The sequence below is a fragment of the Falco cherrug genome, chromosome 6, assembly GCF_023634085.1.
Source record: "Falco cherrug isolate bFalChe1 chromosome 6, bFalChe1.pri, whole genome shotgun sequence".
Taxonomy (NCBI): domain Eukaryota; kingdom Metazoa; phylum Chordata; class Aves; order Falconiformes; family Falconidae; genus Falco; species Falco cherrug.
In genome coordinates, this window is record NC_073702.1 from 87,622,682 (window position 1) to 87,694,770 (window position 72,089).

Sequence of the window (72,089 nt, forward strand, 5' to 3'; positions counted from 1 at the left end):
CATGTCTGTCTAACCTCCTCTTGAAAGATCTCGGGAGCAGCTGCCCTGCGGCTTCCTTGAGCCTTCTGTTCTTGCGCTTAGCTATTCTTATTACTGTGTAATAAGTGCCAGCCTGAAATTTTCTTGCTGTGGTATAAGCCCACTGGTTGTTATCCTGCTCTGAAGATATAGTGACAAATGATTCCCTCTTCTTTGCAGTAACATACCATGGACTTGAAAATGTTATGACACGTCCCCTGAATATTCTGCTCTTTTAGGCTGAATAATTTCTGCCTTCTCTTCAATTGATCTACATCTTTTTTAAGATGCAGGGCTCAAAACTTGACCCACTGTGCATCTAAGATCTAACCATGGATATAACAGGAAGATTGCTTTAGGTATCTTAGAAGCTATATTTCCATTTATTAATCTCAGTAAAAAGTATTCCTTTTTTCCAGGGGCATTAGCGTGTCCCACTCAGGATCAGCTGCAGCCCTCTCTGAAGATGTGCTACCTGACAGTTGATCACCCTTTATTTTTGCAGCTTGTTATTCCTGCCTACCTTATACTTGTCCTGTTGAATATCATCTTTTCTTTTGTGTGTGTATTTTTTTTTCCTCAGTAAGTCAAGTTGCTATAAGGGGACCTATAGTCATGAAATTCCCACTGCAGCTTTGCAGATGCAAAAAAATCTGGGTTATTCAGATACACATGCATAAATGTGTGTGCTTTCTACAGTCTTTTAAGCAGTTTAGTGTCATTCATTGCAGTTTTTACAGCTTAGTTACCATCTCCCTCAATATCTAATAAAATAGACTGTAAAACTTCACATTCTGTAGGCCAAAATAGAGGATACTTCCGTTGTTCTGTTTCATTATGAAAATAAGGTTTGTGATTGAGCTGTCCTTCTATCTGTGTTTGTGCAAGTCCCTCCCTATCACCTTTTGAACGGATCACCCCACTAATTTGACACAAGGAGTGAGGCTTCCAGGGCTTTGGTGAAAACTTGAGTGGAAATGGGGGCTGCAGGGGGGCTGTGGGCCCTGGGGGTGTGTGCCAGGGCTGTAATCCATTGGAAACAAAGCAGCAGTCCTGCTGAAGGAACCATTTGTTTTGTCAGAGGATGATTTTATGAAACAAACATGAAAGCCAGGGTTGTTTGGAACACTTTGGGTTTTGTTCAAGCTTTGAAAGGATGTGTCAAGGCATTGGCAAGGCAGTCGGGTTTTGTGCCATCTTTACAAAGCAGACGTAAGCACTTGTGTAGGTAGCCCTGTAATGGATAGAAATGGTTGACTAAAAATGACCACTTCTAACCTTAGAGTGTGGTTTGGGTTTTATTTTCTGGTTTTTTTTTTTTTCTTCTTTTTTTCCCCCCCCAATACTAAAAACTGTAATTCTGTCAGGTCTGTCTGCATACTATCAGGCCCCAAAGAACTGAGGAGCAAGTGACTCTCTTGCATGGCTTTATTTCTTGTCAATTCTGAACCACAACCCAGTGTTAATAAGTGCCCATTTGAGGAACATTGTCTGTGTGTGCTTTACAATGGACACATCCAGCAGTTGAAACATGCAATTGGAGTGTCGTGATCTTAGGATGTCATCTGATTTTTCCTTTTGCATCCTGTTACTCGCAATGGGAAATGTGCTGGAAGAAATTTAGCTCTTCGATGATTCTCTGCTGTACCTTAGTATTGTCGGTTCAGCTATGTAACATCTAAAGCTCTGCTTCAGCAGCAGACTTCCACTGTAAATAAGCTGTCCAGCTTGACTGAGATGTCCTGTGAAAATAAACACAGTGCTTAAAGGGCTGCATATGCTTCTTTACAAAGAAGCTACAGATTTGAAACCTATGCTGCAGATTCTCAAATTCATCTTTAGATAGAGATGACGTATTTCAGCCATTGGATGATTGCAGGCCCTTTGGGTGCCCTAAAAAATCTCTTGTAAAAACATTCAGGGACACCGTGACTCTCCGGAATGGAGAGGCTGGAGTTTTGGCTTTGAGTTTTGTGGACTTTCCATAAAGTAACAATTTCCATACTGCTGCCTCTTCCAAGAGAGTTAGGAGTGTAAGTTCCTGGGATAGATCAAAGGTCTGAGTCCTGCTTCTCCAAAAGACTTTGCATATAAAGCGGTAGTGTGCTCTTCTTGTGCACTTGGGCAGGTCAACTGGAATTATCAGTTCAATGAGACTTCTAATTACCTTGCATCCCCCACCCCAATAATGTAAAATGAAGTGGTTTCAATAAAGCATCTGCTTTAAAAGCCTTGAATAAAGTTTTGAAGAGCCCATATGAAAATGGAAGATGTGGCAGAACTGTGTCATTTGATAGATTAATTTCTTCCCTTTTAGTTTGGGCAGTCATCTGGCTTTAAATTATGTACAGGGGAGTTATTTCTGTGATACAGTTGGGAGCAGAGAGAACTTGCAGTCCCACTGCATCAAGCTATTAGATGATACTGGATTAAGAACCTTAACAGTCTCACTGGAACATGCTTGTGTCTAGGTGCGTACTGCCATGCCTTGGTGAATTAAGATGTAAGGACCAGTTTTTTAAAGGTACCTACAGAGGTACCAAAGCAAATCAGGTGCAGGGGGCCCAAACCACAGATGCCTAGTTCATGGCGTTATGCTGCTTTCTGTGCTATCTTACTTGAAGCAGAGAGTTATAGGTGTTGCTCATTTATTCAGGGAAAAGGTGACTGTGTCTCTTGTCACTAAAAGAGGAGGTGTGTAGTAATTACCATTACTAAAGACTCATCCTCTGTGGTGTTTTTCTTTTGTTTGTTTTGATTGCTTTTTGTTTTCCTTCTTGGTTGACAATCCATCAGCAAAAATGACTTCTCTCATTTTACTTTGGGAGCAGGGATGGGAGACGCTGATTTATAACTCTTGTACGATGTCGGTGAGGAGGAAAATGGGAAAGAAGTTGCTTCCTGTGTAGCTGGTCAGTGGTGGTGGGCTAACTGTAAGTGACGTGCCTTTCTGCAGAGTTTCCACATTAGCAGTGGCTTGCATTGAGCAGATGTTCGGGCTATCCTGGTCACTCTTCACCTTTGTCTGCAAGGTGCATCAATCACTGTAATTATAATGGGACATGGAGCCAGCAACTGAAGGAGAAAAATCAACCCAATCCTAAGAACAATCTTTCTTGATGAATTCTCCCCCCTAAATAGAAACAATTTGCTGGGTAACCCAGCTGGGGTTCATATGCTTTTGATTACTGTGGGCTATTTAGCTTTACAAAATGACATGCTGCTTAATGGACTTTTAATGGTTATAGGTTTCTCTCTCTTTTTTTTTAATGAGCTTCACCAGTTTGTTACTAATGCCCTGTAGAAATCTGGCAAAGGGCCAGATTTTATGTTACAAATTTTCTGGTTTTCATGCGGCATAAGTGCAACCCATGCAGCCAGTGGGGATGTCTGTGTTACCAATCATACTGTAATGCCATTAAATAAAAAGGAAAAAAGGAGCTAATTGAGTACCCTGCAGTCCTAATAATGGCAAACGCGAAGATGATATAATTAACACTTTGCAGCTTAAGTCTTGTAAGAAGTCCAGTCTGTTGTTCAACCTCTGAAAGATGGAGTTTCTTGTAGATCACTGCGTTCTCCTTGGCTACTGCCAGGTTGACATGACACCACTGCCAAGGCACAGACGAGGTTACGTCCTTCTCAAGAAGCAAGTGGGAACTCAACTAACACTATGCTAAATATAAGGGCCTGTGTTTTCAGCAGTGACTGTGGTTCAGCTTTCAAATGGTCCTTCTTAAAGGGCCTCGCTTATTTTCAGAGAGTGAATACGCAGCACTTCAGAAAGGCATGGCCTTTTTTTGTTTGTTTGTTTTTTTAAGTTGGAGGAGATTCCCATTCCGTAGTCACTAATTGATGCCGGAAACATGAGCTGATAGAACCGGAGGGTATTGGTGTAAAGTCTGGGCATTGCTTTTGATTTGCAGAAATGTATACTGAAAGAAGATTTAATTGTTTAATTAATTTTGTGATAACACAGATCTCTTATCACCTAATGAGGGTGATAATTCTTAATGAACTTACAGTTCTGCCTAAACTCTCTGTTGAGCCTGCACTGTCAAAATAGCTTGGGCACAAGCCCTGTCTCCAGTATGGGTTTTAGGTACTTTAGGTACTTTAGTTTTGTGCTGTGTTCTCCCATCGCATGGATGTGCTACAGTGTGGATAGGCCAAGCATGTAGCGGCTTTGCCAAATTCTCGATTGTGTCCCAGGAGGTGGTGCAGCGGCTGAGGTTCAGGAGGAGCCTTGTTCATGCACCTCGCCAGGTCTGAGTGTGATGTGGCATGAGGCACTGCGGTAGTATCTGGAAGCCAGCCCTGCTTGTATTGTCAGCTTGCTGAAAGGGTCAAGAATCATGCAAAGCTGTGACTCCTTTGCCTTCCAGCTGTAAGGGGCTGCGTTGCCTTTCTGCTCTCAGTAAGTAGCTGGAAAATACTAGGCCACACCCCTAGTCACTATACATTTGTGGCACTCCTGCAGAATTGGTGCAATTGTACAAGTTTATACCATGCCCTGGCTTCCTTCAGGGAACAGCAAGCTCAGGGAACAGCTGGAGTAGCACAAATGGGAAGAGTAATACTGTTTTGGGTTAGAATCCAACGTGCAGGGTACATGCTTAAAGCAAAAAAATACTGGGTTGTCCTGAAGGAGTGTGGCTGTTTCTGTTTTGCTGAGGATAAGAAAGTGTATTTCTCTTAATTAGGAAGTGGATGCACTTACTCAGGAAATGGATGAGAATTTGGTAAACTGCCATCCCAGGACAAATACAAAGGAAGTGTAACAAATACTCAAGTGGTTCTTTGGAAAGGAGTAGAAAGACATAAAAGGATGGGCTTCCAGCTTTATACTTTGAGCCCAAATCATATTTAAGTCAGATTCATGGCTTTTAGGACAGACAAAACTCAGCTGACTTCAGATGTGTTCCTGTTGGAGCTGGTTTTTCTCCCGGGCCTTACATTGGACTCAGGTCACATGTGAAGCGATTGTGCTACTTGTGCAGCTGGAGCCTAGGCAGGATTTTTCAGTCATAACTAACAAAAGTGGTATTGTAGTGTTTTTTTTGGAACCTCCCTTAGATCTGTGGTCTAGGATGCTCTCAGCAGCATCTTTGAATCTTTAGTTAGTTTCCTTGTATGTAAATTCAAATGTATGAAATGTAGTGAAATTCTGAAGTACCAAAGGCACTCCAGCAAGGTGTGCTCAACTTTTGGTTCGCAGGGGCAATGGGCAGGAGAGAGCTGGAAACCTACATAAAGAAAAATGGTATGCAGTGCAATATATGTGGAACTTCAGCTATCAGAACGCGCTTACAGCAATAATGTAACTGAGAAAAGGAATATCATTGAGACAGACTGCAGAGGTCCAGTATGATTGGCCTGAGCTGGTAAATCTGCATAACTTGGCTGTAGGTGAGCACAGAGAGTGCTTCCAGACTGATTTCAGGTCACAAGGAACCACCTACAGCATCTCTACTCTCCTGGCCCCCTGTCTAAAGACTTCATCTATGGATAACCAAAAGCTGATTGTACATATGTTTCTTCTTTACACAGTTTATTTTCAGTTTATTTTCAATTGGCATTGTGAGAAATGAAAGAAAAATAAAAAGTCCCAACAAAAAGCAAGTTGATAAAATACCAATTCAGTGTGCTAGTTTACTGAATGACTGTAGTTGATGCAAATATTTCACTTTCTTGTTTCCTTTTGCTTGAAGGTCACAGAACTTCTTTATGATCAAACCAGAACAAATAATATCATTCTTAGGAATAATTTAAACTCAGATAAATAATCTACAAATACTTACCTGAATTTCCAAATTACATTAGTTTTTGTCCCTTTTATATTCACTTCAGAAGAATGTTCAGACCAGAAGATGAGTTTGGCCAAATATTCCCAGAAACAGCAAATTTAAAAGAATATCAGAAGTTACTCAAAGGGAGGAAATTTCAAATCCTTAATCTGAGTATCCACATTCAGTCAAAATTGGTCAGACTTCCAACATCAAACATTTGCAAAGATCTGCTACTAACCAGCTGCAGTCAGGGATCTTGATGGGAACTGTTTGAATCGCCAGGATATAAATAATAGTAATGTTGAGTGATGTCTGTGTAACCCATCTGTGGACAAATAAAACAGAGGCATAATTCATGGAGCAGAACTGTTAATTACAGGTCGAATTCTATTTAAGGACAAATAGCGACCCTAAGATGTACGGGTCTAGGAGCTGGGTCTCAGTGAATTTAGCAGCAATGCTTTAAAACCTTACTGCCAAGGGTATCACCTGCACAGGATGTCCCCATCGTTTCCAGAGTGCTAAACCAGGATGCTTAGTGCTACTTCCGTTGCCCTAGCTTGCAGCCTTGTGCCGTGGCACAAACCTCTCATCCTTGAGGCTTTGAGATGGTGTGCCCAGGTGTGGCTGGCAGCAGCTGAGACCCTGAGACAAGTCTGGGGCCACTGTCTTGGTAGCACAGGAGCTTGGCCCTGACCTGGGGCTGGGGTAGAAATGCCTGAAGCTGCTCCCTCTAGGTCTGGCAGAGTCTGTCTGCCAGAGACCTGAGTCACAAGTGGTCTGACCTGACAAGACCTGAGTGGCACAAGCATGTCCTGCATGGTGAACAGCAGAAACAGTGATGATCATGCGTGGTTACTGATGTGACATGCTGAATGCTGATATGGAGGTCAGATACAGAAGAAAAAGCCCACTGAGTCCAGAAGTTTCAAACACACCACAAGTGTTCGTACTGTGCTGTTTGGAGCCGCTACTGTCTGCTTTTTGTCATCCATGTGCAGCTCCAGCAGCCCCAGTACTGAAGCATGTGCAAATGGGTGTTCTTTCCTCCTTTCTTCCCTCTAGACTATCCTTCAATGTTTTACATAATTTACATAGAAATAATTTGTTCCACATTTTAATAATTTCCTGTGTAAGGAGGAAGAGCATGGGGCTTTTCTGTTGTACTCTGAATATATCTGCAAATGTATCTCCATTGTGTATGCTGTTTGGGCTGAATCTGACCTGTTAAGGCAGAGATTTCTTAAAAGGATCCACGCTTCTTAGCACAAGGGGTTTATCAACTTGACAGTATTTGATTTCAAATTTTTTTAAATAACTTTGAAACCCACCATTGTATTCTCTGGGCATTCTAGTGTAGGAGCAGTCAGTCAGGTATCTTGGATCTTCGTACAAATATGTATTTCTCAAGTAGATGGTAAAATCTTGTGATTAAACTCATCTGCATTTCATTTATTAATTAATACTTTCCTTTAGCTGATACCATGGCCACTGAAACTAATAGAAATATTTCTATTAAATGGCAGCAGATTTTGGATCCAGCTCTTACTGGAAGTTTCTCAGCTCTTGCAAAAAGTCTACCCAATCTTAGTGTCATGGCATTTCCGAATAGTCATTCACATATCATTTATAGCTCTGCATCTTCAGTTAATGAGGCCCACCACATTCATGGCAAGATCTGAATTTCTCCTGCTTACCTTATTGCTGCTTCTGCACCAGCTGGAAGACACACAGAGACATGGCTTTCCCTTACAGGGCAGTTTTGGGTAGGGGACCCCCTACAAAACCCAGTTTGGGCTTCTTGCATGACAGGATGTAGCAGTGGCCATAGGCACAGCATTATTTCACATTTTACACATAATATGGTCATTTTCTGTCTTTTTCAATTATTTGTTGTCCTCCTCTCCCTTTGAAATGTTTATTATGTTCTTAGATGTTGACATATGTATTGCTGTGAGCAGAAAAACCTGCTAGTATTTTGCCATGCCTTAGCTGTTGTTTGAAAAAGGACTACTCAGTTTTCATGTTGTAGGCATCTTGGCTTCTTCTGGGAGGTGACTCCAAGCTTCTGAATGGTGAGTTGGATGGTGCTGGCTGGCAGGATGGCCTCGGGCAGGCTTCTGCCCAGAGGTCCAGTGCGTTAGCTAGGAGATGTTTCGAGGACTAGCTTCAGCCTGTGGCACAATTAGGTGGAAACCTTCCAGGAGCCTGGCTAGGAGAGCTGGTATTTTGTATTAGGCAGCTTTTTTTAAGATCTGCTGAAAAAAATGGAAGCTAAAGCTTTTAATGAAAACAGTGACTTTTTGAAGATAATTTTTACTTCTTGGGTTTTTTTTTCCCCTTTAAAGCCCTGCACATGACTTTATCTGTCAAGAAAAGAAATAATTTGTCACTAAATTGTTGCTGTGACTAATACTCTGTGACTAAACATTGTGAGTCCTTCAGCTCAGGGAAAGTGCTCTAAAAGCCCTGAGCTGGGGATCCTCTTTAGCAGACAAAAAGAGGGGCAGCGAAGATCCTTCCTACTTGCCTGACCATAAGCAATGTTGGTACCAGTGAGGATTTCCGGTGCCCAATATTGCTGATTGAGTGACGTCCACCTGGGAAAGGTGTGGGGAAGTAATACTGTATTTTATCACCAGTGCTGTCATTGAAAAGGCTCCCTATTCCTATTGAGTGCTTTATCAAATATGAAATGAGATTAAGTTCTTGTGGCTTTGAGGTCTGCAGTGAGCACTGCAGTGTGTAGGCTAGTGTCATTCTCCCACAGGAGCCAAGGGGTTGTAGAGTTCTGTTATCAATATTTTACAGAAATCTCAATGCAGGCAGTGGCCCTTGGTCCTAGATTTTTTATTTCCCCCCCTAATAGAAACTTACTGATGTCCCTTCCTGCAACTGGTGTTTATGGGAGATGGACGAAAACACCCCTGAGACCAGAGCTAGGATGGCAAGCACCAAGACATTGTCCTTTTTCTGTGCCCATTTGGGGTTTATAGCCCATGAGATGGCTGAGGAGGGATATATGTTGGGCAGACACGGAAATCTTGGAGACCTATTTCCACAGTTTTGACGTGAGAGGCTCGTGTTATGTTCTCCCTGCAGTGGCTTCATCTTTGTTGGTTAAAACTGGGCTCTTTGGGATCTCAAACAAAAATCACTTGGTACTGAACTCTGCCTCAGGAGTGTGAGAGGAAGAAAGGTGTATGCAGCACTGCATCAATACTGCTGGGCTCCTAACTCGGAAATGTTACGTTTCCCCTGGGGTTGAAATGAAAATCGAATCTTTTGGGTGCTGAGCTGAACCTTCAAAGCTCTAAACCTCTGAGCTGTGCTTGTAACATTAGCACCACTATCCTTTGACTTTGAAAACAGGCTTTATTTCGGTGGTTTGCTCCAGCAGTATTTTCTAAATCTTCCCTCATTATGCAGCTCTAAAGACAGGACACCAGCCATGTTGCTGCTTGCTTATTGCAACTCCCATGCAGTCCGGCAAATGATAAACAAAAGTCTTTTGTATAGTATTAATAAGCTTTCAGCACTTCTCAGCGTGGCCTGTTGTCATCAGAGTAAATCATGTGTATCAAAAGCCCTTATATGTGAAAGTTTGTTTTCATATCTGGCCAGCTTTTCTATTCAAGCCCTTTTATTATCTTGTAATAAAAATATTTGTTTATTTTTTCAATAGCACTTCAGTCATGATACAGGAACTGCTTCCATGAATAGAACAGCACTTTTCTAAGGAGCTTTCTTTGAAATCATTTTGCCTGGCCCCTCCTAGCTGCCAGTGGACTTTGAATCCTGTTTACATTAAAACAATAGTAGCAGCTTCATAAATAAACACGGGCACACATGCCTCAAAGCCATCTTGTAATTGAAAAGTTAAAGTTTTCTCCTGCTCAGGCTCTTCTATTTTATCTAGCTTACTGTGGTTTTGAGCTAAATTTCAAATTACAATTTTGTGTTTCTACTTAATGCATAGATGATACTCTGTTGATGTGTCCTACAGTGAAAGTTCTGAACTAAAACACTGAGGTTCTGCTATGTCAATATTTTAGAACCGACAGATGTTTGCTAACACAAACAAACACTTTTCCCTCTCTCAAGCTATGGGTATAATGCCCTGTCAATATCTGTGAGTAAACAAAACCCTAAGACCAAGCAGCTTTTTACATGTTCTTGATCTACTGCTACCTTTCTGTTTGCTTTCTAGTTTTTCCTGTGGCTAGCTGCAAATGCCAGGTGATGGAATTAAGGAGATGATAGATTTAATGTGTTGCGTTGCCTAAGAATTACTTGTCAAGGGTCTTTTAAATATCTCATATGTCAGGTTCCATGTTTGATCCTGGGCACTACAGGAAAACTTCTTGCATTTAATTTTTAACCCTTTTGCTCACATTTATGATTTCCAGCAGCTTACTTGTAATTTCATGCTCAGAAATAGGATGCAAAAGTGACTCCAGAGTTTAAAAAGGCCTGGGTGGTACTGAAATCAGAGTCCAGCTAGCCCCAAGTGCATTCAGACTCTTGAGTGGACGCTGAGTTAACTGGACAGGTAAAAAGCTGTGTCTCTGCACCTGGGATGTGGCCATCCATGTGATAAATTACTTGTCCCAAGTTAGGCATCGGTCTTAGGAGTAAACCTGTACTGTCACATCTGTGTGACCTGCTATCAGCAGAGCTTTGCACAGACATATATGCTTACCCAGAAAAATCTGCTTTCTGGACCAGTTGTCAATTTGCTGGCCATGGGTTTACCACCATCCTTGCCTGTTAGTGCCACATAGAGCTGTGAGTGTAACGAATACCTCTGGATGAAATGCTACGCTTTCCATTTCCTTGTGGAAAAATATGCCCATAATTTGTAGGAAATTTCTGTAATCAAAGGAAATGGAGTTCTTTAAGTTGCACTGCTTGTAATCAAGCTCCAACCTCAGAAACTTGATAAAATACTTTTAGCCTGGACTATTTATATGTTTCTCCCCTGCAAGTGAAACAATGGCATCTGTAGCTGGCCTGACATCCTTCCTGGCATGTCCAAAGGAGCAGAGGGCTGGGAAAATGGCTCAGCAGTTGGTTCAAACACCCCATGCTTCTCTCGTTAGGAGAGAGGTTTGGAAACATTTCCACAGCTCTAATTTGATCTCTGGGAAACCGAAAGGTTAATTGCACAATGTACAGGGGCAAAATAGATTTCCAAGAACATCTGGCACTATATTATTGAGTATGAAATGAGATTAAAGCCATTCTTCTGGGACACAAGCTCTTGCCAGCCACCATGGGGAAGGTGTACAAACTTTATCTGGGTTTAATGAAGACATGGTGTGTATATTTATACACACACATGTTGGGATTTTTTTCTTCTTTTGCCTATGGGCTGTGATACATGGGCTTGGTTTTACAGGCTTTTCTTCTCGCTTAATCTCCACGAGTCCCCGTTATGGGACATTTTGTTTCCTGCAATGTCTGTGTTGCAGGGTATGTGGTCATTTCCCTTCTGTTTAAAAATGAAAAATCAACAGGCATCTTTCCTCTCTTATCTGCCACCATCCCTCTTTGCCACCTAGCAATAACCTCGTGCTACAGAAAGAAATCATGGGGGAGGGAATATCAGGGGACACGGTAATAGCTTCTGAAAGTCACCAGCATTAAAGGTCAGGGAAAACATTTGCCATCTCTTAAAAAACAACTTTATCCTGAAGATACTTTGGAGTGTAATTTGGGATGGTAGAAATACTTGCTTGAAAATGTGAGCTGTGCTTGTGTCCAAGGCAGGTGCAGAAAAAGACATGTCAAAAGGGTGCAGGTGTGGGAGTGGGTGGTGAGGAGGTGACTCATTTCTTCTCAGGGAGTTTTCCTTTGCTGAGCTTGGCTGTAATCTACACTGTTCCCCAGCCTTTCTAAGGATGACGGAGGAATCAGTCAGCAGAAGAAACAGTAATGCATAATGATTGCAGGATCATCTCTTGTACTAGAGAAGTCCAAGTGGAGAGACCCTCTCTGAGCCATCCGTTTCCCCGAGCGGATGGCTCACTATTACTGGCTTATCTGCTTGGTATGTGACACTCTGGTATCTTTAATATGTCACAAGTTCTGACAGATTTGGCAGGTCTTTAGCTTGGAGATCAGCTGCAGAGCTGCTCGGTTGAGTAGACTGTAGAGGGCAGTCTGAGACCGCCGGTGATGGACCGCTGCATCTGCCGGAGGTGTGCGGGGTCTAATATCTGCCACCTGTGGGGAGGGATTCTAGGGAGGGGCGCAAGGAAAAAAAAAAAAAAAAAGAGGGGGCAAACCGGTCTATTTGATTTACAGTAAATGTCTATTTGGCTTCACCTAAAAGAAATTCTTTATAGAACTTTTTTTTTTTTTTTCTGTTCTTTAAACTCCCCCCTTCCTCCAGCTTACTCTGTTTGAAAACAGCTAATGCTGCTACTGGCTGAACAGCATGTTTTCACACTGCAGTCACTCTTCGAGGAAAAGAAGCAAGTTGTGTAAATCCCTCTGCTGACAGTTGAGATGATTTTTAGTCCGTTCACAATGGGTTTGACTTCACCACACAGTGAATGAACGTGACAGCGAGCGGGGTGGCGTTCTCCAAACACCGCTTTACTGCTTGCCAGTGCCACAAGGTAGACAGAGAAATCCCAGTACCTGAGGAGGGGTGCTGCCAAACCAAGCAGTGATGATGGATGTGGTCCCCCTGCAAGGGGAGACAGGGCACAGTATGCAAAACAGAGCAATGCTGGACCTGGGCAAACATTTTTTCGCTTACGTGGCAGGGTGCAAAGCAAACTTGTAGCTGGGCAAAACTCTTCATTTTCATACTTTCAGCTGTCTGTGAAGTTTGAAAATTGGGGCCTGACCTCATCTCCTTACCATCGTGCCACTCTTACCAGGGAAATGTGGTATAGCTGGAGCGCTGATGTTACACGTGTTTCCAGGCACAGGCACGGGTCATTGGCAGCTCTGTTAAAGGTGGCCACAGGGCTGTCTAGCAGTGGGGTCATCAGGAGAGGAGTTGCGCAGCACGGTTGCTTCTCTCTTGATGGCTTCTTCATGGTGAGGGGGACGTATCTGAGGAGTCTCATATTAGTGAAAAAGGAGCAGGCTCTGGTATAACTGCAGTGTCGAAACAGTCCTACTTTTTTACGTGAAATCCTTTATAAGAGAACATCATCTGAATTGATAAGCTGGGGGAAAGGATCAGTCCTGTCTGGTTCTGAAATTCCTGGTGGCAAAGTTTTTAGCTGCTCTTTGCTTTTTGCAATAATGACAGGAACAAAAAGCTACTAGTAAACACACTGCTTCCCAGTTTTGTTCTTGGGATATGATCCTACCAACTTGATTTCTGTAATTACTCTTCTGTGTAGTCAGAATCAGTCATGCAGAGCCTGCTCCTGTAAACACCTTCATGCATATTTTTATTCATGTTAATATTCTCTTAGATTTCACTGGAACAGTTTGTGTTTGTAAAGTCAAAGTCTGCAGAATTTGGACCAGAACTTAATTTGATTTTAAATACTCATCCTTTCTAATAAGTCTCTGTGAGGCAGAGGTTTTTTTATGTAGGTGCCCTGGTTTTGATACTGACCCCTTGCTTACAGTCTGCATGGTATTTCTTGCCTGTCTTCTGATGGACTTAGTAGTTGCCATTATTAATTAAGCTTCACAGAGCTCCTTTGGAGGGGATGAGTAGCTCAGAGCCTGTGTAAACTGAGGCAGAACAAAGCCAAGAGATTGTTTTCCCTTAGGTCTCACGGCAAGCCTCTGGCAGAGCTGGGAATGCAACTCAGCTTTCCTCGTCCCCAGCCCTCTTCTGTAACCATAGGCAAGCTGGAGCAAATTAAACCCAGGCAAAGGCGGGTACAACTCGTATAGCTAGCAGGGAGAATTGTGCCCATTGCACGAGCTCTGTGTTTGGCCCATTGCCTGCATGCTCCTAGAATAACAGACATATGGAACATGTTGCCAAGTTAGGCCCTTAAATCAAGCTTTTATAAATGAGTTCAGGAGGAAAGGAGACATATTTTATTTCTGCAGAGAGAGGAGGGGGGATTGAAGGAGGTGGTGTTCAGCTAACCCCAAAGGGGGAAAGTTTATTAGGCCAAGTGGCCTTTTCCTTCCCTGTAGTGCCTTCAGTTCATAACTAAGAATTCACTATGCAAAAAGATAACAAAATACCAGCCTGTCTTCCAAGTACATGTTAACACTTTCATTTCAGGTGATCAAATTCTGGTAGGGACCTATGCTGTATCCCAGCTGTTAGACCAGCTAAGCAAGAGTCTGTGGTACTGCCTGTGCTGGAGGAGGGAGGAGAACTCCATTTTTAGGCTGGAGAGCACATATTCCACGCGGACCTCTTTTGCAACAGAGTAGGGGTCCAAGAATCCACTTAAGGCAAAAGAATGCTGCCATGTTAAACCCTTGGCTGGAAGCCTCAGTCAATTGCCAGCATCAACAATTGCTTTTCCCATGAAAAAGGACATTTTCTGCTCTGGCAATGTGAACATTGCCTGCTTTTAAATCGAGGCAGACTGTGCTGATATGGGGCATGGCTTTGCAGTGCCATCCTACGCTGCATTAAAGTATCTGCAAACCCTCTCCTCCATTCCGTTTGCTTCTGAGCTCTGACAAGGTCCTCTCTGTTTCCTTTTTCCCTGGTTTTTTTTTTTTGGTTTTTTTTTTTTTTTTTCCCTTCCTTCCCTGGATGTAGACTTCTGAAATATCTGCATGTAACCCTGAGTTGCTCAGATGTGGTCCTTTTACTTCTGCTTGATTTCATCTTACTAAAAACGTGCTTTGGTGGAAGGGAGAATTTTAAACCAGGCTGCCAGTTTACCAGGCTTCGCAGCCCACAGCCATACCTGTGTACCCTGTGTGCTTTGTAAAGTGACAGTGAATGAGAGAAAGGGAGACAAAAAGGCTTACAGGAGGAGTGAGGTAGATGGGTTGATTATTTTTGTAAAGCTAAAAGGAGGGGAAAATTAATCTTGTAGACCCCTCAGAAACACAAAATACAGAATATGTATTTAATGTCGGTGTTTCCAAGTAGAACTAGTGAAATCCTACATGCTTAGTCAATCTCTAAAGGACTGTTTGAGGCAGTTGCAGTGTTGTACCTTTCCTCTTCACTGTTTTCGGACATTTTCTGTCACACTTAGTAGGTAGAGGTTCACTGTTCTCACAAAAATAGCTGTATTCTGAGGTAAATGAGAGGTTTACTGCCTGGATTTCTTTGCTCTTCTGTCAGAAATTAAAATTAAACACAAACTCGAGATTTAAAGTTCATTCATTCAGGATCTACATATAGTCTACTTATATGACTGTAGTATATAAGTCATACTTCACAGGTCTTGAATGGAGGATGCGCAAAATGAATGGTTCATAAGCATCATGTTGGCTGAGGTATATTCACATCTGTTCTTTGGGGAACAAACCATATGTTAACCCTATGTGGTTTTGAGAATAGACAAAAGTGTATTTTTCAGGCAGTCTATTCATGACCAAGAATGCAGTCAACTCTGCTCCTAATAGCTTCTGCAGACTCCTCCCTTTCTTCTTTTACCAAAGGAGATCCTGCGTGATGAAGACAGGTTGATGATAAGAATCAAGCCTCACCGAGTTGTTGGCAGAGACATCTAAAGCCACATTGAACTATTTACCCCATTCAGTAGTTAAGCAACTCAAAGGTATTTTTTTGAATACAGTAAACAGCAGCAGTTTTCATTTATGCTAACATCTTTATCAAGTTGTCCCCGTAGCAATCTCCATACACTAACGAGATAAATCTCACCCCTGTCCCTATGCCAGGTGGATAATCATTACTGTATCTGCTGTGTAGGTGGCTATGTGTGCGCAGGTCTAGTAAATTCCTAGAGATAAAGAGCAAGTCTGAAGCAATTAATGAATATTGGTTTCCAGACTTTGTGCTCCTCTTTTCTAGCTGCTAGAACTGAAGCAGTCTTTATTTAGGGTTTAGAATTCAAATCCACCTGAGAACTGGCAAAGGTCATCTTTGTCATTATTAGAACTGCTGAATCAATTTTTTTTTTTTTCAGTAAATGATTTGATTTAGTGGTCTCTTCCTATTTCTTAGCAGGTTCTGACAATTGCAAGTGTGTTCCTTATTTACAAATACTTGCCCAGTGATTTAAGGAAATGAATCCTGAGCTGTACGCTCTGATGAGTAGCTTTTTGTGACTTGGGTTTGGATTTGATTGTCTAGCTCATGCAATACTTACCCTGCACCCTGACTGGATGACAGGACTAGCTGAAACAGAGAAAAACTGATATCAAGTTTACAGCAAACAAAAAAGAGTATTGACTGTCCTTATTTGCATGTGAATGTGTATATTCATATGAACAGCTAGTCTTTGTAGTGAGGTTTCTTCTTCATAGCACTCTTCTCAGCCTACTGTACTTTTTCTCCTAAATATAAAAAATCGGGAGGGAAAAACTCGGGCTGTTGGTAATAAAAGGCATGACCCTAGTGAATAAAACATCCCAGCTTACTGCAGTTATCTGATGTTAGACAGTCCTTTGAATGAACGCTCCCCAGTTACTGCTCAACAGAGGTTGTGTATTTCAATTACCCTGCATCTGAGAATAAAAATACCCTTAGCAGTGCATTTTTGTGCTGTTGTTTAGGGAGGTTATCAAACGTATCAAACATGCTTGACCACTTTCTTCTCTGGCCACAGAGCAGTTTGTTTTGGCTATTTGAAGGTCCTTGGTTAGTATTGACTTTGGTGCTGATTGAGGCTAGCTGAGACTCCAGTCTACTGTCTCCCTCAGCATTTTATCCTTCATTAAAGTTTTGAGTGAATGTTGAAACAACAAAAAAAAAGAAGTTCTGGCTTAAAATTGAGCGTGTTTTCTGTTACTGCAGAAGTCTCCTGTTGGTTGATAGCTGGGTTTTCTGTATTCTGAGGAGGAATAGGCTAACATCAGCACCTGAGGAAACCTGTATATCTCTCCAGAATGTTCCAGTGAGACTATCCATCAGTCAAAAATCTGTCTGGAAGAATTTCATGGGACTGATTCTTACTGTATATGTATTTATGTATGTTATGGCCCTTTATATCAGTGGTGACATAAAAAAGGTCTGAAACAATGTGTAAATTACATATAATCCTACTGCTAAAGCTTTTCTCTACTCCTGAAATTTTGCATGCAGGGGTCAGTCCTTGCATTTGTACAATTAACAATCAGCTAACTTAACCCCAGCCGGTAGATATAGATTTTTAAATAACAAGGGTTAGAAATATTTCACGCTAATTAAATAGGAAAAAGTAGTGTGTGGAATCTAGTATAAGAGCGCACTAATAGAAGGGAAAAGCCATCCTGCACTAAGTGGTGTGTGTACTTACATCGCTTATAACGCAAACTCTGACTGGCAGTCTGTACACATACTCAGCTGGTGATTGATAATGCAACTGAGAACATTTTAAATGAACAAAAGTGCATATAGTTGCTTTTGGCCTCCTTTTGAAGTGCTTTTAGAGCAACCCAGAGCTGAAAAGCCACTCCCTGCAGCTGCAGTGGGGACACGAAGGAAGCAGCTGCAAGGGTTTGTTTTCATATTTCATACTCATGTGCCTTGCAGTCAGGAATGCTGGAAGGGAGCTGGTGTGGGATCACTCACCTATGGGGCATGGACCAAGCCTGCAGTCCTGGCCCAGGCAGAAGTCCTCTTGATGGACGTCAGGCAGCATTTCAGGTTTTTTGGGAAGCTGCAGCCTTTGCAGTCAAAGGGAAGGCTGGCTTTGAGCACAACGAGAGAGCAATAGCTTACCAGCTGTGAGCTGGGCTGTGAACCTGTTTGTATGCACACTCCGAATCATAGGATCGTTTAGGTTGGAAAAGACCTTTAGGATCGAGTTCAACCATAAACCTAACACGGCTTGCTGCAGTCTTTGTGGTGGGAGCAAGATATTTGAGTCAGCCTAGGACTTGGCAAACACGTTTTACTCTGGATGGCTGTTGCATGGGATTCATGCTTTCCCCAGGACCTGTCAAAGTGTTAGCTGAGTGCAGTGGATGCAGCCATGGTCTCTCCTATCTGCCCTATTCAGAGACCAGTTTCTCTTGCTCAGTTTACCTTCAGGAAAGCTGTTCTGAAAAGTGCCAGTTCAAGCAGTTTTCTTCTGAGCACAGCTTGGTGCAGACTTGAAGGACTGAGACCAAGCAACATAGCTGTCTCAGTACGGCTATCTTTCTCTGTCCTCAACCCAGTGGACAATTTCAGTTAAATGTGACAGAAAGAGGTCTCAAAGTTATATTGTTCCAACGTGCCTTGTCAAAAAAAAGCAGCAAGGTGTAGGAGAGAGACCCTGTTAGTGTCCCCACTGGGGAAAAGGCTGGGGTTTGAGTTCATACTGTATTAAATCTGAAGTGTCCATGTGAAAGAGCCTTTAATAATGCCCCAGACTGGAAGGAATTTTTATCAGACCATGTATCTTTCTAAACAGAAGGGAACCCGACCACAAGAAACAAACCCTTAGAAATGCAGATTTCACGCGTTCTGTTGCTCACAAGTGGTTTTTTTTTTTTTTTTTAATTATTTTGTTTGGGGACGTAAGTAACTGATGCCAATAGCAGCACTGGTCCAAGATTGAAATCCATGTATGGATACCTGTGAACTTAAGGATTTAAAACTGTATTTGATCTAGGCTTCCTGGAGTTGACCCATCTGTAAATAATGGTTTCACTGGTGGCAGCAGGTTTCAGGTGAGGAAATATTCTGAAAGAGTTAAGTGCTTCATATTGAGCACTCAGAAATTCACTTACTGGCTGCTCAGCTACAGCTGGGATGAAGAGATAGGAAGGTGGACTTCCCATAACAGGCTCTGTTAAAGCCAGGGACCAGTTTCCTTCATAGCACTCCCTTCACTCAGCTTACAGTAAGAGAGTTTTCTTTCCTGTTCTCCAGCTCACCTAATTAATTTTTGCCTGAACCTTATCCAAACTATCTGAACTTCTGCTTTCACAACTGCTCAGAAAACCTCAGACTTTCTAATGACATTTCCTTTTCATTCTGTGTCTGCCTGGGCCACCAACACCTCAAGAGCAGCCTTTCTTAAGTGTATTCTGTATTTCTGCTTCTTGGTAATTAGTGTGTGAGTTCATTAAGATAATGATACAGAAAAAGCTATTAAGATATTTTCAAGCCTGCATGAAGTTCTTTCTGAGTCCAAACCTTCACTTGAATTTGAAAACTTGACAAATCACTTAAGGCTATTTCCCTGTCTCATGCAGAAATTTGAAAGGGACTTTGAGGCTAAACATACCCAGGCTCAAGGTATTCCTGTTCTCAATCTAGACCCAAATTTTGAATTTTGAGCTTAGAATTGCAAAACATTGTAAATGCAGAGAATGATAAGCTCTTTTGCTTGTAATGGAGCTGCCTTTTGAAAATCACGCTGGTGACACCAGTTTCCCTTCAAGTCTTCACACTGAACAAAACATGGGAAAAGGGAACCAGAGACCCGATTCCCCCTGTGGTACATGGGGGCAAGGCCAGAATGACTTAAATACTCAAGGACTTCACTGACCTTTGGCATTTTCTCTCAGTTTATATAAACATAAAATAAAAAATAATAAGGCCCAACAGTTTGTGGCAACATTTTACTTGGAGAAGATAGAAATTCTAGCTAATGTATGGGAATTACAGGTTGGGGAATATTAGACTAGTGTTTTAGAAAAGCCACAAATATTTGGTTTGTGATTACACAACAAATCTGTGGAAGTTTTGTAAGCAACTAGTTGTAGTTATCAAGTTGTGCAGAAAAGAAAATAAAGCCCATTTCCTCCACAGCAAAATAAATAAATGCAGTAATGAGAATGATAACTGAAGTTCTAAAATGGATATGAAACCATGTAATGACCCATATTGACCCACATAATGAATCACATAACAGGAAACAAGATAGTAACAGAAACTCTTTTGGAGGAGTTGTTTTTTTTTTTTCCTTTATTCTTTATATCCTCGTCTAGATGGTCATTAGATATCAACTTTAATAATGAATTACTGCTGAATTTGAACCAGGCAGTGTCGTTTTACCAGGTATTTTTCTTCCTTAAAACTGTCAATTATGAACAAGTCAATTTAAAATTCTATTTTGTTTGTTAGTTAGTTTTGACTGTCAGTCCACTTTTTCCTAATTGGACCCTAAAATTTTACTGCTGTTTCGCTTGGGTTTTGCTAATTTTTTGGAGGAGTGGGAGGGGGGATCGCTTTTGTTGCTGGGTTTGAATATAGCCTCTTTGCCTTATGTTGTGGGTCATTCATAACACCTAGCCAATGTGTCTGCCGTGAGCTGGAGGCCCTGCCTTGGCACTGCTCGTCTGAGAAACCTTTTGGCAGAGTTCATGAAAGATCTTCCATTTGTTGCAGAAAGCGCGTGAAGGCTGCAGAGAGATGGCAGCTGATTCCACGCTGTAACTCCCTACCACTGCAGACACCAAAGGGGAGAAAAGTGGGATTCTACAAAAGAAACAAACGTTTGAAATTGGATTCATACTGTTAGGATTAATGATAGGAGGTAGAGGAAAACTGGAGCAGCATTCCGAAGCCAGCACATTTGAATGATAAATTGCATTAAGGCACTGAAAAGAACAACAGCTGCAGTCCATGAAAAGCCAAATTTATCTAAATTTCTCCAGCTGATCAGTCAAAATCATCACTGAGACTTCTACTTTGTAATCGCTTTTTCACAGAAAAAAAGAGCAAGCAGAGAAGAAAAAACCTCCTGAATATAGAGGAGTCTACATTTATTTTGCCAAATTTTTATAGCTAGTAAACCCTGATGTTACAGAATTCCATATTGCTGCTAGCAATGGGGATTTTCAGTAGCTTGTATGGGGATATACATCCTTTTCTCAGGAAGGTGCAGTAAGGGCCCTCGTTAAATAATTGTTGACTGTTGCAGTTTGGAAGTTCAGTATCTAGATGAACTTTCTGGGTAAGTGTTTTGAAGGTAAGCTCTGCCAGAGTGCCAAGACTTCTTATAAAGGAAAATAGGTTACTGTATGGGCATGAGTCAAAACACTCGCAAAGGGCTGTCTGGATTTTATTATAGCAGCATTTATAAGTTTCCATCAAGATGAGATGTAGGAGGGATTGTTATCTCCATGTAACAGCAGGGTGACTGAGGTGGAGGGTCACTAAATGACTTCTCTGAAGTGTGTTTTGTTCAACTGTAGCAATACAAGGATTTGAACCCTCTGTACTGGTAGGTCCTGTCTAATATTCAAAACTAAGAAATAAGAGACTTACCACCCTTTGGTGGACCCTCTCTCTACCCACATATGATGTAATGCTAAATCAGTCTTGTGCTGTTAATGCCTCCACTGGGATCTGCGATGTCTATGAAGTGTTTTTCCATTATGGCTTACTGTACATGCATTTGCTGCTGTTCCACAGAAACAAGGGGAAGGGGTAGTAGGATGTAGTTACTAAAGAAATGGACAGTTTCTAAATATGGGGTGTGTTGGTTTGTGTTAATAAACACAATTTTTGTTATTTGATATTACATCCAAAAGTATCCTCTTGATGTTATTTCAGTAACCTCAGAGCTTATGTGGAATAGGCTGTTCATCCTGTTCAGCCCCTAGACAGGGTCTGCCCTGAGCGATGTCTGGAAGCGGGTGCAGCTTTCCAGAGGGCAGTGGGAAGTGTCTGAAGTTCTGTGATGCTCCAACAGCAAAAAGACATTTCTGAGTGTTTGGTTTACACGTCGATATCCTCTGTAAGCAGACATAGCCTGAGAAGAAGAGGAGCTGCACACACACGAGGAAGCCAAAATCCCCTGTCACCTTTCAGACATGATCAGCATTATCATCTCAGCCTGGTGGGGCTTGTGAGCTCTCCTGCCTTGTGTTAGACTAGGCCATGGCATGCCAGGGAGTGAGTAAGGCCCTGACACCAAACTTAGGGATATCATTTAGTGGTGGACTTGGCAGTCCTGGGTTAATGGTTAGACTGGATGATCTTGAAGGTCTTTTCCAACCTAAATGGTTCTATGATTCTGTGCAGGGACCTGATCAAACTGTACAAATTTTGCAGCTTGGGCAGCGGGCGGCTGGTGGGCATCTCTGCAAAGCTGCTGCATTAAATGGGTGGGCAGCACGTCATCTGACTTTGGGATGGACTGCATGAACTCGGTGGGGAGGAAAGTAAGGAGGACCGGCTCCTGGTCTTCCCAAGGGAGAGAACAGAAATAGGTGCATGAAAGGAGAGGAAAGGAAAAACTGGTGTTTCTTTTCCCCTTACATGCCTCTGAGTGAGGGATGAGCCCAGGATGAATTCAAAATAGAAGAAGGAAGTCCAAACCAGAAGTTATTCTGAGCATCCTGGAATGCTCGAGGGGAATGGCATTGGGGTGCCAAATAGTAATCTGGCAGCCTGTGTGAGACAGTTGGGTTTGCCTTGCTCGCTAGGTTACACATTGTGTACCACCTCCTTGCTTGGAATACCAGCCCTGCTCTGAGCTCCTAGCTGAAAGGGTCACGCAAAGCCAGCTCTGTGTCCCACTCTGAGAACAGAGTTGAAAATTATGCGTTTTCATGAGAGAAAAATGGGCTCACTGCAGCTCCAGAAGCTGGGGTGTGGCTAGATTTTGTAAGGGAACCTGTTGAGGCAACTCATAGGAAGAAGCTTTGTCTGCCTGAGCAGGAGGGAATTATGGTGGCTGTAGCTCTGATTTATCTGGAGCATCCTGCTGACAGCTGCCTATCCTACTCTGTCCCACTGTGGGATCAGAGCCAAGGAAATGATTAAAATAAGTGAACTTGAGTACCTGGTCCTCTGGTCAGCAGGTGGGTGATATAGCATAAAAGTATTTCATATTTCCCCCAGTCATTTTCATTACGATGTGACTTAGTTCCCATAGTCTTATGGGAGTTATTTTTCCCTAGATAAGGATATATTTTTTTCATCTTTTTATGGCAGTAAGTATGTTTTGTTTGGGACTGTATGTGTGTGCATATATGAATTTTTCTGTGGTTGGCTTATAACATTAACCTTCCAAGAAGCTTCCCAATCTTGTGTTTGATTGCAAGTACTTAAAAAAAATGGAATAGAAAGAGGTAATTTTCCTTCACTTGGATATTTTTCTACAAAATACAGCTGTGGATCACCCTAAGAAGCAATATTCTTGTGGTATTTTCTGTAGTTGTTAGTTAGGAAATGCTGTTTTCTCTTGTGTTTCCCATCCATTTCCAGCCACTTACCCAGTATCCGGAGCTGGGGCAGTGATACAAGGTTGTTCTGGTTTCCCAGTGCCAAGGGAGAGGAAGCCACCCCAAACCTTGACCCCCTTCCCTGTATATTCACCCCTTCAAATTCCTGCAGCAATGGTTTCATTTCCTGACCAGCCCAGTAACTCCAAGAACTGAAGAGTGAGTGTTTAACTGCCTTTTGTTTCAGCCTGTGTTGTGTTTATTTTCTTCTTTTTTGGTTACATTCTGCAGGGGTAACAAGGGCATATTGAAGTGGCAACTCAACAGCTACTCTGAAAAGTTAAAAATGGCTGCTTTGGAAATGCAAAGTCAATGAGAGTTTCAGCTCTGACTCCAGTGCTATTTAATCGGTGAAACTTTCTGCTGAAGAACATAATATTCTGTTCTGTTGGACCACATTTACTTAACATGATCAAAGGGAGGAAATACTTGTTCTCTTCAGGGTAACTGAATTAAAAAAAACACGTATTTTGATTTGCCTGTGTTCATATGTGATTCAGTCTTGAGGGCAGATTTTAATCTAGTCTAAACGTGTGTAATCCATAAACTTCACTCAAGTTATGCTGATTTATAGCAGCCAAAAATCTGGCTTTTTGTGCTCACATTGCACCAGCATTTGAATGATTGAGTATTATTTGCAGGAATATTCATGAAAGACAAAATATATACTTTGTATATTCCTTTGTATTATTTGAGATGTATACCATGGAACTTTGATTACTTAAGCCTTGTAATCAGATATTACGATGGTCACAAGATAGCATTATGTTAAAAAATACAGTCTTCCAAGTAGAATTTGTCCAATTTTTTTCAAGAAAGCTGACATGTCTTCTTCAATGAAAAAGGCTTTTCATCAAATCAGTGGTGAAAAACAAAAACCCAAATGAAAAATAATTCAACATGTGGGTTGTTACTTTTCCATGGAAAATTAAAAAAGAAAAAAAAGAAGAAAGTGTGCTGGAACAAAAAATATTTCCTGACCAGTCCTACTGAGAAATTCTTTTTCTTAGCATGTCAGTGCCGTTCTTCCTTTGCAGGAATACTTGAATAGCTGCTAGCTTTGTAATGCAGTTTTTATGCAGGTTCTAATAATGATGCCACGTGATCCGTGGCACTGGCCGATACACCCTGGATGTTAAGTTCAAATGCTGGACATTCACAAAGATCCCTTTGTTAGCTGTCCAGAATAAATTCACAAAGGAAATCCAAGTGTAATTAGGATTAACAAATAGTCTGCAGAAATTGGTGACGTTTGAGCCAGCCGCTCCTCTGGCCAGTTTTGAACTGTTGATTCACTCCCTCAGGTTCTGCTGCCTGCAGCATTAGAGACCCTAAACCTTTTCATTTGTGAAGCAGTTAGGCCAGAATTCACCTTCTGTGAATTACTCAATTATGTAGCTGGTTAGAAAGTTTGAGAGAAACTTGTGGGCATGTTTGACTCTGTTATTAGCTGGTCACTAGGACAGGCAGTTGAGTAGGCTGAGGTGCTGCACATGATGAGGTTTTCTTGGCTAAATCGTTAGCGGGAATTAATTTGAAACCTCTGTCTAAGAGAAGTCATTTCAGTGCTTATCTCAAAGCCTGCCTGATGAGGATCCTAAGTACACATGGACCCACATAACTACTCATTGCAGAACTAGTGGACTCATTTCCTTAGCTTGGGTGTAACCTATTAGTCTCTCAGTAACCCAAGCCACTAATGTGGGACAACCTCCCCCCAGGTAATACAGCTTAGGTTTTGAGGGCTCATTGCTGTTAAATCTACAAGTGTGCAAAGTTGAGAAAAAAAGATTTATGCTGCATCTTGCTGAATCCTAGTATACCTGTGGCACAGTGTCTGATGTTTTTAAGTTTAATAATAGGGAAGATCAATCCAGTCATGTGGGATTGCATTCATCCTTGTTCGCTGTGATCTTTTCTGTGCACTTGTAATAAATGGTGTAAATATTCTTCTAAACGTTTTGAGTATGGTACTGTTAACTGTATCTAAGTCCTGTTCAGTGCTACATTTGTGTACATCTGTAGAAGAATAAGTGACTGAAAATGCATTTGGGCATGTAGTTTAAAAATGTGGACCATAAATTTCACAATTCACTTCAGCTGTTGTTCTGTCCACAGCCCTCATCCTATTTAGCAAACATTAGCAGGATAAAATTTTCCTTAAGCTCCTGCAGAAATCCTGAGGTACCAAAACTAAAAGGCCAGTTGTCCTCATCTCTGTGTGTAAGAAATGGAGAGGTCAGTTTCAATGACCTAATTTAGATTTAAGTGTTGCATTAAGGTGCTTACTTGCTTATTCAGTCAGCAGAAAGAATGCCACGTACTTTCCGTGTGCGGTCACCTCCTGCCAGAATAAGTGGCAGGAACTGAACACTTGCAGACAGCTCTTCATCACTAGTAGGCAGAAACAGCCAGCTTTAAAACTTAGATTTAATATTTGTTATGAATTATGCACTCAGTACTAGAAAATGAATTCTTAGTCTACCTAGTCATAGCCATTTGAATGTGTATTTCCAAGGAACAGTTTTCAATTCAGAGAAAAGAAAGCTTTTTACTTGATTCTTGAACTTGATGAATGGGATTTTAAACAGTTGCTTACTGGTGTACTTCTGGCCTTTATCCTAAGATGAGTTCTTCACTGATGTCAGTGTCTGTCTAACTTAAGCGGGATCAGGATTTCACCCGCAGTGTTTTCAGAGATAAGAAGTTATATCAAAATTACATACACTTCGGAAATTCCAGCCTACAGTCTTACTAAGCTACATTTGTTGTAGTTCCCAGGGATTTCTGGAGATCTCTTTCCTGGCAAGCTGTTTTGACTCAAACACTTTAGACAGCAGCCTAGCAATATTATCCTCTGTCTTGCCCATCTTCCTTATTGGATTAGTTTTATTGATTTCAAACCTTTGATCCTTAATATCCCATTAGCTAATAGAGTGATCTAACTACATAACAGTATCTAAGGAGTGGCAGCTTGTAAATGAAGTACATACATCTTATGCAGTGTTGTGTATCATGACTTTATCTGGAATGACATTGAATTTTGCATGTTGGGCTCTGTGTTGTTATTGACTAATCTTACACAATTTTTATGAAGTAACCATAGCCAGAAGTTACACCCTGAAATAATCCTGCTGTGTGTCATCGCTTGGTTTTGGCCAAATTACCCCTGGTCTAACTCCAATCAGGTCAACAGAATGAGTGACTTTTTTTCCCAGTAAGTGAAAAGAAGATGAATTTACTCTGTGATGGAGCAGCAGAAAGAAGGAACCTCTTCTATAGGAATTTATTGGCCATTGCTTGTCAGCCACACTGGACTTCTGCGTGTACTGACTCGCCGCCACTCCTTAGGCTGAGTAAGAAACTAGGAGTGTGAACACACACTATTCTCACTTCACTGCCTGCCGTTGTGCGTCTGGCATCCACACGGTTCCTCCAGTTTCTCTGTTTTCAATTTGGATTCATCTCCATAAAGATAAAGCAATAACCTGATTTCAAGTAGTATAAACTGTACAAAATTAAATCTTTGACATGGACTTGGAATACTGATATCCTGGTTTGCTATCTCACGTGGAAGGTGAAGGGAAATGAAAGGAGGAAACATATTTATTTGAAATGAGATCTGCCCTTATGGCAACCCCTCACCCCCCACAAACATATAACAACTAATTTCCAGGCCAGGAGTGCCTTATGTTACTCCAGCCTTTTTGGCCCTGGGGAAGAAACCGTGTGTGCGGTGGTGGAGGGGGGAAGGCTTTCATTCTCTGACCTGTGAGCTGGATTCAAGAGCCTGTATCCAATATTGCCTTTTGTAACATGTAGCTTCTCCTGCATATTTCGTCTCTGCCACTGGCTAGCAGGTCTCCCCCAAAAGGCTGTGTCAAGATGTCAAGTCTAGCAAGTGGGAATCACAATAGTTGGCTTTGCCTCTTGTTTTTACTTAGATACTTGTAGAAACTGGCAGCTCCTGCAAGCACTTCTGTACGGCGAAAATGTGCTTGTGATGCAGATTGCTTTGATTCACTGAAGGGTTTCACAGACTCTGAGTCCATCCCTACAGGAAATTCTACTTTTCAACTCTCTTCTGATCTGGGTCGTTTTGTTAATTAAGATCTTTGTGTAGAGTATCACAGTTGAGCAGATACCTGCTAGTTTACAAGGACTCAGTATAGAGGAAACCTAGCTCTCCAGAAGAGGAATAAAAATATTTCTAAGTGGACACGCACATTAGGAAGCGACAGATAAGAAAGAGAAGGCTAGGTGGATCAATAGGAAATTGTATGGTAAATTATTTACTGTAAGATTTCTGGAGTGTGAATGAGAATTATGTTTATAGATCCCCTCTGGCACTTCTGTATAGCAAGCTTAAATTCTGTTAAACCTGACCTATTTCAACAGGTTGAATTTAACATTTTGCCAGATGAAAAGGAAGTGTGAAATCGACAGAATAGGTTTTGTTTGTGAAAGACCTTGGTTTTGTGTTTTGAGTACACTTGAGGTGAAGTATGTTGAATAAGTATGGACTATTTAGGGGCAGAATCACTGAGGATTTTATTAAACAAAACAGCAAGAAGCTTTGTCATTCCAAGCTGGAAATGATGCCTAACTGAGCCAGTAAAACACACATCAAAGGTGTACATATGGGTTACATTTTAATATTCTTTCAATATTAGTATAAAGACCTGTTACTAATTTTAAACTGCATTGGTAAAAACTAATTCTTTTCTTTTTTGTCTTTTCTTCTATATTACTAAATGCTGTAAATCACTAATGTCAATTTTATGCTGATTTATGCCAGCTGAGGATCTGGCCATGAGAGACACTTCCCCTCTGTATAATCATCCCAAATAGGGAAGGGAAAAGAAGAGGAAGGAATGGTGTCATCTGGATATGTGAATAGTTTGGCTGTAATACAACCCTGGAATAGGCTCTGATACAAAGATGGAAATATGGGGATTATCGTAGAAACTCTTGAGATAATCCTATAAATAGCAGAGGAAATTCTGGCTAGAAGTTGTCTATTGAAACCATTTTGGAATGAGATGGCTGACAGGAAGAGAATTTAAAGCCAGAAACCACAAGGCACATCCTCACCTGGTGTAAATCAGCATAACTACATTAATTTCAGAGGCATTGACTTGAAAGAACTGTGATGATCTCCACCAGCTGAGGATCTACAGCCATAGGTACTGGGTGCCAAATGCTCTCACTCACACCAGTGTAAATCTGGAGTACCTCAACTGACTTGGTGGCGTTATTTTGGATTAACGCTACTGTAAATGAGTGTAGGACACAGTCGTTTGTGTTTGGAGAGTGAAGACAATTGATTCATAGGATGTGAAATGTGTGTTTTTAGATCAAGGAATACATTTACTTGAGAGATTGTTTTAGTCTGGTATGGCAGATGTAGGCTGTTTAACAACCAGGGATTTCCTCGTTCACCCCGCTGTTACAGAAAGGTGTTGACTCCATACAATCATTTGTGACGGCCTTGGCCCCATAGCTAGCACATCAATAAATAAGCTAATAAATTCTCCGAAGGGGGAGTAGAGAGCAACATTCACTGTATGTGTTCCCTGTGTTGCACTAATAATGACAACACTACTGCTGTTGACCAAGTTACTACAGTGTTACGCCAGCATCACTAAAGGAGGAATTTGTCCCTGCGGTATAAAGGAAATAGTGGAGTCAGAAATGGGACTCTGTAAGTATGTGTGTTCACATGTATGTAGTAAGGTCAGTCCAAATTCTACACGTGGACCAAGACTTTTAAAGTATGTTTTTATTTATTAGAATACATTTATAAACACATCTAAGGACCTTTGTTTCCCAATACCTTTCAGTAATGTTACACCTGCTGCCTACTATCTATTAGCATTGAGGGGCTCGATCAGGCCCTGGAAATGGTTATCTGTAAAATACATTTAAAAAAGGTCAGATAAACTAGGTCCTGTGTGGGTGCTTTCCCATCCTCTACAGCTGGGGGCTGTATGTGTAGCAGGGAAGGACCTTCTTCAGCTGCGATTGCCCTGGCAGAAGCAGAAGAACGCATGGCTGTGCATTTCTAGTCAGCAGTTCCTAATGGATCTATTATTAACATTACTGCATTAATACCTCCTGTGAGATCGCAAACGTGATGTGATTTTCAAACCATGGCTAGTTATACCGTGCCTCTAACTGTCCTACTGTGCCTCTCTTTTTCAAGGGCCACACTTTTTAGCTGCTTATGTGTGATAACTGTGTTTCAAGGCTACAGTGGAGTTTACACCAGCTGCTTTCATCACTGTGCTCTAAATAGCATCTAAACCAAAGGCTCCTGGTCTGGATTACTGAGGCTGTATGGAAAGATGAGAAGAACCAGAAAGATAAATATTTCATATTGTGCCCAGAGCATTTCCTGTAATTGCTCTGTTTCCTGCTCTACTTCCTACCGGACTTCTCTACCCTCAGCTGTCCTTTGCCTCCCATTTGTTGTATTAACCTTTACTCAGTGCCCCTGAGCATCACCTATTCCCAGAGACATACTGAATCCTACATCCCATGGTGCCCACCCCTCATTCTGTGAATGACACTGATTTCGACAGTGCTGTAGTCAGCTCAGCTGCTGTTTCTTACAGGCAATATAAAATAGTAATAATAGTAATAATAAGAGCAAAAGTAATAAGTGTCTGCTCTGGATTTATTTCTCCTTGTTCTATGGGAAGGCTTATATTCCAAAAGCATTATGTAAAAGTTGTGTTTCTGTAGCTGGATCTCTTCACCAAGTTTCATTAATCTGGTGGTGAGAAGGGTCTTGAGGTTGCCACTTCTGTTCCCTTCAAACTTCTAAAACTGTTTTTAGGGTCTTCTACCTTTCTTTATTTTGTTTCTCAACTGCTGTTGACCTGAAAGGAACTGGACTGGATCACTGGAGCCAGAGTAATGATCTTTATCAGCAGAGCCACTGAAGTAGGCTTAATGTTATTGACATTATTTAACATTGAAGCAATGTACAACTGTGCCTTCTGATAACTTAATCCTGACATGGCATTGGCTGGGGTTTTGGTACAGGACTGTGTGTACAAGTGTTGCACATACGCACACAGATACACCTTCACTGTTTCCATGGTTTGGAATTAAAATTCCCAATATAGTTATGAGAAAAGTAATCCAGTAAGGAGGATGAAGGGTGATGATCTGGTAAAAAGGGCCTTGTTCCAGGGCTGGGGACAACGAATTTATTTTCTAGCTCTGTTGCAGACATTTCTTTTGGCAGACTCCTTCAAGAGGGATTTAAAAAGAATGACTTGTTCACTATTGTCCAGAGGAGGACAAGGATGCCCTTGATCTCTGCTGCTCTTTTTGTGTGTGTGTTGTGGCGGACTGGGCCCTGCAGTCACTCTGTTGGATGTCTCCAGTGAAGCCTTTCTCAGTCCCAGTGAGGAGCTCTGCTCTTGCTGCAAGTCAGTGGGAACAAACCATTTAACTCCTGATTTTGCCTTTGAAAAGATCTCCTTGCTCTTCTCCTGTGTTGTCCAACTGCAAAACTAAGACTTCCTGCAGCGATCCACTTTGGGTTTAAATGCTGAGATACAGTAGCCAGAGGGCTAGATAAGCAGAGAGTATAGTGATGTTCCCTCTTTGTATACATTTTATCAAATTGTTTTTATTTGTAATGGTGTTGCTGCTGTCTTTGGTTGCTGCTTTGGTTTGACCTTTTCCTCAGTTCTGGGTGGGATTTATTGCTCCAGCTTTAGCTATTTAAAAGTTGTCTAAGCAATTTGTTTTGACCCTCTCTAGTCAGCACAAAGAGAAAAGGCTTCTCCAACAAATGGATTCATCCCATCCAAGGATAAATATCTTGGATATGAAGGTTGTAGGAGGAGTTTTTATGGAAGATAATTTTTTTTTTTTTAATCGTGAATTAGGCGTAGGAAGAAAATGAAAGTGTCTTACATATCTGGAGTACAAAACTTACTGTTCCTTAAAATTGGCGAACCTCTCCTTAGCATCATGGTCAGTTCTTCTGCAGACATGGGAAATTTTTTGCCACAGAAGATCTGATTTGAAACCAAAGAAACAGTGATAGCAGAATTTATACAAGGATTTTGTTCAATCTGATTCCATCCATGTAATCTCAGTTAAGTTTTACAAGTGTTTTAGTATCAAAATAAAGCTATGTTTATTAATTTTCCCCTACAAATATCCAAATATCCGAATAACCAGTGTAAATAATAAATTTGCATGGTAGGGTGATTTCTTTTTAGTTTTAAGTGCAAAGGAGCTCTTTAGGGATTTTGAAGAGGAAATGACTGCATTTTCATATCGCTGCCTAGAAAAGACATGTATTTTTATGTCTCAGTTGATTGAGGTGCAGGTAAAAAACAAAATGTCCCAGATGTATGCATAGATATATGTAGTTCTCATTTAAAGCATCATTATTATCTTTCAATACTGCTGATTTTCTTTAGAAAACCACCTGTTTGTGAGTTTCAACATCTGAGTTGCTCTCTCAGAAGAGTTTAATGAGCGCTTCTTACAGTGATTGTTTGCACACTTGCAATTCTAGTTTCCATTGTGCCTAACTCACTTTATGTTTGTAGATACGGGCTGGAAGGAATCTAACTGCAGGGAGTTCAGGTGGAGACTAAGCAAGAGCAGTCTGTGGATGAAAGAAATAAATAAAGGTAAACTTAAGCTTTATGGATAAAATTATGAAAAACAGAATCATCTGTTGTAGGGATTCATAAATTAAAATCTTGTTTCAGATTCTCTTTGTCTTTTCTTTCCCATGGAAATTTTCAGAACACCTCTACTGTCTTTCCAGGATCTTTTCATATCATACCACAGATGAAAACTTCTGCTCTTCTTCTGAGCAAAAACCGCCGTGATGTTCATAAAGGCTAGCACTGTAAAGCAGAGTCTACAGCAAGCAATAAATAATAGCGTTGCTAATATTTTGTTTGTATGAAAGAAGGAACACCTTACCTCTTTTGGGTTATGCCCTCAGTAAAGATAAATTATGATACTATTTGCTAAAGCAAATTTTTAGTCATGGAGATCTTGGTACAATGGGGTCACAAATGAAATAAGAGTAGTGATTTATTTATAAATGTCTTAAGAAACCACTTCATCAGCTGCTCCTGGGTCTATATGGCAGCAATTTTCACTGGGAACATCACACAAGAACTTACGGACAGTAATCAGAAGGGAGGAAGCAGACAAGAAGCCCTATAAGATTAGGAGCCTGGGCAAGGCTGGACAAAGCTCTGTTGCTCAGGAGGAAGAGGGACAAAAGCAGAGTAATGATAGGCATAACAATTAGTTCTGCAAAGTGGTGATGCAACAAATATTTATAATTTTCAAGTGATGGGGAGGTCTTTTCACCTTGGACTTTATCCTGAAAATGAACTCTTAACAGCTGTAACACAATGGTGCCAGGTGCTCTTTGGATCTGTAGATACTGATCAACTTTCATGCAGCAAATTACCATTACAAGTCCAGAAAAATATGTCTGTTGATTTTTTCAGTGGTTTCCAGAAAGTTGCTGAGCTGTTGCGACTTGGGAAGCCCTACAGACACCCAGGTGCAGAGCTTTAGACACAAGGGGAAACTTTCAGCTCTGTTGGGAAGACATGTAGTAAGATTAGGAGTCACAATTTTGTCTTTAGGCATTCAGCTTCTGCTTAAGTCATTTACTGGGTTTTGCTCTTACATAGTAATAGTGTGTTGACTTCATTTAGAAAGCTTGTCTATGTGATGATTGCCAGTTCTTGTGAAAGGCAGGGAGTAAAATTCTGGGTTAACATTAAAAAAACCTGTGTGGTATGACTTCAGTCGCTTCTCCTACCTTGGGACAGAAATCTCACTGAAGTTTGGCTGTTTGATGGGGTACGGCTGATCTAGCTGTACAGTCTCCACCTTTGCTCAGTGGTAAGAGACATTTGTAGGGTAATATAGGTCTCCTATAGTAGCCAGGCTGGCCCTCGGGCAGAGCCTACCTCCCTCTGTTCGCTGGAGAAGGTGCTCAGGCAGTTACCCCTGTCTCGGAGTGGACAGGACCCACTGCAACTCCCGCCAGCTACCAAGGAATTTGGTTCTGCTTGGGGCTGGCTATGCACGTGCCCACTGTCACCAATGCAGGGAGAAATGCTGGTGGGGACCATTTCAATACATCCTAAAGCCAGATTATGGGAGAGGTGGAACAAAACATCCTGCGGGAAAACTGCGTCAAATGTAATCGTTCTGTGTGCTGCATTGCGATTTACAATCAACAACTGGGCAGGTATGTAAATATGGGAGAGGGTCAGACTGAATTGGGTTTGAGTGGTGGATGTGTGTCTGGGCACCAACATTGGCAAAACAGTCATGAAGAATATTGGGAGTGTTTGATTAGAGAGGGACTGCTTGAAAATGTCAGATTGCCAGATCTGAAGGCCAGACCTTTAAGGTCATTTAGGTTGTCTTCTTACATGAAAAGAATTTCCTAATTATTTTTACTTCAAGCCCAAGAATGTTAAATGTAAGCTCTAATGCAAAAACCCAATAGGTAATCTGTCACACATACCTTGGTGAAATAGCTGTGAAGTTTAAAAAGCTTAAAATAAACAAGTATAAAAGCATACTGTATTTTTTTTCTTCATAAAGATTTTTTAAATTTTGTGCTCCAAGAAGCTTTTTACTGTAAGAATACAGGTTTTGGTCTGCTCTTGGTTATATATATTTTGTGGGAAACAGGTACTGGCCCCCTTCTTTGCAGAGCCATCCCATCCCCAACCCGTACCGTGCGCAGGGGCTCTTCTTTCCTGGGGCAGGACTTTGCATTCGTCCTTGCTGGATTTCACAAAGTCCCTGTTTGCCTTTTTCTCCAGCCCACCTGGATCCCTTTGGATAGCAGCCCCAGCCTGGGGGTGTATCAACAGATCCCCCAGTTTGATGTGATTGCAAACTTGCTGAGAGTGCTCTCCATCATCTCCTCCTGGTCACCGATAAGGGTGTAAAACAGCACGGGTCCCAGGAAGGACTCTGGTGCTACCTGGTTGTCGCTGGCTGCTGGGTAGGATACGGCCCAGTAACCACTTCCTTCTGAGCATGGTCATCCAGCCAGTGTTTTACTCATCTTGTTGTCCTTGTAGTTGAAATTTAATTTCTGGAATGCAGCATATGATTAGTGATGTCACATAAAAAGTAAATAGGGAAGCAGTTAAAATCTAATAAAAAGGAAGGATAGCTTTTTTGTGTTCTTTTTCAGAAGGCTGTATAGTTTCTCTGTTGCATTTAAACATTTTTCTTACATTTTTCCCAACCAGAGGAAAAGAAATATATTTCCAGTGTGTTATACAAAAGAATATAATACTCATCAGCTGCTAAAGAGAAACACTTGTGATACAGGCAACATGTATAATATTTAAAATTGCTGTCACTGATAATCTTGCTTTATGTCATTCAAAGCTTTTAAAGCTGCTCTCTGAGTAGGGATCAAATGCGCAAATGATATTCATGTTACAGTCAGTCTATAACTCTGATTGTCACTGATTTGCAAAGAGAAAAGTACAGGCATTCACAGCAACCTAAATAGTATTTTCTTTTTCTCTTTGTTATAATCAAATGCTCACCTTTAGATTCAAAATATCTAATAATGACTAATGGGCAATGATCTTCAGGATTAGCAGCAGCGCATTCAATATCTCTTTGAGCAGCGATTACCATCTTTTTTGGGGGGATATCAATTTAAAGGTCAAGTGCTTTCATAAAAAAGGTGATTATCCAGTATTTCATATGTTGAACAAAAGCTTAGCAAGATTCATTGTGTGTCAGTTTCTTTTGTATATAGCATATATGCAGTGAAATGGATTGCTTAATTATCTAACTACCTGTCTTTGGGGAAGGTATGTGACCATGAATAGAAGCTGTCAAACAGGTACTTTGCTTTGCTTGTGATATTTAATCAATTACTATAATGATTGCAGGTTATAAGTTGGCTTTTTAAAAATAGGCAAAAATTTAAATTACTTTTGTGCCAGCAGCCAGGGATTTGGTTATAAATGAATGATTTTATTGGGAATGGAACATGGAACAAAGATGAAAAGGAGAAAGGAACAAAACAGGGCCAAACTCATGGCCGATCCCTTTCACTTTCCTTTCAATTCTTGTACTGTTCTTTTAAAACCTAGAAAAGTATTCTGTTTCTCAGATGTGATAAAAATGGCTAGGGATATACTTAGAACATATCCAAGCAAGTGAACTTGAAGCTCTTTTTACCCACTTTTGTTTTAATTACTATTATTTTTTCCTGGTGGATTTTTACAGGTTACTTTTCCAGTTTAATATAATTGGAGCTATCTTAAATATTTTCAGTCAACATTTCTTGCAAAACCATCACATCTCTGTTTTTTGCAACAGACTCTTTTTTTTCCTCTTGTAAGGTAGTTTCCTTACAGCTGAAGAAATACTAATTTGTAAATATGGATTACTGCCTTAGTTTGTACATGTTTGTGGATATTTATTTTTTTTTATCACATCCTTTTTTCTACCACTGTGTAGAATCATTTGCCACATAATTCATGTGCCTTTGATCTACTGCATTTCAAGAAACATTTCTTGTCAGTGGTTTACTGCTGGGTATTTGTGGTGTTCTGTTGATCACTTTACAGGGCATTGTTACTCCTCCCTTCGTAGGACAGAAACTTAAAATTGGATAGCAATAATTGTTACCCAGCAAATATACTGGGTATCACAGTAGTGGATCATTAATAAGCTTCGTTGGTCTTCAAACAAAATTTTGTATATGCAAGAAAAAGGTCTTTGTGTGAAGTACAGCTACTGCTTGGACTTTTGTACAAAGAGAGATCAACACTGAAAAGTAAAGGGTATATTTTCAGGGTCACCTGAGTGACCACATGCTGGGAAGATTTTTATCAAATGCTTTTGATAAATCAAGTGGTTCTTGCTTTTTTTTTTTTAAAGTAAAATGTCTCTAAAAATATAATTTCCAAATAAAAAATCCTATTACTGTGGTAGAGGGTATCTCATAAATACTTCAAACATCCCAAGTAGGCTGGGAGCTGTAGTGCCTTTCTCATTTCTACAGACTAACTGAAGATAACCTGTTTTATCTGCTGAGGGGGAGAGGAAGGAGACTGCAAGTTTTATAACATCGCAGATTAATATGAAAAAAAACCAAAAAACCACCCCATGAGTTTTCATTAGTGTTATTGTATATTAGTCCCACTCCACACATGGAAGTTTTTCTTTAATTATATGAGCAGTGAGTACCAACACAGTTAAGATAATGCACTTGATGTACACTGCCAAAAACCTGTGTTTGGTTTTTGGTCCCTGCAGACGGTTATTACCTAGTGCCTAGGTGAACATCCAGGTTTTAAACAATAGGCATTAGCTATTCTTGAGCTTTGTTGCTTTTTTTTTTTTTTTTTTTTTTTTTAAGGGTTTTCCTTGTGGCTGCACACATGGTAAATCTTTAACTTCAAGTGTCCTTCTGTGGTGACCAACTAAAATATTAGCAAAATAAATGTTTTATGGGAAAACGTTGGCAGAAACCCCAGCAGAAACAGGTGGTATTGGGTTATTTCAATATAATGTAATGATGCAGCCAGGTTTCCATCTGGACAGCATGTGGTTGTGTCTACTTAGAGAGTATCAAAGAGTGTGAGTATGCACCAGGGATAATGGTGGTGCACAAAAGTGTAGCTGGATGGCTACTTTACAAAATAATAGTCAGGGTTCTAGGTCCTCTGGGTTAAATACTTTTACTGTCAGAATCTGAATTTCTTCATAAAATATTAAAGATGAAGCAAACCTCTGACATGCAATACCGAGCCGTGTAATTATAAGGCAGTTCCTGGAAGCCAAGTATTGTTCACATTATAGCTAGGCGTTTATTATAAAAGAGTTCATTACCCTTGGAAGCTGAGACATATTTCAAAGAGAGTGCCCTGGAACAGAGGCACTTTCAGCAAGCTTTACTATACAACGAAAAAAGCCCCAAGCAAGCTGATCAGAATATAGTTAGGAAACGGGAGAGGAATTAGCGGATACATGACTGCTAAGAGCTGAATCTATACGTAGTGGGCCAGGTACACATCTGGAGTAAAAGGCTCCATCTTCATTGACTTCAGAGTAGGCATGCTGAATTACACCAGGTAAGGCATTTTTAGCCTAGCACCAGAGATTTTTTCCTTTGGCTGGCTGATGCTCTCACAAACCACAGGGCACACTTTGCAAAGGTGTGCTGCAGACCACCTTCACCTCTGTGTGCTCCCTGTACAGACAGGCAGGCCAAATCTGATTGCATACAATGGCAAAGGCTTAACTGAGAACAGGATTTAGCCTGTTGCAGTTAGGGGAAGATTTGGAAGATACCTTTGTAAAATCTTATTTTTGTGAGCAAGGGCATAAGAGGGGGGTTTGTGGGGTAAGAGAAGGAGGAGGAGAAAAAACCTCAAACTCCCTTGGGACTCTCAGTAGGAACAGAGTTGACACAGAGCTGTTTCCATCACTTCAAAGTGTGGAGCAATGTATCAACTCTATCCCATGGGAAACAGGGCTGTTAATGAACACACAGGGCCTGATTCTTCACCGCCTTTGTATTTTGTGCACGTTTAGTCCCAGTTTACAGTATCAATCAGCTTGATGGCCTTTGACACCCTGTGTCATTTGCTCAGCACAAGTATAAATCATAGAAGCAGGGCTGAGGAAAATTAAGACCAGGTCTTAGGCTGCCATGAATCACATAGCCTTGTGGTCTTCTCTGATGATCCAGTGATTTGCACCAGCTGAGGAACTGACCCAGGCACTCTTTCTGTGCTGATAATCACTCCTATAGATGTATGTGTTAACAATATCTATTTCTCTTTTTCCCTCGCTCATGGATGACCTGATTACACTGGAAACCGTTCTTTCTGCCAGGCTGAAGAACCACCCAAAAGTTTAGGGTGCTGGCCAGCAGCACTTGGCAGCTAGAGATCAACATGCTGCTGCCATTAATCAGTAGTACCACACAGAGGTGCCAAGAGCCATGGAAAATACAAGATGACATCCAGCAACTGATGAATGTGATGATTAAAAGATCAGCAAAGTATTTAACAGTAATGGGTAGCGGATAGTTTTTGGAAGAAACAACCCTTTCCATTCAGTTGATACTAAAAAAAAATAATAATGAAAAGTACATGCACCTGACACTGGGGATGATACCTCTTTGTGCCAGATATAGGTCCCTGCCCCCTTTCCTGAACAAATCCGGCCTCTAGATCTCATTCATAATATTTAAAGGGAGAGGAGATGTAATTAGAACAAGTACCAAGGCCCAGACATCTCAGGCCTTGATCCAGACCTCTTAGGAAAACGAGGAACTTCCCCTCCAAGTGACATCCCATTTAAGCTGATGTTATCTCACTTACACCGGTGCCGTAGTCTGCGGTCTCAAGTTGCACATGTGCTCAAGTGCTTTGCTGGATCAGGGTACTGGATGGTTTTCCTGGAGCTGCAATGACTTGAGGTATGCCACGTGACAGTCTAGCCTCAGTTTATTGTTCAGTCTAACCATGTTTGCAGTGCCTCCTATGGGGATCGTGCCTTGGTGTACTGTATTTCATTTCCATTCGCTTTGCCCTTTGAAATCCATGGATGAATGGCACTATTCAGATTACTTTTTACAAGTGTGGGATTGTGTCTTTCTTTCAAGTGAAATCTTTTCAGCAAACTGAAAGGGTTGATGGATTACCAGTCTCCTCCAAGTTCAGACCTGTGGCTACTCAGGCCATGTGCTTGTGCAGCTTCTTCCCTTCCTTTCTGAAAATAAAGTCATGCCCAGAGACAAGGCTAACTTGTTCCTCCCCTTGTCACAAGACTGGAGTTGCTCGGGCAGCAGAGAGTTTGTCCAGAGCCAATTAAGAAGGGGAAAAAAGGAGCAAGGCAAGTTGTAAATGGTTCTTGAAGTTTCCACAGAAGCCTCAAATGAACGGCTTATGACAGCAAACAGGCTGGAGGTACAGAGATTATGGTGTTGAAGCACATGGCTGTTCATCTACATCCTGATTACGACACTGATCTAATCGGTCTGGTTCAAGGCTGCTTTGGCTGCATGGGCTGATTTGAATGTTGTTGTCCTAAGGATAAGAAGAACTAAAATGTCCCTGATCCGAGTGTGACAGTGTAGGAGTGGGGAAAAAACTGGGGAGGAGGAAATGACCAGCCACCAGCCTTACTTACAAAGCTCTGTCCATCTGCGTCCGTCATGTTGCTGCAACAGCCCTTTGCCACTTGCCTTTGCAGCGCTCTGCGCCAAAAACCAGCCTGTGACCAAAAGAGTAGTACTGCATGCTGAGAGTCTAAGAGTCCTAGGAAAGTAAGAGAAATTTGGTATATTCACTCCTGCTCTGCATTTTTCATTCAGTCTTGTCCGGGGACAGAACTTAGTTGCTTGAGATCTGGAAACAACCAAGAAAGTTCAGTGGTGCCTCCTCTGAGGAAGCTATCAGCTGACAGTGAGAAAGTGCCTGGTGTTGCGAGGAGGAGGGGGGTGGGGAGAAGGGGGAAATCAGCAATTCTCTGGAGGAGTGAGAGCCTTAGCTGTAAAAACAGTCCTAATTTTTGGTGTAGTATCCCCCCCTGCCACACCTGTATTAACAAGGAGCGTAACTCCTTCGGGCGCTGAGTCAGGCTGAACGAAAGTCATTACCCTCCACTTGTGAGAAAAGAGCAGATGGTCTCAGCACAGTTCCAAGTGTGTGGGAGATTAAGTCATGAAACGCACATCAAGAGAGGGAGGTTAAGGATCTCTGTTGGGTGACACAAGAGTGAATGAGCTAGTAAGCAGAGCCGTAGTTTCTGCCAGCACAGCATCTTCTCTGTGCTGTGGGACAGGAAGCCTGAAGGTGTTAGCTGGGGGAGACGTGTGGTTCCCATTCTTTTTGACGTTGGCCAGTGCAGTTAAGTTGGTACTCTGGTGGGATTTGTTTTAAGGGTGCAACTGGTTGTGCAGGAAACAGCCAGAAGACCCTCCAACATCACAAATGGACCTGTGACTTTGCAGAACTTTTGGTTTTCTCCTTAACGTACAGGTTGACCTATGTAAGTAGTGCTTACTTAGTGATTAAGGCACAACATATTAGTAGTCACAACCCCCTAAAACACTTGGTCAAGCTCTGGGTCTCTTTATTGTGCATATGGTCCAGAAATACTGTTCTTACCCAAAAAGTAGTGGAGGTTCCTCAGCTGTCAGCTGACCTCTTTTGCACTGCAAATCACACGCAGACCAGGGCTCTTACTTTGTGGCCTGAGTTGTGCACAGAATTATGCACAGAAATAAGGCTGCCTTTTGTGCTCCTGTGTGGGAGTACCATGACCTCACAGGCCCTGGAGTGGAGACAGGAAAGAGGGTGCAGCTCAGGAGGCTGACTCTAAACTACTCACAATATAAAAGCTAGAAGGAACAGACTCCTCTCTAGATTTTTCCCAGGTACCTGCTAACTGGCCCTGCTGATGGATGGGCACGTTGCATCCCCTCAACACGCCTGCGATTTCCACTTAAAGCCTGCATGTGGCTTTGAATCATAGAATCATAGAATGGTTTGGGTTGGAAGGGACCTTAAAGACCATCTAGCTCCAACCCCCCTGCCCTGGGCATGGACACCTGTCACTAGACCAGGTTGCTCCAAGCCCCATCCAACTTGGCCTTGATCACTTCCAGGCATGAGGTGTCTGCAACTTCTCTGGGCAACCTGTTCCAGTGCCTCACTACGCTTACAGTGAAGAATTTTTTCCTAATATTTAATCTAAATCTACCCTTTCTGAGTTTAAAGCCATTCCCCCTTGTCCTGTCACTACATACCCTTGGAAAGATTCCCTCCCAGCAACATCAGGTACTGGAAGGCTGCTACAAGGTCTCCCTGCAGCCTTCTCCAGGCTGAACACCCCCAGCTCTCTGAGCCTGTCTTCACAGGAGAGGTGCTCCAGCCCTCTGACCACCTTTGTGGCCTCCTCTGGACTCGCTCCACCAGGTCTGTGTCCTTCTTCATTTGCAGCCCCCGAGCTGAATGCAGTACTGCAGGTGGGGTCTGACGAGAGCGGCGTAGAGGGGCACGATCACCTCCCTCAACCTGCTGGCCACGCTGCTGGTGATGCTGCCCAGGATGTGGTTGTCTGGGCTGCAGGTGCACATTGCTGACTCATGTTGAGCTTCTCATCAACCAACACCCCAAGTCCTTCTCCTCAGGGCTGCTCTCAATCCATTCTCCACCCAGCCTGTATTTGTGCTTGGGACTGCCCTGACCCATGTGCAGGACCTTGCACTTGGCCTTGTTGAGCTTCATGAGGTTTACACCAGCCCACTTCTTGACCCTGTCAAGGTCCCTCTGGATGCCATCCCTTCCCTCCAGCATGTCAACTGCTCCACAAAGGTTGGTGTTGCCAAAAATGTCAAACTTGCTGAGGGTGCGCTCAATCCCACTGTCCATGTCACCAACAAAGATGTTAAACAGTGCCAGTCCGACTACTGACCCCTGAAGAGCACGACTTGTCACTGGTCACCACTTGGACGTCAAGCTGTTGATCACAAGTCTTTGAGTGCAACCATCTGGCAGATCTTTGCTTAAAGGTCTTTGAGAATGGACCCAGTGACCCAGTGGCTCTCAGGGTGACAAACCCCACCTCTCCCAGAAATGTGTCAAACACAGGAGAGTCTTTTCTTGTTTGCAAGAAGAAACAACTTCATAGCTGCCTTTGCGTTTGAAGGCTTTCCACTCCTGTTTTGACAAATGTAAAACACCTGATATTTGCTGAATTGAGGTTGTGCCTGTGTCTGCCACCATGGTTCAGAGTTCTGCATCTCAAAGAACCATTGGTTCATTTTGGGTCTATCTGGAGTTGAGAAAGTCTGGGCAGCTGAACTCATTCCAAAGCAGTTCATCAATCTGTAATGTTTTCAAGAAAGTTTTATTTTGCCGCTGTGTCTACTAAAGAGTTTAAGGCTGCCCTGGCAGAGGATCAAAACCTGTGTTATTTGGTACTGTACTGACTTCATAAGGGTTTGCAGCATGGACTCAATTAAGTCTAAAAAATCGGGAAGGTGTGTCTTTCTGGTCTTTACATTAAATGCATACTGTATCTCAAGGATTCTGGTGTTGAACATATGCCATGTTTTGAAGCCAGTATATTTGAAGGCCCACAAAGAAATGTACTATGCTGCATATCATATATCTCCTGGAAACAACCTAAGTTATATCTTCTCATGCCATGAGAGATGGTTGTAAGTACTTCCAGTAAAAAAGCATATAAAGGTGAATCCTAAAAGCAAGGGCAAAGAATTGTAGAATATTATTATTTATCATTGAGTAACATTGCAAAACCCTCCATCTTCATTTCATTGGAACCCTGGCTGGGTGTTGAAAGACATAAAAAAACAATCAGTATATTCTCATTTTTCTGTGTGAAAAGATGAAGTCATGGCATATGGTCAGCTCACCAGTGCTGTTAATAATAAACCACAGATAATTAAGCACTGATTTATTTCTCTACGTAAGTGAAACAAATTGCTTTAACGGCTTTTGCTGAGGACCATCTAGTCAGATGGATTATGTATAGGAAGTTCAAACTAAAAATTATTAGAGATCGTATTTCAGTGTGGTGGAGGTTTATGGTAGAAACAATTAGAAGCCTAACAGAATGTGTCCTGTATTCTCTTTGATGGAAAATCAGATATTAATCTGGGGAAAAGTCTAATTCTCAACACAGCTGCTCCCCTTGCTCTACTGCACCAGATTTAAGCTGGATAAAAATGAAAACATGTTTAAAAAATTGATCATATCTTATAATAGCAATAATCACCTTGAAATTGGTTGTTACTACAGTTAATGAACAGAGTATTAGAGCATAAAACGCCCTCAGATTCCCTTAGGCTATTAACTAACAAGCTGGTTGTTAACCGCTGGTCAGACAGTATCTTTATTTGGTGACTGTCTTTCAAAGTCATGGAGTCGATTCTGGGAAGCTGTGGGATGGGGTGATTGTTTGGGGTAGTGGCAGGAACAGAGTGGGGCCTTGGACAGATATCTCCATTGTGAGACTCCTCTTTCCCCATATCAGTAGTCCAGTTCCTCCAAAGCATCATTATCCATGCATAGGAAAGCCAGGCTGCTGGTTGCCAGCTCTCACTGGAGGTTTCCCAGCGGAGGTTTTTCCCCAAAACGAGGCAGGGCAGCTTGTGGCGAGGTGCTGAGAGTCTCATGCAGGCAGCCGCTGGGGCTCTTTGCAAGCAGAGGCTTGGCTTGGCTGGTCAGTATGGAGAGAGTTCCCTTTTCAGAAATGTGTCCTGGCATTTTGTACTCTCACTGGTAGCAGTACCGCATTGTGATGACAGAAAAGATGACACCAAATTTAAATCCCAAGACAGGATGAAAAAAGGGAATGAATTCCAGGCTTTGCCCTGAAGCTCCTTCAGCAATGGGTGCAGTCAGTACACAAATGCAAGTTCCATCTTTTTAAAGCTTTTGCTGCCTCTGTGGTTATATTTGTTTTGTCCATTTTGCTTTTCGGTTTTCCCAGTCAAATGCCCTTCTACACTTGGAGGAAAGGCTCTGCATATCAGCAGGATATTTGATAAGCTGCCTGTGAGCTGAGCTGCACCTTCCTTCAAGGGCTGCAGGTCTTCCCGTCCTCTGACCTGAAATCCTCATTCAGTCTTGTGATACCAGACTGCCACCAGCTTTCCAGCTCTGCCTCTACTGGTCTTCTGTTAAAAAAATTATTTGCACACACAATCCAGTTTCTCCAGGAGGTAACCAGATTCAACAACATTATTTCAGACCATGAAGTTGTGTATACCAGATAGCCTCACTCTCCAGAGAGGGACCTTCACCATTCAGATATCTCCTGTTTAAGCTCAGGCAGGTCATGGCATGATGCTTTGCAAGTTCTCTCTGGTCTGTGAGTTAGAAACTTTGCAGGAAGAGACGTGGTTGTAAGAGAGACAGGAATGGTTCAGCTTATCATACTGAGCTTTGTGTAATGTGCGTTCCTTTTCTGTATTGCTCACATAGTTTCTTACAAAATCCTATCTGATGTTGAGATACTACTTTAGTTTGGATGCTCATTGCTTTCTGAGCTGTGAAGTAGTAAGGGGCTAATAAAATGATATCACTGGAATTGTCTCCGCTAACCTAAAAATTCAGTTTTGCCTGCTGGGGTTTTCTGGTGCTCAGAAATTTATGGTTTACTAGTCAAAGCTTTGGTATCATTGGAAAACTTAATGTCACAGAGCATTTATGACTAACTTGGTGTCTTGATCCCAGGAGTCTGAAGTAATAGGAGCAAATTTCACTATTGCACGTGCTATATTTAAGTATTTTTTTCAGCACTGTTGGGGCCCTTGTTCCTAGAGAAATAGCTCTTTACCAGAACTAGATGAAATTTGTGGCAGCGAATTTTTTCCCATGACATGCGACGTGTCCTCGACATTAAAAATGCATATGGAAAAAAGTGGGTGATTTTGATTAAATTTCTGAGTATTTGATGGGAAAGGTTAAAACAAAACATTTTTTCTTGACTAATACCTGACTTATAGCACTAGAGAGGTTTGTTGTGCAGACCACCACAAGCTTTTTATGGGGCTTAAAAGCAGTTTATATCATGCTACAACTTCAAATATAATTACGCTAGCTCAGAAAATGCGTTGCAGACATAAAACTCCATGTGTCAGGCTGTAGTTTCGATGTCTTAGGTGCAAGAAGGACAGGCTGCTTCAGCAAGCCGTTTCAACGCCGTGCTCTGAAAGCCAACTCATTTCCAGGTTGCAAATGCTCCATGGTCTGTTGTGACCTTTTAAATTTTCCTAATCAAATTTAGGAGAGGCAACCTGCTGAATATAATCTCTGTAGAGTGAAAGACTTAAAATAGCATTTTTAAAAATTTGGTTTTACAATATTCTGGCAGAAGTTATTGCAGCTGAATTTTCCATGATGGTGTCAGCCACTCTTTTCTCCCCTTCACGGGCCGTGCTCTCTCGCAGGGTCTGGCAGTTCACCTGGAGCTGTGGGGCAGGCTCCTGCAGAGATGGAAGGATGAGCCCCATGGCCTGGGGAAGCTGGGGGGTTGCCCAGCTTGGCTAGGGGAGTTTCCCAGTTTGGGGAAAGCTATGGCACGGGCTGCCCCACCAGGGTGCAGCCCCACGGCGGTCCCTGAGCTGGGCCATATGGCAGCAGTGAGGGCCCAAGACACCGGTGACAGGTGGGGCACAACAACGACAAGGCAGGGCAGGGTGAGAGGGGCAGTCAGGCCATCCATTAGGGGCAGGGGCAAGGTGGTTGGGACTCCTAGGTGAGGCTCATCAGGACAATTAAGGCTCATTAAGGCCCTCCAGAGCTTGACAGCACAATGTGGGTTTTCCTTGGTCTCACTCTTTTTTTGGGGGGAGTTTCATTTGTATAAAAAAAGAGATCTGCTTTTCTGAAGAGCAGAAGGACTTTTGTAGGTGTACTGAAGAGAGCATGTAGGAGAGCCTGTTTCTAGGCCCTGTTTTAGGTAATATTTAAAGTTTGATGTTATAATACCATCATTAATAGTATCATTTGAGGAAAGTGAGAACAGTATTTCTGCCTTTAGGTGTTTTGCTGTGACACATCGTGTGTGTAGAGAAGTGAGGGATGGATTGCAATCTCCATGGGTGAAAGTAACGCTGTAACCCTCCACCTCCTCTCCAGATGTCCTCCCTGGGCTGCAAAATTAATGGTAAGTCTCTGTCTTTTTTGTATCTTTCATTTTATCACTGGTAATGTCTGTGTCAATTGAAATGGTGTGGGTTTTTTTGAAGTCTGCGTTTTGGTTGGCTCAATGAGGTAAAAAATAAACCCACTTGGATTCAGTTCAGCTTGAACTGAAGGCTTTTTTTCTCTTTTTCTTAGTTTTATTTTCAATTTGGCAATTGAATGAAATGTTTCACGCAGTGCTACCTGACAGTTTGTTGGAGAAATAGTCTTAAAAATGTAGAAGCTTGTTTTGTAAAAGATCTGTGGTTTGCTCTATGGAAGACAAAATGTTTCATCCAGAATTGAATGACAAACTGTAGAAGGATTGCAGTCATTTAATAGGTTTTATCCCGTAACATTTTCTTTGTACGTACAGCTACTCATGCTACTTAATGAGCTCACTGGGCTGATCTACATGCCCAGTCTCAAATGCCATTGAAAGTGTAATGATGTTAAAATGTAAACAGCATTTTCTGTTTCTGTATTATAAACTACCTGAAACTTTTCAACTAAATGCATCATTCAGTTTCTGCTGTGTTGTGCTTGAGGTGCTGCAGTTTGCTGTTATAGGAAATCAAGTGTGTTCTACTTGCCACAAGTTGGTTGTGGGGGCAGAGCAAGGCTTTTTGGGTATTGGTTTGTTTTTATGTTTGTTTAAAACCATAACTGTTAATATTGAACAAAACTATTGTAGTGAAAACTCCTTAAGAGAACTACGTCCAGCAGCCAAAGTGCAGAAAAAAGCTTTCTTCTGATTGAGGTTACTTAGCAAACTTACATCAAAACCAAAGTGGAAGCCTAAGCCAGCTGCTATTTCCAATTATTGTATTCTGGTCCAGAGAACAAGAGTACGAAGCAGCTACAGAAAAAGGCGCATATGAAAAAAAAAAAACCCTAAAAAAAAACCAAACCCAAAATGTTCAGGGCTGGATTTACTTCCAGTTTTAATTTTGGGTAAAAACTCCCTTTGCTAATAGATGTATTTCAGTAGGGCTATAACCAAAGTATACTTCAGTGTGAACAAGGCTAGTTGATCTGGCCTCCAACCAGCCTGCAAATAAACTTGATTTTGGTATAGCACCCCAACCCTTAAGGTAAGTACCATAGAGGGATTTTTTCTGGTGGTGTTGAAAACTCAAGAAATACCTTTATTTCTACCGACTCTTTTACTATAACTGTTAAGAAAATCATTTGCTATGTAGCAGTCATTACATCTTCTCATCCCCACAAGTATAATGAACCAGCATTTTACTGCTTAGCTCTGTTTCCTCTACTAATGGCCTGCAAGGAGGTATTTTTCTGAAAGGTTACTGAAACCTGGAGAGAGAAAAATCCAAAACCGAGCGACTGTATTTACTGATTTGTTTCAGCACTGTAAAGGTGTTGCCCTTAGTCACTTTATTAAGGAAGCAGCTTTCTGGGAAGAACTGGTAGCATAAGAAATTACATCATGGGCCAGAAAGGAAATTTAGGAATTGGAGCAGAGACACCAGGGGCCACAGCTGGAGGCATGAAGATACGGAAGCTGGAATAAGTTTAAGTTTCTCTAAGCTATGCAGAGTAGACTTGAGAGAAAGAGACAAAAAGGCAGCTTAATATGAACATTATTTCCAGAAACAGTTTTCCCCATGAAGTTTAAAACTTCCTTGGTTCTGTATGAAACACATTCTAGCCGGAGTGGAAGAATGTTAGGCTGGGGCCAGATTCTTCTGAATCTCTGAAGATGTGCTCATGGTGAGGCTTTTAGAACTCAGGTAACAAAATAAGGATGAGACTTCCAAAAGAAAGAAGAATAGGCTTTTACATGAACTTCAGCTTGCACTAAGCTTGCTTTAGCAAAACAGAGGTGACAAGCAGCTGTTAGTTCCTTCTTTGACCTTCACTGCAATGGTTTTGTATTCCGGCTTAGACAAAAGCCTAATTCCCCCATCAGCTCTGTTTTGGGAAAACAAGAAATTGAATCAAATCCCAGTATTGAGTCTTATTACAGCTTTGCTGTTCGAGAACCCTGATGTTAGCAACGCTTTTTTTCAAGCTGCTCTGTGAATATTTTTCTTCCCCAATCACTTTCTTCTTTTTCTTGGGTCTGTTTCCAGTTGAGCTTCATTGTGTTCTCACTGGAGTTTTTGGCTGAGTACCACCCATACTTACCCAGCCCTCACAGTAGCAGAGTTTAGTGAACTCCTACCTCTCATGTTGTCCATTTTACAGCATGTGGCCTATCTGCATATTCTCTTAAGAGACCTACCTGTGCGTCTGTTCATGTAAGCAGTGTATCATAATTCAGTACACACTGTTGAGAGGCTGTGGCTGATGGTAGCAAAAGCAAACTGGTTATGTATGTTTGTGTGTGTAAGTACAGACCTTATTAAAACTAGCTGCTTTAGAAAAACCTGCAGATTCATGTTATATTAAACTCTTACAGTAACTGGTCTCCTGGAACAGTACATTTGTTCCTGTAATGGGGTTTAGATTTGCACTTTATATTAAAGTTCTGCTTGTAAATAGTTCATAAAAAGTTAATAATTAAGAAGTGCTACAGGTATAAAGAGCTTGGCCTGAAGCATAGACTCTGTCAGATCTCTAAGGACTAAGGAACCATTTCTTTAGATACACCTCACACTTGAATAGCTTACCTTTGTGTTTAGGAGTTACTAGTCTCTCTGACTCTACTTCCACCTGTGAAAAGCAAAACTGGAATGTTATATGCCATAATGGAAAAATTGGTCCAGGTGGACAACAGAAATGCAAACCACATTTTTTAAAAATTCATATTTATTTTTTTTTTACTTCTGTTAGTTGTATTATCAAGCAAAACTAAACTCTGAGCTAAACTAAAACTTCATCACCAAGTTTTTGTATCGCTGTTAGTGCAACGCAACATTTCCTATGGTTAAAAACATGCTTGACTCTTAGGCGTGTTGTACACATTGTAATGGTTAAACACCTTTATGGAGATTGACTTTTGGGAGTCATTAAGAAAGTAAACTTGCTCAGCAGATCTGCTTGCTGGGGTGCGCTGTTCCCCTGTGTGTTGTCACTGCTGGGTGAATTTGGATGATGGGGGGGGCTTAGGTGACAAGTCACAAACAACTGTCTCAGGTTATGTATCTGCCTGGTTCAGGGCTGGATGTCGAGACCAGGAGATGCTAGTGCAGGTCGTGCACTTGGTGTAATTATGTGTTTGGCTGACAAGTGGGGAACTTTTGCTGCTCCCTCTTCAATCTCCATGCTTTAAAGTCTTAACTAATGATCCCTAAGATGGACTTCTCCCCAACCTCATAAACTAATTAAACAATTCAAAATAAAGAGTTATTCAGGCTGCAAAATATTGCTGAGAGGGCCTTTAGTGCAAACATTAGCATTTCCGCAGAATCCATAACCATTAGAAAACAGAAGTGCAATGCCCCAGACAGTCCTGTCTTTATCATTTCAATATGCTCTGCTATTACACATTAGCACATTCTGTACAGCGCCTCTCCTGAGTGTACAAGTCTCTGTGTCCCGCTGGACATCACGCACTGCTGCTTGCGTCTGTTCTTTTCTCCGTGTCAAACTCCGCAGTGAGAGGTGTGGGAAAAGCAGCGGTAATGTCATTGGTGTCTTGCTGCTCTGCTGCAGTTTTACTGCAAGTCCTTCGCAAGTGTGTGATTTTGAAAGATTTTGTTGTTGTTGTTGTTCCTCTTGCTGGCAGGAAGAGCAGGATAATGCTTTGACTGAATAAGAATACTGTGTTCTTCTCTCTCTGAGTATGCCTTGCAAAACAGCTTGTTGTCAGACACTGAAAAGCGACCTAGAGGGAGAAGGTGAGGAAATGGCAACATGAACAGAATATTACTATTTTCAGGAGGACAGAGAAAATTTGAGAGGAAGAAACATATTTGTTTGGAGTTGTCCAATAGAGCATGTTATGTTGCATATCGATTTCCTAGACTCTGCTAAATATCTGACAACAGTGAGACACGGTTGAAGTTAGTAGTGGTACATAGTATTTTTCACAGTGATCTAGGGACTGACTGATTAATAATCTTTCAGATCAACTGAATACAAAGCAAGGTTAGCACACAAATACTGTGGCTTTTACCCTCTCTAGAGTTGGCAACAGCTCTCCAGTATTTTTTTCAGTTGGTACAGATGCTACCTAAGAATAAACTTGAGCAATATAGATGAGTTTGGAACAGGTAAGACTGAAGTTTGAATGATTGGTGTGGACAGACAAACATAGAGAGAATGAGCTGAGTTGCAAAACGTTGAATTGGGGGATTTGTCACCATTTCCTTTGCTCAAATTGACCCCATGTTTGGAAAAAACAGCACCATCCAGCATCCTTGTGGAACACAATAAATTTAAGGCAAGTTTCAAGAATAAGTGGTCACTTGGAGAACTAAAATGATTGTCTTAAGCAAAGGAGGTATACCACACTTTGCAGTAATTTCTGTGGATCTATGCCTGATCTTGTCAGGACTGCTGAAAGCCCTGGGCCAGCCCTGCTCCCCGTCAGAGAAGAAAGAAACAGATCCTGATTTGATCAGTGGAGTGAGGGAAAGAGAACTAGTCTGCCCCAGCCCCCTGCCCACACAGATCTGTGCAGATGCTCAACCTGTACCTTGTCCTTTCCTGCACTCATACCTGCCTGCAGCCCTGGCCGTGGACATTTTCCTACCAGTTTCTGTTTTAACAGAACTTTGTTGAGAATTTTTTTTTTTTTAATTTATCTTAAAGTTGCAGAGCTGAAGTCATAAGCTTTAAACAAAAGGTCAGTTTTTATTTACATGTGGTTTATGAGTGTGCTGTTATAGGATGTAATAGCTCTTTGGATCTTAACTTTTTATATATGCTTAGCTTTGATGTAGCATATGCAAAACATTGGAAATGCAGTTGGGGAAACAGAAAGGGTGAGTGAGAAATAGCTGTAAGCCTGAGCTAGGCTCTCAGTTTTATAAAATGCTGATTTAATGAACAGTAACTGTTGTGGGTTGTCTCCCTGTTGAAAGGTCTCTAGAGAAATCGTGCACCCCAAAATTAGCGAACCCAAGTGCGCTACCACTCCTATAATTCAGTAATCGTAAATGTTTTTAATGAAAATAGGACTGGTTTGTACTTTAATGTTACAAACCCCTTTTTAGGAAGCAAAGTGGATTTAGGGTGTGTTTTCAGTACTTTTTGCTGGTGTTTGTCACCTCTTCCTGTCAACGCAAATCTTCATGAAGTACTAACCAAGGATTAGACTGTTTATTGCCACAAAGTGATCATACCTAAGGAAAGAATGTTTGTACCGAGTCAGACCCAAATATTCAAATGTAATTGTGCATTCAGTGTCAGGCATTGGTAGATAACTGGGAAGGAATATAAGAACCAAATGTAAATCTTGAACTGCACATCCCATAGAAAGTCAATTCAGACTTCACAGAATTCACAACATTGCTTTGAGCAGATACATTTTCTTTTTTTTTTAAATAATGTTATGTCAAAGGGTGATACGAAGAAATATGTCAAGGGCAGCTCTGTACACATTTGGATCACAGAGACTACTCTATTTCCAGATTTGGCTCCAAAGTTGGGGTCAGATTTTTAGTGATGTAAATCTTAGTGGTTCCACCGACCGAGGAAAGCTGTGTTGATCTGTTTGGGTCAAGGATGTAGCCTGTGAACTTTAATGGCATAAAAGTTACCTAAGTTTTCTGTTACTCCTTGGTGGATTTTATGGTGATGTTTTCATAATTACACAAATCCTTAGGGTAAGCTCCCATCTGATAAACCTTTTTAATTGGTTTTGAACTCTTTATTCCCCTGTAGCCTTTCTCATGGGGCAGTATAGTCCATACTTATTAATAACAATTGAGTTACTCAAAGGGGACACAAACACTCTGGAGTACATTCTTCTTTCATATTGTCCTTTGAACTCCGTCTCAACTTCTTGACCCTTCACTCATAGCAAAGATTGTGCACGTTCAGTGAATATGCGCTGCCTTGCAGTCTGTACCCTGATCTGGGCAATGTGATGGAGAGTTTCAGTCTTCGGCTGCCCATAATTTCATCATGGGTTTCACAGGGTTCACAGGGCTCCCTCCTACCCCCTAGCACCAACTGTCAAGTAGAACTCATTTTCTGTCAACAGAGAGCTCGGCAAAATAGGGGCCCATCAAAATTAGTGGTGAAAGAGGCTACTGAAAACCATCTCTTCTGCTCCTTGCAGATGGAGGACGTACCATGCTGTGATTTTTTTTTTTTTTTTTTTCATCCTTTTTGTAGGTAGTTTCAAAAAGACTCAATCAATAGGCCTAGGCTGTTTCCCTTGGGAGATTATTCCACAGCCTAATATACCCACTTTTGCTAAATGTTTCCAGACAGCTGTCTCTTGCCCCTCACCCCTGTGCTCAGTTTCATCCCATCACTTCTATTTAGTCATACTTCCTTGAGCCAGCTGATACAAAATCTTTCCCATTCACAGGAAAAAATACTCTTTCTTCTTTGGGAGGATGAATCCAAAGCTTGACTTAAGATGAAGCTTTTCCAGTGTCTAAGGAAATTCCTTTCTTGCCCTCCCCTTTCTGGCAAGAGATGAGAAGTGTTAATAGCTGGAGGTGCTTCACACAAACACCCTGAATAATCTGTCTACTGATTATTGTAAGTTCTCTGTCCTACTGTAGCATTAACTAGTTAGGGAATAATGATGAGTACAGCCTGGAAGGTACCGTAATGTGTCTTCACCCCCATCTTTTTGGCAAGTTAAATTCTGTATGTCAATCCTGCAACAGAAGCTCTTGAACACTAGCTCAGTTTCATTGGTCAGTGTGTGTGTGTGGTTTCTTTTTTTTGTTTTGTTTTGTTGGGTTTTTTTTTTGAGAGCACTCTAGCAAATGCACTTGATTCTCTGACCAAGGTGAATGTGAACTCAGTCGTACCCCTTCTTCAAAACCCGGAGAGGTTTGTCCTGTGCCAGGGGCAAAGAAAGTCTGCTGTGCTGGGAGGCATCTGTTTTCTGACAGAGATATTTCAGTCTCGGATTAATGTAGCTGGCTAAGCACTGAAATGCATGGAGAAAGCAACTATGATTTCAGACTTGGGTTGTTGCTGGAAGTGATTGGATGCTGTCATTTTTGTTCACTTTTCTAGGCAACCACAAATTAATAAAGCTGCTGCTGTCCTTGAAGTTGAATGAAGTCTTCTGAGGCTGGAGGTGCTCTGTGTGTGTGGCTTGTTTTGTTTTAAGTATAGGTTCTTGTTTTTTACTTTCATTGATGGGAAACCTCTATAAGAGCTTAGATCAATTGTTCAAGATGTCTTTAGGAAATGCCCCATATATCTGAGATCATGGGGGGGAAGCTTTGTGGGTGTGTTTGTTTTGTTTTGCTGTTATATCTTCCACTCTCCAGAAAGTTTTTACTTTCTTATGTATATGAACAACTTTCAATGCAATACTGATGTCTGTCTCATTCAAAGTCAGTTTTAATTCTTCGTTGAAGGGAAATGGGCAAGATACCTTTCAGACCGTCATCTAGGAAGGTTTAGCTCTGTTTAGGAGTGCTGTCTTGCCTTTTCATGATGTGTTGCACAGGCAGGCTTTCAAGCTGAAGATAAAACCAGGGTCTCTGTGTACTTGCCCCCCCCCCCCCCCCCCCCCCCACCTCCGCAGTATCCAGGGATAAGGACTATCTCTGTGAGAGCTGTTTTGGGAAGGCAGTAGTGGGATGGAGAACAACAGTATGTATAGCTGTTAGGCAAGACAATGGCATTGTTGTTTTGAATTGCTTGGGCACAAGCCTTATCCTGAAAACAGAAGCCTAAGGCAGACTAGCATGCAAGCAAGGCGTACCATACTGGCCGGTGTGGTCCTCTGCTCATCCTTAATGTCTCCAGTGCTAGCCTTTGCCAGCTAGCTTTGCATGGATGTTCTCCAGCCCTGGAACTCCTACGGGCCTGCTGCTGGCTCCCTGAGGTGGAGCTGCCCAGCAGGGGTCTGTGCTCAGATCCCACGGTCTGGAGCTGGGCTGTGCAGGTAACACTACCTTATTCTCACCTGCTTGAAGCATCTGGTTTCAGCTTGACCTTGTTGTAGGGTAGTCTCTGGGATTAAGAAGTTTTGCAGACTCCAGGTGCTGGAAGCTTTGAAGGCTCTGGCTGCTGGAAACAAAGGACTTGGGTATCTTTAAGGTGGTGTAGCAGCTGTGCAGTGGCTTTGTGAGCATTGGTAGGGGAATAAATCATGTAAATGGAGTAGATTAAGTGATCAGGTTTTAGGTGCAACTCCCTGCAAGTAGGTGTTACACTTCGACCAATCGGTGGTAAGGAATCATTTCCACCTTTTCACTCTATATGAGCTCTGCTTTGTGTAGAGTGTGATTTGAACCTACCAACTCTGCCTTTACTCAAACCGTACTGACGACAGTGTTGAGGTCTTTCTTTTATTATCCTGTAGTTTGGCTCCACTTTCTCCTTTTTCTGCTTCTCTCTTATAATGTAAAAGTCAGCGGAAATGGTCTCCTGGAGGAAGACTATGTCCTTGAAGATAGGCTTTCTATATTTAATCATCCTTGGAGCTTTTATTTTGCTAAAGGACTAAAGTGACAGCCTTTAGAGAATAATTATATGAAACACCATGTGTGAGCAAAGTGTGAAATGTCTCCAGTACCAACTGAAGCTGTAGATATTTTTATTAAATATTAATGCCATGCATTTATGAAGGGTTTGCCAAGCAGATGTTAAGCTGGTCTTTGTGGTAATTTAATTGAGCAAGGAATATTTCCTGCCATTTTTATCAATGTCAGGCTTTACATGACATTTTAAACTAAAAATACAAAACTGAGAGAAAGAGACAGAGAAATAATTAATAATCAGTTTCCATTCATGACTATCTCTTAATATTTCCCTTCAGAGGATTTAATGTTTCTCCTGAATGTTTTTCTTGGAGGCTGATATGAATCTGAGCTAACCTAGACTCTGTGCAAATTCTTCCACAGGGCCTCTATCTGGAGTCTGGCCCACTCCTGCTAATGCAATTCTTACTTTTCTATTTGTAAAAAGATGATGATGATAATAAAAGCAAACCTCAAATTATTCTGAAGACTGTGACTATGTGAAGCTCTGAAAATATCTGTGGATAGAGTTCTTTCCTCCTCGGAGCATCACTCAATGATTAAATGTCACAGTGGGATCTTCCTGTACAAAAATTATAGATTGATTAAACTTGCTGACATTATGCCTCTGCAAAGTGCAATGTCTTAACAAGATTTAGCATCATAAAGCATTTGATTATATAAAACTCATCAAGCAAAAATAAATAGGGAAAATAATAAAACAAAAAGGCAATTGAAATGTCTGTAGGTCAGGTGCAACATAATGAGCCTATTCATGAAATAACACCGAAGGCCCCCTCCTCACAAGTATGACATTATTTGCATGGAAAAAGTGTGGTCACACTTTTACCTTGCGTGTGTTGTTTTAAATCTATGAAACTATTTTTCTCCCCAGACCTAAGTGGGCTCGTCTCAGTTATGTTCCCTAGAGACAATGTCCGCCCCCTTGCCCTGGGGGCGGGTGATTGCTGTGGTTGAGGTGACCAATTCTAGCGCCAGCAGAAGAAGGAAAAAGTAGATCATAATAAATCAAAGCATGGTAAGGCTGAGGTAAAATGAAAAATCACAAGCTTGGTTTGTGGGTTTGACCTGCCTGCTTATAATGGCGCAGGCTTCCCATCAGCTCTGGGAACTTCTGTAGGCACTTCTGAAAGAGGTTACATCTGTGTTGAAGCCCCAGAACTATGCTCTTCGCCAGCTCCACGCTGTACTCTGCCCCTGCCATGGAAGAGGTATGGCAGACGATTTTGATTCGTTGGATGTGTCCGAGAGGGTCCTGCTTAAGGTGAAGAAGGTGCGTGTACAGGCTGGCCACCGTGGTGGGATATTGAAGATTTGGTCCAGCAAAGGATTATCTTGCTCATTCCTGACTTCCAGTTAAATCGTTATAAGCTCATCCTGTACAGATGAGCAAGGAAAGCTCCTTGGGAAAACTTGCCTGCTTTTACCTCCTAAAAGGAAGTAGTTGATTGTAATAAGTTGAAAGGTGAAGCACTAAACAGATGATCTTCCTTTGGCTTCTGCAGTTGTTGCCACTGATTTATGTGGCTGTGTGCATGATTGCCTACAAGGAGGGAGAATGGAGAGGGGGATGCAATTTTTCAGACTGCTTCTGTGCTACTATTTACTGCTGATGTGGGAATGCAGCAAATGTTGACTGCCAATACCATGTTTAATAGTATATTAAACATTGGTGTTGTACAGACTTTGTATGTGGTGTGTGTGGCACAAAACCATGGAGTTTCCCGTATTTCCTGTAGAATAAATTCAAAATGTCAATTTCATGGAGTACCTGTGCTCAGAGATAAAATACTTTTTTCTTCTTAGTGCTCTGTGCAAGAGAGTTTATTTTACATGCTCTGAATAGTGTTAAGTTTTCAGTGAATTGTGCTGCTAGGCTGGTTTGAGATAAATGTATCTGATTGACAGGATGAGAAAGCTATTTGTCACTGTTGGAAGCAGGTGTGAGGCCTGAACAAACTATTTCTTTATTATTCTTTTGAAAGAAGGAGAGGGCTTAATACTTATTTGAGGTTGCTTATTGTCCACTTGTCAAACAAGTGGAACAGCAGCTAAATCAGCAGGGTGCTGAGCAGTATGACTGACAAACATGATAATAATTATAAAATGTTGCCCAAATACCCAGTGTTCTGCTAAGTAGTGAGTGACAGAATTGTCCTCCAAACTCTGCAATGAGCTTTGAGTTTCTGGTGTTTCACAGAGAAAAGGGCTTTCAGTATGCAATGCTTCCTGAGTTTTGATGCAAAGATTGGAAGATTTGGGATTCTTGGGTGGGAGGTAAAAATGGAGGGAAGAGGAGGTCAAACATCAAAGGTTTTCCCATCTCGTCTTTTTCTGAACTATAACTCCTGGAGGTGTTTCAGGAAATACAAACCATCTGCATCTCACTTGACGTTGTCAGTCACTGTGTAAGGAGGAGTTCTCGCTGTGTGAAAAGGAATCCAGGCCCTGTCTCCAGCCATCAGTGTCCTGTTGGGTATGGATGAAAGGTAGTATCAATTGGATTTTGTGCTGGTGTTTTTCCTGATAGGAAAATATATGGTGCATTTTGCTGTTCAGTTTGTACTCCCCATACAACGGGACACAGCTCCCATTAACTTTAATGAGACTTTCATGCACAAGGGGAGCATACAGAGCACATCATGAAGCTCTGGGTTTTTACTCTTTTGTGTTACAAGCTGTGATAAATTAATATGTATCTGTACTGCCTACTTCAGTCTGCAAGCTGCAGTGTTATTTTGACTGTTAACTATACTGTTCGTCTTGCTTAGGAGGCAGTCTGCCGGGGAAGGCAGGCCAAGTTGCTTGGCCAGAGGCTTGAATCTGACTCCAAAAAATGGAGTAGGGTGTTAGAAGGTACTTGGAGGACACTGTGCAACCCAAAAGACTGTATGCACTATGGACACTGGAGGGGACAGGTCAGCATCTGGTATTTCTTGCCCAGGTTTATAACTCTAGTGCTTTGTTTCTGAGCTAAGTGTATTGCTAAGATACTTCTTTTCAGCAAACTCCTTAAGAGTTAAACCCTAAAGCAAGGTATCTGATGAGAATATTGCTTTCTGGAACACATGTCTATGCTACCGGGGATTTGATGGCGTGCTTCTAGCTTATAGGTAGGCTGCAAATCCAGCATCTCAAAATAAGAATCCTAAACAATGAGTGTCTGTGCAGGGACGTCAGGCTGACAGTGCCTGAACCTTGCTTGGGTTCGGAGGCCTGACCAGGCGTGGGGAATCCAAAGCCCAGGATTCACAGTGCAGGCTGGTGTCTGATTGCAACAGATAGCTGAGCCAGCCCTGTAAAACAAGCCTTTGCAAACACAAACAGCAGGTTGCTTTAGGGTACAGAATGCATGTAAACCAGTGGTAAGTATGTATTACATGTCCCATCTTTGTACTAATTTCACAAAGAATATATTTGTTCCAGTCACTGAGAGCATTAGTGCAAGCAGTAATGCCTTATGCACATGAGCTCTGGACACCTGCACCTCGGTCCCAAGGCAGGATATAAAAGCCCAAAGAGGATTTGCATCTCTGCTGCTGTCTGTGCTGCAACCTATGGCAAGGCTTTTATCTGCAAGACCTGTATTTGCTTGGAGTATGGCAGGGGTAAAACACTAATTTCAGCAGGTTAAAACCAGAAGAATGTAGAGCCATTAATACGCTTGATAAACACACATTTAGAAGGCTAAGTCTAGTGTCTAACCTTTATTTTGGTAAGAAAATGGTAACAGGGAGCATCGCCCTTTAAAACAACCATGCAAGTACTTGAGTGCAAGCTACCTGTCTCTCTTTTTTTTTTTTTTTTTTTTTAATCATGTCTACAGATGATTGCATGTATGTTTGAACAGATATGCACTTTATATGTGTAAACTTCCCTTTCAAGCTGCTAGCAAGGTTTATTGTAGGTTTATGAATTCCATTTTGGTAAAAGATGATGGTGTGGTGGTGGGGTTTTTTTTTTCCCCTTCTTGAGCAGAAATATGACTTAAAATCTCTTAAACTTCAGTAGTTGAAAATATAACTTAAACAGGATGTTAAAGCTGAAAATTAGAAGATTAGTCAGATGAACACATGGCTTACTAATAAGGAGAGTTGTCCAGCTCTAGGCTAAGATTGTGGTCTTTCACAGTGGAAAAACTGAGACTGGAATAAAACTGGAGTGCTAAAAAAGCATCAGGAAAAGGTGAAGAGAAAGATGTCATACCCTGGGGAATGATTATTTCGACATTATTTGTTACAATGGCCATGAATATGCTCACTCAGTTCTTGAGGGATTTTGCACCAAGGTCTGGTAGCCCAGTCTCGTTTACAAGGGGCATTTGTGTGATTTTTGCACTGATGGGGTCATATCCACTTTATACCTACAAAGGTCGAGGAAGTAAGCTCTAGGGATGAAAACCATTTGCATATTTACTTTTCTTTTGCCAGAGTCCGTACCGAAAAAAAAATCTTGGCCACTGCAGTAGCAAGCCAAGAAAGAAATGCCATGTTTTCTTGTCCTGATGTGACTGTATGCTGTAATCTGCATTCCTCAATTTAAATACTCCAAGATCATCAGAAACTTGAATCTGAAGGAACTCCTTAACTCTGATATGATGAGAAAATGTGACTGACCTTAATGTTACAGAAAGGGATGTCTGTACTTAGTGCCAAATTTCTCATTTGAAGGTTGCTTTCACACACTGTTGCTGAATTTTCTGAGGGTCCCATTTTCATCCCCTGGATAAGAATCGGATCTTCCAAAACTTGGGTGCCCCAGCCTCTCTCCTGCACAGCCATATTTTTGGCAATACTCAAACAACTACTATTGACTTCAGAGCTGTTGCCCTGGAAAAAAAGGATCCTGTTAAAACTGGGAAGGGAGAAGGGGATGGGTGAAGCAGTGACCTGCCTTTTGATGAGGCTCATCCTTGGATATTGGGTTGTGCTTTCAGAGCATGTTTGCTTCTGTTGTGCAGCCTTGTCCCCATGGTGCTGGCAGCTGGAAACACACCTTCTAAAATGGCAGGTGAAGTTGTCATGTAACCACCTCATTTTGGTGATTTAAAGCTTGAGGAAAAATGCCAAGTATTGGAAATTTCCTTCCTGGTAACAAGCCTATTTGTTGGCAACCCTACTGATCCAGATTTTCTTTTCTTTCCTCCCAAGGAAACTTCCCCTGGTCAGGGAAGTTTCTACTTGCTGAAATATCTCGCGTTGCCCAAAATTGTCCCTTCTGTTAAGAGGAATGATCTACGTTGCCTCCATTTGCATGCAAACCAGTTATGCTCTTAAGGAAAGTGCCTTCTAAAGCCAGGAATGGCAAAATCTTGACAGCCAAGTGACCTTTCGAGTTTGTCTGATGCCACATAAATGCAGAAACTTTCAGCCTTTTTGAAGTCCTGCATTTTCTTTGTAGCCACATGTCTGACTAGATCAGATATTAAAAAAACAAACTAACCGTGGCCTGCTTATTTTCTGAAATAAATGCATCCAGATAAAGCTAACATCGGGGCATTTGTCTTCTCTCAGAAAGGGATACAGCAATACAAACATGAGCATTTTGGGGTGGCACAGCCACTTTCTTATGTGTTGCCAAGTTAATTTGGCTGCAGCCAAACCTTAGGAGCCCCCACTGCTTGCTCTGATCAAAGGTGACAGTACTGTGCCAGCAGCTTATGTCTTCTAGAGCAACAGTCTCCCTTATTTTTGAAGGGGAAAAAAGGGGTTTCATTTGGGAAGTCAAAGCATAGTTATAGCCCCCAAATTGATTTCTGTTTCTTATCCCTGGCAGCCATACAGAGGTGACTTCGAGGCAGATTCTCAAGTACTATGAGAGCATCTATCTCAAGTTAACAACATCTTGACTCTCAGGCCCCTATATTTTCCAGATACTGTGAAATATGCTTGCTTTTTGAAAAATTTCTTTGTGTTGTGGTTTTGAGCACTCTGTAATAGGCAAACCAACAACTTTCCGTTTTCCTAGAACTACTCAGCTGCGTCCTTTTGACATTATTTATTGAAGGCAGATACATTAATGGTTAACACTGGCTTTAATTCACACACTCACACCACCTCCTACTCCCCCCCAGCAAACGTTGATTCCAGCTCTTCTGATTTTGATGAAGACTGGCTTTGCTGGCAGCCTGTGGCTGGCACAACTACAAAGCTGATTTTGAGAACCTTAGAGGTTTATTTAGATTCCTTAAATGTTTTGGCTTGATGGTATCGTGGGTATTTTGAAACTTTTGAAGCCTTTTCAATTCCTAGCAGCACCAGGCAGGCAGACACAGAAACACACAGAGACTAGGAAGAGAGTGCTATCTTTGCTTTGTTTTTCAGGCTTGTATTTGCAAGTGGGGAATAGACCAAGCACAAAAAGAAATAATAATAGCAACTGGTAGATGGGGACCACACCACGTTCTTTGCCTCCCTTGGGAGAGGATGGAGAAGGAAGGATGACACTTTGTGTGCCTGCCTTAGCGCAGTTTGCCTTGGCGGAAGGGGTAGTGCAGCTGTGAAATTTGGAGCCTGTGCATAAATGCTGGTTCCCTGTGCTCTGGCGTTCAGGTATGAGCATGAAAGCTGGCTCCTAGGGCTCTGCTTGCCTTTTGCCCTCAGGTAGCTCAGTGCTTTTCCTCTGTCACTGTGCTATGTGCTGCTTGGATTGGTACAGGAAAAAATTCTGTCTCCTACTACTTTTCCATTGATGATTTTTTGTTTTGTTTGGTTCTTCTTGAGGGGAGGAAGGGAAATGCATGTAAAGGAATGTTGGGGACTGGAGTGAGGGAAGAGCATGTCAAGGCAGCACCCTTTGGCAAAATGTTTTCAGTGAGCTACATCTGCATGTTTGGTACTGGAAAATCACGTGCAGCTGCTTGAACTGAGGAGAGGTAACAGTTTTGCGTAACAGGGATGGTTTTGTATCTAATGTTATAAAAGTGATATTCTATGGAATGGCTGAGCAGAAGTAGCCACAAATACTTCTGATTCATTTTAAGGAGCTGTAGTTAGTTCCTAAAAACCTTCCAGTGATTTTTCATGAATGCAGTGAGTTATATTAAATGCCTGAGCTCTTGCAAGAGAAGTCAGGAAGAAGCAATGATGCTGTCTTGGGCTACACAACCTGAGGCAGGTTGGGTTTTGTCTGCCCTGTCCTCATGTGCTCTCATTCCTGCCCTCAGCTATTCCCCATACAGTGAATGTGTTGTGCTCTCCTTGGGCTAAACCACAGGTGTGACAAAAGCTGCTCCTCTGCGTGATGGTGTGAAAAGGGACTAAATGAATCCAGTTAGCATCCAAAACCAAAGCATTCACCCCTCCAGTTGTATAGCTGAAGGATTTGGAACCTGTGTGTCACAAGCTGATGCTGTAGTGGACTTTGCTTAGCAGTGTGTGCTCAAACAGCAGCTGATGCATGTCCTTCCTCCTATGGCACCTTGCTTCTCCCTTCTTCTCTCCATCCTTCTGCCATCTCTGGACTTCATAACATCTCAGAAAAACTGTAGAAAGCTCTACTGTTGTTGATACTCAGAGAGTTAATTAGCTGTCTTGCACCCTTGAGGCCTGTTTGCCTTTCCTGGTGCATCAAAGCATGCAGGAGAAAAAGCTGTGTGCAAGAAATGTGACAGAATACAGCTTTTTCTTTTTTTTTTTTTTTTTTTTTCTGGAAGGACGGTGGACAGTGTTTCATGCACAGCTATTAGACTTGCTCCATTATGAAAGTGTTTCACAGTGTGCAAGGAGGATGGAGGCTCCATACAACTTAAATTTGAATAGTCATTAGACCACTCTAACTTCAATTAAGAGGGAGACTATTCTCTTTTTTTTTTTTTTTTAACTGTTCTGCACAATTCTGGAGGAAGAATGAATATGATTAACTAGTTCTATAGAAAGGACCTTCTTTTCAGTTAAATCCCACAGGACTTTGCTGCATGGGAGCTAACAGACAAAAAGAAAACCACAACCCTATGCACAGTAGACTGCCCTGGCTACTTGAATCGTTAAGCATAAGTATGTATTCCTGCTCTGAAATGCATGCGCTGTGCTTTTCTGATGGGTGCTGCAAGCTGAATGCAAGCATCATCTATGTTTGTCACACTGGGAAATATTGCGAAATAGTGACTTGATATACGTCTCTCAAGTTGGCAAGCTAAATATACAAAAGCAGCTGTGGGAAAGATGGGAGGACGTAACCACTGGCTGCTCGGTCATTCTGCTGTGATGCTGCAGGGCAGCCCTGCTGTGCTGAACCCGGGAACAGGCTCCTGGCCTTGCGGTTGGGTGGGGAAGTGGTGTCCTGGGGCGATGCTCATAGGCAGAGCAGGGCAGTGGCTCTCCCTCTGTCTTTTTGGTGTAGCTGAACCCTGTTCCTACGTCGTCACTGGCTTTGCTGCTGCCCAGACAAGGCTGTCCTAAGGTAATTGCTCTTCCCTTTTGTGCAGCTGGGTAGGTGGCTGTGCAGAAGTGACTCGCGCTCTGACCTGGTGGTCTCTGCACAGGTGAGGCTGCCCCTGCTGTGCTGAAAGCAGTGCTCCCTGTTGTTTTCCTCCAAGTGTTGTGGGGGTTAGAAATGCTGCTTTTGGGAGGTGTTTTGGCAGCAGAACTGAATGCATGTAGCAAACTCCCCTGCAGAACAGGAAACTGTCAATAAGCAACCACTAGGTTTCTCTGAACTGATATACCTAATAATGGCAAATAACTTACTTTAAGGCATGCTGAAAGGCTGTTAAAATCAGAATTGATTTTCCCCTGCAAAAGACTGATTAGAAACAGAATACATTGTTATCACAGTTCATAGTAGTTAGACCTGTCTTCTGTAGTTAAACCAGAACTGTGTGGGGATGAGACAGGCCTGAGAACAGAAACAGCGGCTGTTGCATTAAAACCCAAAATAGTCCCCACCTTCACCCTCCCCACCCCCCCCACCCCCACCCCCCCCGAAACGCCAGGTCTCTTCAGATTTGAGTTGAGCAAGGACCCTGTGTCAATTGGCTACTGTGACCACTGGATGTAGCTATTGCTTCACAGAAATCTGGCCAAGTAGACATCTTTCTGCCTCTTTTTTGAGATTACTTGACAGAGGTAACATTTTACATGTAATTTCTGTCACTGGTCTCTTTTCTGTCTCCCCCACCCCCCCTGCTGTCTGGGTATACTTTTAATTTCCCCCTCCAGCACCCCCCAGAATATGAGCATGTTATGTTGTTATTCCTTTCCTTCATGGATGTTCTGCTTATCAGCAATGAAGAGGACATGAGACTACAGTGAATACTCTAACAATGCACTAGTTACCTGCTTGTAACTGCACTCACCTCTTGAGTAAAAATGGAGATGTTCCAAACTATCTATAAGAAGTGCCAGTGTTACAGAAGAACAAACTCATCAAATGCAGGCAGTGTCCAAAAGATCTGGAAATGAAAATATGCTGGCTCTTTTTGTCTGACAAAAACATCAAGCCAGGTTAGATATTACAACCTTTATTTAGCTGTTTATATTTAAAAGCTCCTTATCTTCTCCAGGATTTAACATGAGTACCATGTTTCAGAGGTAACGTGGGAGAATATATGTATTTTGTAGGTATTCTGTGGAGAGGCAAGAGATCTAGGAGCACTGGAAACAGGTTGAATTGTAAAGGAGAAAACCACCACACCCCCAAGCAGATTATTTAAAAAAAACAACAAACAGGTGAAAACTAATGATATCAAAGGGCACTGTGAAAATTTCCATCTGTATGTAAAAATACAAAACTCAGGTATTCCTGAGCCAGCTAAAATTACCAAATGATTCCTTTGGCATTGTTACTAGGAAAACCATGAGGCAAGTTTCAAATGCAGGAGACTGGAAGTGTTCAGAGCTATATACTTACCTGTACAAGTGGTTTGCAAATACTTCAAAGTTTCCTACTTTTATTTGGCAGGAAGCAAAAGTGATTACAAAAATAAAAAAACCCAAACACCCCAAACCACCACCAAAACCCTCATATTCAGCAATCAGGCAGGAACACCAACTCACTGTTACAGTGGATACATCTGATGCATTTAGCTTGCATGTGGTCACACCATCTTAATAGCAGTCAAAGGAACTTTTGCTGATTTGTGAGTATGGTCAGAGTTGCTAGAATTTTTCTTCCCACACAATGATAAGTGCTACCAGCTAGGTTTAGGGTCTCTAGCTTTTATCATTTGTTCTTACGCCCTTTGTTATAGCTATAGTTTGAATTTACAGGTAGTGACAAATACTCTTTGTGAAGGAAATCTTCCAAGGGCAACACCATTTTTCTTACTGTCTTACTGCAGACTTGCGGGGGCCTGAAATGTGAAATTGGGGACGGGTATCACCACCCAGTGCTGCTCAGATCTAAGCAGCCCAGTGCAGTTCACAACCTGCGTGTCTCCTGCCTGTTGTGGGATCAAGGCTCATCTGGGCATCCAGGTCAGAATCTGTAGAATAAATTTCTTGCCTCTGTGCTGCTAAATTTTTCTACCTGTAAAGAATTTACAAGCCTGCCCATGTAGACAGTTCAGCTTTATTTTTCAGTTTTACCTAGCTTACTTGTGTTAGTACAGCAAGGAGTATCATTGAACCCTAGCAAATGGGGCTAGAAAGGACAGTAAGTTATTTAGCCTTCTCTCTTTCCCCAAGGCAGGATCAACTAGATCTAACCCTCCTTGACAGATAATAGCAAACCTGTTCTTAAAAACCTCCCGTAACAGAAATTCAACACCCTTCCTCAGGCAATCTTTGCCAAAGCAGAACTCTTCTTACTGTTAGAAAGCCTTTTCTAAGGACAAGCCTGGATCTCCCTTGTTGTAACTTAACCCCTTGATTTCTTGCCTTATCCTCAGAGGAGACAGGAAAGAGTTTATTTTCTTCTTTGCAGCAGGCTTTGGCGTATTTCAGGGCATCCAATGCCTCTCCCTGTGGTCTCCTGTGGACCATGCATTCCAAATCTTTTAATGTCCCCCCTTCTCTGGTCCACTCCCCCCAGCCCAAGACCATGTATTCTGGGTCTCTGATTGCTCTCACTGCTCTCCTGTGGGCTCTCTCAGGCTGGTATATTGTGGAACAGCTGCTTCTCCCCCCTGCTTCCCCCCCCCCCTCCCTTTTCTCTCCCTTGTGCTGGAATGCCCATAGTTGTCTCTCAGCCAAGGCACACTCGACTTTCAGCAGCTAAACCATAATTTTAGTTTAGAAGGCTTTAGGGAGACAATGCATAAATAGTGTCTTGCTACCACTGTATACTCACTGAAAGGGGAAAATGTTGGAGAGTTGCCTGGCTGGGTTTTAGGCAAACAGGATTGCTTGGGTGTTTGCTTCCATGGTAGACAATAGCAAATAAAGCTCTGCAATAGGAGAAGAGGGGAGCTATATGAGTAGTGTATTGTGCCCACATGTGAACTTAGGCCCTCCGGTGCTAAACATGCAAGAGGCATCTCCAAACAGTGCAGTGTTTGAGCCAGAGCACAAGTATAAAATTCCTGGCATCCTAGCGGCCAAGCTCCTCCATTCAGCTCGCTTGCTTTAGCAAAGGCAAATACCAAAAACTTCCAAGAAACACGACCAGAAGAACTCAAATACAGTGGCTCTCTAAGCAGCTTCTTTCTAATACAGCTTTATTTTTATATGACTGTTAGTGTGAATATGAGAAGGATCTTGCTCCCCCCCACCCCCACCTGCCCTCCCCTTTACCACAGTGCATTTTAAATCAAGCTGTCCTCTGTAGCTCTGCGGCAAATCTGCACATTTCTGGTTTTGCTCTTTCAGAGGATAATTTCTCCTGTTTAATGAGATCTGAGAATGAAGTCAGGCATGAGTTGGAGAAAGGTCACAGCATGTGCTCAAAGGTATATTAACTACTGCTGGAGCTGGCATCCGTCGACTTCCATGAGGACAAAATTAAGCAGCAAACAGTAAATACTTCCACTAGCACTTTATTACAAGCAGGACCATTTACAATGAATAAGAATTTGAGAAGCTTCAAGGATGAAATGGGGATGCTCACAAATAAAAAGAAAAATCTTACTACTTAGACTTAGAATGTGATTCCAGTCAAGGTTAATGGGGAAACAGTTAATGAGGGGTACAGAATCCAAGGGCTGCATTGATGCCATATTGTGTCTTACACAGGTAATTAATGCTACTGACTACTGCTAAATGGCTCTACCTGAGCACATTTTCTCTAACAGGAACTCTAAATCCCCCACACTGTATACAGGAGCACTCTCCTGATGCTTTACGACTCCCACTAATGCTGAACAGGCTAAATCAGAACCAATTTCTTCCACTTGTTTCCAGGATGGTGATTTGCATCCATCACCACCACAATACATCCATCATTTAGGGCCCAGTGGTGCAATGGCAAGTTTGGCATCAGCTTCACAGGGGGCAGGATCAGCCCTTGAATGCATGTAGTGAGAGAAGAATGACATTTTGCCACTTAAGCAGCATTTCCACAGCTCCATCTTGGCGAGGCTCTTCTCTATTGTCATCTTCCTCTCATAATTTTTTGTAATGTATTTTTTTGGCAAAGTCACTTTTCTACAAGGCCCAGGCAAATATTGCCGCTCAGTGGCCAGCACAGTGAAAAATTAAAAGCAGCTGAAGGCAGAGGTGGCCCATGAGCCATCCTGTGCCCAGGCAGAGAATAAGGATGCAAAACCCACAGAGTCAGCTAAAACCAGCTTCCTCCATTCACATCAGCTCCTGGAAGCTGGACTGTGCTGAGTGCCCAGCATGGGAAGAGGAAGAGTGAGATGAGATTATTTTGAAGGAAGGAGGGAGACTACACAGGGCTTACTGTGTGGTTCTGTTGTTGTTTAAAAGTATTTTGTTCTCTCTTCGTTGCACAGAGGCTGTAAAGTAGGGCATTTGTATACACTGTTCTTTCCACCCAGTGCTCATTGTATTGACAGGAATCACTTCAGCTGAACAGTTTCATCAATGTGCTCAAGCCTGTTTGTAGGTGGCATCCGGAGGGCAGATTCCACTCATATCCAAGACCTAGGCCTATTCCATTACTGTCTTTAAAATGTCTCTCAGGTGCACTTAGGCTTTGCTTTTCTTCCCAATCCCCTCTTCCCCCTTCTTTCTGCTTCTGCCGTTCTGAATAAAATGGTTTGGAAAGCCCAGGCCAACTCCTCAGTTTCTTTTGGGTGAGGAGTAACAGCTTTACAGGGTTAGTCTCTAGGTTCCACCTGCCCTTGATGTAATAAGGGTATGAAAACTCACGGGGCGGGGGGGGGGGGGGGGGGGGGGGGGATACGACAGTTGCTTCAGTGCCATGTAACCACATAGCACCGGCAGCTGCACAATTGCACCTATTGATCATGGTGTAAGAGAGAGCGTGTTTCATCAGCCTTTAATTGGGCTGATTCCTAAACAGAATGGGGTCACAGCGGGTTGTGCTGCTGAGTCTAAACAGCCTTGCCAAGTAGAGGTAAATGTCTCATAAACAGGTCACAATTTATACCCTTTTTGAATTCCTCGGGATCTGGGATTTACAGCCATCCTGGAAATCTTGTGCTCCAGCTTAGAGGAACAGGAAAACTGATGCAGGGTTTGTGCACAACTCTAGCATGTGTACCTTCCCCTGCCTTTACATGCTATTTCACTTGTTTTGACTTAGGATCTTTGTGGTGGGTTGACCTTGGGGGGACGCCAGGTGCCCACCAAGCTTCTCTACGCTCCCCTTATCAGCGGGACTTGGGGGGAGGAAATAAGATGGAAAAAACCCTTGTGGGTCAGGATAAAGGCAGTTTAATAAAGCACAAGGTGTGCATGGAAGCAAAGGAAAACAAAATATTTCTTCTCTGCTTCCCATCACCAGACAATGCCCCACCACTTGTCAAGAAGTAGGGCTTCAGCACACATAGCAGTTGCTCTGAAAGGCAAAGGTAATAATGAATGCCCCCTCCCCCTTTTCTGTTAGCTTTTATTGCTGAGCAGATGACCTATGATACAGAATATCCCTTTGGTCAGTGTGGGTCAGCTGCCCTGGCCGTGTCCCCTCCCAAGAACTTGCCCGCCCCCACCTACTGGTGAGGGGGTGATGCTGGAGAGGCAGCCTCGATGCTGTGCCAGCACCGCTCAGCAGCAGCCAGAACCCTGGGGTGTTATCAGCACCTTCCTGGCTCCCAGTGCACAGCACGGCACTGTGGGGGCTGCTGCGGGGAAAATTAACTCCGTCTCAGCCAGACCCAGTCAGATCATGCCTTTCAGAGTGCCCATCTGTGTCCCCACATACCCACACCAAGCCAGCAGCTTTTCATGTGCCATCCTAGTAAGTTTGACCCTAGACGAGCTTCCCTGATGGATTCTCCTCTTTATGGGATCGTCCTCAGCACAACTTCTGCTTGCTACAAAGCAGCAGCACAACTGGAGTCAAACCAACCTGCATGACCTGAAGATTTGTCTTCTAGTGAGGGAGGGGGAAAAACTGCTTTCTTTTGAGTGTCCTGTTCTTGTTCAGCTCTCTAGCACTTGTGAAGATTGGAGTTCGGTTAATAAATTCCTCTCATTGCATTCAGGAGAGGCTCATAGAGTGACTCAATGAATCAGAATTAGCTGATGATGGACTTTTTCTCTTCCCTCCCTTCTCTCTAAGTGCTGAACTTCAAATATCTTAGATTGAGTTTGTATTACTTCAGATGCATCATTGTTTTCAGTGAGCATACTTGCATTTTGCAAGAAATGGAGTGGTTTTTCAAATTGGAGAATCAGGTGTGAATTACAGGTTCATTGAATTCCTTTTCTAATGTGTTTTCAGGGGTTTTGGTGGTGTGTGTGTTCGTTTGGTTGTTATTTTTTTTTTTTAACATAACCTTTACTCATCTACTAGTTGCGTAGTACTGGGGGTAGAAGAGTCAGGTAAGGTGATAATAAGCAGAATAAACTTGGATATTCTGGAAACTTCACATGAAATGAAACTTAGTTATGCTAATCCTCTTGGCCAGCTTTGGACCCTGTTAAGTTTATAAATGAAGGAGACCTGTGTATTGCCTGCTGTAGCCTAACCTTCCTAGTGTTTTTCCTGACAGATTATTTTTTTTTTAAAATATTCAACCTGTTTTCAGTAGTATTTAGAAGCTGTTTCAACTTCAACTGTATGAACTAAAGTCCTTGGAGGATTTAATTAATCAACAGAGCATAGGATTTGGCCCTCTGTTCTAAATGCTGATGATAACAATCGTATTCTGGCTAAATTGAGATGATGTTGAAGTTAATGTGAAGGTAAATAAATACATAAAAAGCAACATCCATCCCCACGCCCCCAACTTGTCTGGCAAGTGTGGGAGAGTGGCTGGTCTGTGAGCAGGAATGCTTATGAACCTGTTTGTAGGCTGGCTAACATGAAAACCTTTCTAATCCTGGTGATTTTAACTTGCTTACATTCCTTTGAAGGTCTCCCTTCTTGGTGAGTATTGAGGCTCTATTGCCATGATGCATTTTTAGACTGCATTCCCCAGGAGTTAGCACTCGCCACGGAGACCTGCACTTTGTCTTTTAAGCAGATAAAAAGCGAGGTCAGTCAGATGTAATTCCCCAACTCCTCGTATAAACAATTTAACCGCTGCAGCAACATACTTGCTTGGAATTACTCCCTCAGATTCAATTCCCTTTTCCTGCTCCACTTGTAAAAATGGTTAGTGTCCTCTATAAACTGCTGCTCAGCCAGGTCCAAGGCTTGCTGTGGAGTTGTAGAATAAATGTTAATCTAATACAGGTTACTGGGTCAAATGCAATCACAGGCTTGTGGGAAAAGCTTAATACTGTTCTGCTTCTTCTAACACAGTAAACCTGGATATTATATGATAGGTTAAATACCACTGAACCATGGCAAGAATTTTCTTGAAAGTAGGATTTAGTACAAAGGAAACTACACTGGAAGAGTGACCTAGGATTGACTTTGCTCTCTGAGAGCATTCTAAGAAGCTGAGGTATGCTGTAAAAATTATCTCCCCGAAAACACTAGGTACAAAAATCCCTGGGTCAGGGGATGGCCAGCCACAGCAAGGATGATTCAGCTAATAAAAGGCTGCATGTGTTTTTTTTATACTGCCGCCTTCTCTCCGTAGGAAAGAGTATTTTGCCTTTTTTCCCCTTGCAGTGACTGTGAAGCCAGCATGATGTGGCTAGCTCCAACTTCTGATATCTGAGATTGTGTAAATATACACTTAAAAATATATATCTTTATCACGCGTATGTGAGTGCTGACAGTTGCTTATTTCCTACAGGCTGGCTTGTGTTATCCCTTGCTGTCATGTACCCCTCTGTCCCGCAGTGATGTCAGTTTGGCACAATATTTCACCGTCTTTAGTGCGGGTTTTGTTTGTACTCAGCACTGCTGAGGTCAGAGACTGAGCGAAGTCATTAAGTGGAGGTCTGAGGACCCGATCCTGCACACAGACCTGTCTCAGTATGTGCTAATCTGTACCAGCTGACAGCGTGGGCCAACCTCTTTCCACAGTGTGTGTTGTTTGCTTCTCCTTGTTTAAGTAGTCATTTATAGTCCTGGTGTTTGATTACAGAATGAGGGAGAAGGGGCACAAAGACAAGGCGTGCTGGAGCCTCCATTTTATATTTGTTACTTTAACCAACTGAGGTGATAAACTGACTCAGCAGGAGGACTCTGGATGATGCACAGGGAGAGAGGGCACTACAGCATTGCCAGGGCTGTGAGAGCAGTTGAGCACAGACATCACTTGGATCTGTCCGAGCTGTTAACAGGAATGAAGCAGTTACACTGGCATAGAGCATGGCTCATGAACGTACAACTTTGCTAGTCAGTAAAAAAACCCAATAAACCCCCGCTGCATCATGGCACTGAACTGCCAGAACGCTGCCCCAGCAAGGATGCTTATATTCGCAGAGCAGTGTTAAACTGTTACTAAGTTAAAAAGTTATTTTACATGTGGGTGCTCTCAGCCAGGGTCAAACCAGCCTATGGCAGAGGCAGAAACACGGCCAAGTTTTCTGAGGTTGGTTGGTTTTGTTTGGTTTTAGTTTTGTTGTGATGTTTTCTGCTGAAGACAAACCTCCTGCACGAGACTGTATGGAGTGCCATGTGCAGCAAGGAGTACATACCTTGGCATGTCTCAAACGTTGCTTTTCAAATTTTAATTCAGAAATGTGACTCAAATCACTTTAGTCTTTGCACACAAGGTGCATATGAAGTGTGCAGAGAGTATCTAAAAATGGGTTTGCTACAGGCTCAAGAACTTATCTCCATTTCAGAAAAAAATACAGGTCAACTCTAGCCACCCACGGAGGTGTGCTGGCCCTGTATGGTAGCCAGTTGGATGCTTCCAGCTGTGTCCCCCGGATTTACTAAAGCCAGTACAGCCTGGGCTGCTGAAATGCCAGGAGTCAACTTTCACTGCCATCATCTGAGCAAGAGCTGGAAGATGGTCCCCGCATGTTAGAGACGGACAGGACTGTGCTCCCAGAGACCAGGAAAAAGGAGGGACCACTTCATGTGGTTGGTCTGCAGGGAAACGAAGGAGGAAAGATCTTGAGGAGGTTGAGGTTCAGGAGATCTTTAGAGCATTTCAATCAGAGGATTTGAGCTTTCATCAAATGATGTCAGAGCTTTAACACAAATATGCTTTTATGATTATTTTTTTTTTTACAAGTGGAATGACTGCAGATTTTAGCTCGTCTGGGGAAGCATAGGAGTCTACTGATCAAACCTGTGCTGAACAAGAGAAAATGCTTTGTCTGTGCTAT